Below are 63,748 nucleotides of genomic sequence, written 5' to 3'. Positions count from 1 at the left end.
GCTCAATTCCAATGGAAAATAAAATAAACAACAATGGGTGTTTTTCATATAAATTGTGTTGACATTATCATTCCCAGGCTTCCTCTCCTGATGCCAGACTTCAGTCTTCCACATGGTTTAATGAGTGGTTACGGGTGATTGTAGTACAGGGATGGTGACCTGAGCACAGGAGGAGGAAAATTCATGCTGAATCCATTCTACACTACTTAAAGCTTGTTTGAAGACCTATTGCATGTTGGTGGTGGTAGAAAAGAACTTTTATCTCTCTACTACCATTGCATTTTACTCAGCCCGTTGAATTTTTCCATGTGGTTAAAGGGGTTTTACATTCTGCCCCAGTTCTTTAGAAAGGTTAGATTCAGTGGCTCACTGTGACAGTTCTGCAGAGTGCTTTATGGATCAAATTGGACACATTGAGTCTGACTTTGACATCACCAGTGTTTCAGAGTCAATAGCAAAAGTATCTAGGTCCTAGTTGTATTTTGTGGGTGAATTTCAATGATTGGTACCCAAGGATGTGGACAAGATGTTAGTTTGGTTTTCTCTTCAACATGTTCAGTTGACCTATGTCTAACTTGGTTAATACTGAAGAGTCATGAGAAGCTGCTGGCCTGTTTGTTGTATATAATTAATGCTTCTTTCAGAAAGGGCGCTCTTTCAGCAAGTTTGAAAGATTCGGTAAGCTCTGCTTGAAAAACTTTCACTTAATCCCAAAGGGGCACTGCAGGCTGCTGTCTGTTCTCCCATTTCTGGCCAATGTTGGCTATTGCCAAGCAGTTCCTTCCTAGTACTCCTGGATGATATGCATTAGCTGGACCCATTTCAGTCTGATTTACAGGTCGGTTTGAGGTGGGAAGTGACAATCACCCTGATTTATTACCTTCACTAGGAGAGAGATAGGAAGAGTGTGACCTCTGATTCTTCAAAACTGCTCTGCGACTTTTGATATGGTGCTGCATGTCCTGAGAATAGGATGTACTACTTTTAAGTGGTTTTGCTCTTATATCATATGGATATTTTAGAAAGTGGTGCTAGGGGGTTCTTCTTCCCTGTGGGAGCTCTCCCGTGGTATTCTGTAGAGATCTAGGAGAGGTCATTTGGAGTTTCGTTATTGGGATGCTGATGATGTTCTGTCTATCTCAACCAGGTGTGGCAATGTCACCCCTGCTTGATTGCCTGCGGTGCTAACAGACTGAATAAGAGTAAATAATTGGAATTTTAAACAAGACAGAACAATGTTGTTTATCTTGGGTGATCCTACGACCTAAAGCTTGAAGTGATAAAATTGGCTGTCTTGGGTGGAGTCACATTTCCTGCTGAGAGAGTAAGCTAACACTCTTGGATCTGAGTCTCCTAGATATTCTCAGAAGGAACTTCTGGCTGCAGCTGCCATCTGTCAGCTTTGGCTTGTACACAAGCTGCATCCAAGGAAAAGAGACCTTGGCACTGTTCTGCATGCCCACCACTGCGCACGTGTGTTAGGACAACGTGGGTCTGCCTGTACAGGCAGTTTGGAAATGTTCATTAGTTGGTCCAGAATGTGAGCCAACGTGGTGTAGTGGTTAGAGTGCTGCACTAGGACCGGGGAGACCCGAGTTCAAATCTCCATTCAGCCATGAGACTTGCTGGGTGACTCTGGGCCAGTCACTTCTCTGTCAGCCTAACCTACTTCACAGGGTTGTTGTGAGGAGAAACTTAAGTATGTAGTACACCGCTCTGGGCTCCTTGGAGGAAGAGCAGGATATAAAATGCAAACAAACAAACAAACAAACAAATAAATAAATAAAATGGAGATGGGTGTTGTTAACTGTGAGGAGTAGGGAGAGGAGAGCTGGTCTTTTGGTAGCAAGCATGACTTGTCCGCTCAGCTAAGCAGGGTCCACCCTGGTTGCATTTGAAAGGGAGACTAGAAGTGTGAGCACTGGAAGATATTCCCCTCAGGGGATGGAGCCACTCTGGGAAGAGCAGAAGGTTCCAAGTTCCCTCCCTGGCTTCTCCAAGATAGGGCTGAGAGAGATTTCTGCCTGCAACCTTGGAGAAGCTGTTGCCAGTCTGTGAAGACAATACTGAGCTAGATAGACCAATGGTCTGACTCAGTATATGGCAGTTTCCTATGTTCCTATGAGTATACAACATCAGTACTACAACTCCAGATTCAAGAGCTTGGTCTATTTAGACAAAATTATTAAGACATTTCTTTTAAAGCAAGTTTTTAACCTCCAAGCTTGACAGAGTTTATTTTGGTTTGTATTGTCCTCCATGCTGTTAAGACAATGCTGCTGATTTATTTTGTAGTTTATCTTGAACATTTTAATGTCTATTTTTCTGGTGGTTAATAATGTTCTCTCTGCTTTGAGAACATGCTTAAATTGAAATGACTACTAAAAATCCTCAAATAAAATGATGAATAAATACTGTATTGCTTTCTCTTGGGCATTCTGACCACTTTCTGCCTGGCTCTTGGGGAACACTCAGCAAGCCCATTTGCTCCTGAGCCCCACCCCAGTTGTGCCACTGATGATCTCACGCAATCTGAGTCCATGAGCTCCATAACTGTGAAGCCCTTACTGCTAGGTGGTATAGATTTTATATCCATTTTATTACAGAAGAAGTGGAACCTGTGACAAAAACGTCACTTCAGTCCAGTTATTGGCTATGCCCTGTTGATTGACAGGAGGGAAAGAAGTAAAGAACCTCCTTTCAGAACCTTAGTTTGAGCATTCTGTGACCTATGTGCTTTCTGCTTCTTTGGGTTTGTTTTTTTTTTAAATTCTGAGGGGAGGGCTTCCCCCCAAAGTAACTTTTTGGACATGTCTTGTGATCCCTTCCAACACCCCCAAATGCCCCCCACTCTTAAAAGGAGCTCGAGGAAGCTCTGTGCCTATTCATATGTTCTGTTAGCATTCAGCACTATATGAGTAGACGGATCTGACAGTCTTTGAGGGGATTGTGTAGTTTTGGCCTCTACAACACTAGTATCAGAAGAATACAAATGTTGATCTAGATTAGGGGTGGTCAGCCAATGGTCTATTAAGCAATTTTGTCTAGCTCTTGGTATCCCTCCCAAATTTTAATCAATGCTTGGAACAATATGGAAGCAGCATTACTGTGGGTCCCCCCATTGTCACAAATGGAGAAACCTGTGGAAATCCTCTTTCTGCATTTGTGGCTTCAGAATGGAGTTGCTTTGAAGTCAGCATAGGGACATAGGAAGTTGCCTTATACTGAGTATAAGGTCCATCTTGCTCAGGATTATCTACACAGACTGGCAGCAACTTTTCCAAGATTGCACACTAGGGATGTGCAAGGAAACGGGCAGAATTCCTACTGCCAGCACTCTGTTTTTGGCAAAGTCCATGAGGCGGCAGCATACCTCCTTGCCACCCCATTGCCCCTGTTTACTGGAACTAACTGGAAGTATCTGACATGGCTGCATGCGTTGGGCGCGTGCATGTGATGTGCACAATGTGCTCTTGCCTACGCTGGCACATGCAGGCGTGTCGGATACTTCCGGTTAGTTCCAGTAAACGGGGGCAACGGGGTGGACTTTGCCAAAAATGGAGTGCCAGCAGGGGGAAAGCGGCAGGAAGGGTAAATGCACCCGCCCCCGCCATTAAAGCAGCACCCTCCGCCGTCGTCGAACTGGTGGAACCACTTGCCTTTCGAACTGGTTCAGAGGCCCATAAAGGGCCTCCAAGCTGGTTCTGGGAGGCGGAAGTTTGCAGGCGGGAGTTTCTCCCAGCCCTATCTTGGAGATGCCAGGGAGGGAACTTGGAACCTTTTGCATGCAAGCATGCTGGTGCTTTCTCCAGAGCAGCTGCAATATCTTACAGTGCTCACACACGTAGTCTCCCATTCAAATGCAAACCAGGGCAGATCCTGCTTAGCAAAGGGGACAATTCATGCTTGCTACTACAAGACAAGGTGCCATATACAGGGTCAGACCTTTGGTCCATCTAGCTCAGTATTGTCTACACAGACTGGCAGCGGCTTCTCCAAGGTTGCAGGCAGGAATGTCTCTCAGCCCTATCTTGGAGATGCCAGGGAGGGAACTTGGAACCTTCTGAATGCAAGCATGCAGGTGCTCTTTCTAGAGCTACCCAATCCCCAGTGGGGAATATCTTACAGCCACTGAGTTTTATTACTCTCAGAACTGTGCTATGGGGATAGTTTCAGAACATTGTTCCCTAAACCATGGCTTTATTGATATTATTATTAAGAAGCAAGAGCTAGTGTGGTGTAGTGGTTAGAGTACTGGATTAGGACAAGGTTGACCCAGATGCCATGCCAACCCCCCTCGGTCTACTGTGCAGCTCTCTGGGTGACTTTGGGTCCGTCACTATCCCTCAGCCTAACCTATGTTGTAGGGTAGCTGTGAGGATAAAAGCTGGGGTGGCAGGTAGGACTATGTATATCCCCTTAGGGGCCTTTCAGGAAAGGTGGCATAAAGATGTAATAATAATGTTTCACTGCTTTCCTTTTTCTTTGTCATTTTAAAACATTGATAAAATCAATTTAAATGTTTTGTTTTTCATTGCTTTGGATATATTTTAATAGAAAAGTAGTGTATACTTTTTGTAACTAACTAACTAAATAACTATCTTCCACTAATCTCTAGCCTAAGCTGATAGTAGTAAGCTAAGCATCAGCAGTAACTCTGAGGTAACATGCTAATATGAATTCAAATTAAGCTTTAGGGGGAGTTCACACATAGTAGGTAACCCACAGGTCCCCCAGCTTGAGATACAGAGGCCATTCTAGCTAACCTGGCAAAGAGGCACCTTTTAACATGGGGATTCTCTTTATTTAGCAGGGGGAGAGTAACTGGCCCTATCCACCCTCAGCACAGTACCTCCAGTGACTGTTGCTGGTTTCTATCATATGTTTATTTTTATGAGCCCTTTGGGGACAGGGATCCATCTTATTTATTTGTAATTTCTCTTTGTAAACTGCTATGAGCCATTTTTGGAAGGGCGGTATAGAAATAAAATAAATAAAATAATAAATAAATCAAAAACTGTGTTCTACTTGGGTTTGGGAGCTCCCAATTTTCGGCCGTGTGAAAGCAAGGTAGGAGGAAAACCTGGGTAGAAGTGATTGTGTGGAAGCAAGATAGGAAGAAAAGCTACCCAGGTTTTCCTCCTACCTTGCTTCCACACAATCACTTGCCATTCATCTGGCAAGCCTTCCCTCCATCATCCACTTCACAGCCATTGGTTCCGATTGTAAAGGAGGCTGGCTAGCCTGAAACAAACCAGAGGCTCATGAAGAGTGTGGGTTCAGTCGTAGCGCACACCTGCGATGGAGCATTGCTGGGGTGAAAAGCCAACTTCAATTCTTAGTTACACATCTGGGTTTCTCACTCCAAGGGAGCATGTGTTTCCTGCCATAGAGTGAGTTCACATGATTGTGGACAAGTGGATAACCAAGACTGCAAGTAGGTTCTGCGTGAATTCTGAAGTTCAACGCACGCTTACTAGTCTTCCTGCAATGGTATTAATACATAACGTAAAGTTGTGCCCTCGCGTTGGTGTCGACTCCTGGCGACCACAGAACCCTGTGGTTGTCTTTGGTAGAATACAGGAAGGGTTTACCATTGCCTCCTCCCGTGCACTTTGAGACGATGCTTTTCAGCCCCTTCCTATATAACTGCTGCCCAATTTGGTGTTTCCCATATTCTGGGAAAATATTTTGGGAAACATACCAGCAGGGATTCGAACCAGCACCCTCTTGCTCGCTAGGCAAGTCATTTCTCTGCTGCGCCACTAAATGGCTTGGTACATATCAAATAAAGGGAAAGCGGGGAGGAAGTGGCTCCTCCCAGTGAGGACTCTATTCTATCTATCTATCTATCTATCTATCTATCTATCTATCTATCTATCTATCTATAAACCACCCTTCCTAAAGTGGCTCAGGGCAGTTTACACTAAAATTAAAAAACAAAACAAAACATAACAATTAAAATCAAAAACCGATTAAAATCAGATTAAAACTACAGTTAAAACTAGATAACATTAAAACCAGATATCATTAAAAGCCAGGCTAAAAAGATGGGTCTTTAAGGCTCTCCTGAAGTCGTCCAAGGAAGACAATCCTCTTATATCCATGGAGAGTGTGTTCCACAACATAGGGGCCACCACAGAGATGGCCCTATCCCAAGTTGCCTCCAGTTTAACTGGTGGTGCCCAAATATAGACCCCTCCTGATGATCTCAGTGGGCGGTGGGGATCCTGTAGAGCAGGGATTCTCAACATTGGGTCCCCAGATGTTATTGGACTTCCACTCCCATAATCCCCAAGCAAAGGCCACTGGGGCTGCTGATTATGGGAGTTGAAGTCCAATAACATCTGGGGACCCAATGTTGAGAATCCCTGCTGTAGAGAAAGACACTCCCTCAGGTAACCTGGACCTAAGCCATTCAGGGCCTAGAGAGCCAAGTGTGAGATGGGAAGCTGAAAAACATCCTTGTGAAATATCATTGTGAAATGAAAAAGACACACTTCCAACCACATTTTTGTGGGATGCAGAAAGAATCCTGAGTCTCAATGAGGTGGATGGAAAATTCCAGGTCTCTATGACTAATACTGAGACAGGTTTGGTATCATTTTTCTCTGCAGTTCTCTGTGGTTTTAATTTTTCTTCCAATTGTTTGGTAGGGAAATTCCTTATCTTATGTTCTGCTGCTTCCCCTTTCCTTTGTTACTTGTGTGACATCACAGCTGCCTGTTAACATGCTTATCACGTGGCCACCTTTTCCCAACAGCACTACTTAGGAAGCTCAGAGTGGCTCTCAGTTTTCCAGGTAAAAGGGCTTGTCACAGTGCTTTCCAAATTCTGATGTAATAAACCATTATGCCTGGGGAAAGCCCAACACAGCTCTGCTACGTTGTGCCGGCAACTTTTTAAGAACCGCAAACCGCAGCGCTTCCTCCTTTCAGAAGCTGTTAGTTTCCATTTCCCATTCTGCTCTGTGCACTTAATTAGAGGCTTGGAACTGTGGCCTAATGCTCGCTGAAGTGATACACTTGTATCTCAGTCGTACCACTTCAGAGTCAAACCGTGGGCGGGGGGGGGGTTGTGGGAAGGGCTTGACTGAGCAAGTGCTCCTCTTGCTTAGGCAACAGGGGTAGGCCTCTAGGCTACTGGTTTAATGTCCCCATTGCTGTTTATTATTTGTTTGTTTGTTTATCAAATGTGTACACCACCCCAAACTTTCATCTCTGGGTGGTTTACAAGGATATAAAACTAGTTAAAAACTTATACAAAAAACTTAAAACAATTTAACGATTTAAAAATAAACCAGAAATTAAAACCCCAAAATTTTTAGGAAGCTGAGAAAGCTTGTGCGAAAAGATGGGTTTTCAGGTGTGTTTTTTTAAATTGCCAAAGCTGGGGAGGATCGTATCTCCCGGTATGTTGAGATGTTCTATGTGATAGCAGGCTCTCTCACAACACTAGAACCAGGGGTCATCCCATGAAATTGAAGGTTGGGAAATTTAGGACTGACAAGTAAGTAAAGTAAAGTGTTCCGTAGAGTTGGTTTTGACTCCTGGCGACCACAAAGCCCTGTGGTGGTTGTTGGTAAAATACAGGAGGGGTTTACCATTGCCTCCTCCCTCACAGTGTGAGATGCCTTTCAGCATCTTCCTATATCACTGCTGCCCAATATAGGTGTTTCCCATAGTCTAGGAAACATACCAGTGGGGATTCAAACCAACAACCTCTGGCTTGCTAATCAAGTCATTTCCCCGCTGCACCATTAGGTGGCTTCTAGGACCTACAAGAGGAAGTCCTTTTTCACATAGCACATAATTAATCAGTGGAATTCTCTGCCACGGGATGTGGTGATGGGCACTAGTTTAGATGGTTTTAAAGGAAGCTTAGACAAATTCATGGAGGGCAGGTCTATCAATAGCTATTAGTCTGGTGACTATGGGTCACCTCCTCCTCTCAATACCAGTTGCAGGGGGGTGCAACAGCAGGAGAAAGGGTGTGCCCTTAGTAGAAGGCATTTGGTAGAAGGCAGATTCCTGTGTTCCAGAAACAATTGAAGTAGTGCTGCACAACTGCATGGAAGCTGTATTGAGTTCTTATGCAGCTGCCCTGTTAGGAACATAGGAAGCTGGCACATACCAAGTTAGACCATTCATCCACCTTGTTCAGTATTGTCTACACAGACTGGCAGTGGCTTCTCCAAGGTTGCAGGCAGGAGTCTCTCCCAGCCCTATCTTGGAGGTGCCAGGAAGGGAACTTGGAACCTTCTGCATGCAAGCGTGCAGATGCTCTTTCCAGAGCAGCCTCATCCCCTAAAGGCAGGGGCAGAGCCACCATTGAGCAACAGGGTTTAAAGAACCCGGGCCACCATCTCTCATGGCTCCGACACCCCGCCCCCCAGGTCTGATGTCAGATGTGGGGGGCGTGGTTTATCCCCCAAACGGGGCTGCACAGCACCATTCATGAGTTAAATTGGCCAGTGCTGCATTTGCAGTGTGGCCAGAGAGATTCTTCCAGCCTTAAAGGCAGGGAGAGTCACTCCTGGCCACACTGCGAACACAGTGCTGGCCTCAATTTAGGTGCGGCCAGGAGTGGTTCTCCCTGCCTTTAAGGCAGGGAGAGTCTCTCTGGCTGCACTGCAAATGCAGTGCTGGCCGATTTAACTCCCAAACGGGGCAGAGCTAAACCACGCCCCTGCATCTGATGTCATATGTGGGGGCGTGGCTAAATACTCCCTGCATCTGACATCAGATGCGGGGAGGGGGGCAGGACAAGGGGGCAGCGGCAGTGACCGAACACAGGCCGCCACTGGCTTCCCTCCACCACTGCCTAAAGGGATTATCTTATAGTGTGCACACATGTAGTCTCCTATTCAAATGCATCCCAGGGTGGACCCTGTTTACCAAAGAGGACAATTCATGCTTGCTTCCACAAGACCAGTTCTCCTCTTTGGGGCTGCCCTTCACATTGCACAGCAATGTGTAGAATGTCAGTCTCCAATTACTAAAAAATCTGGGAAATGGCATTTTTGGTATGTAAGAGTCATAACATGCAGTGAAAAGTGTGCTCCCTAATAGCAGCCAGCATTTCGCCACAGAACAAGCCAAGCCACACACAGGCAAATGTCTGTAGGAGTTCCAGCCTTGAATTGGGGGTGACAGTGCCAGAGGAGAATTAAGAGTGAAAAGCCTGACATAATCAGCACATATGATAGGATGGAGAGGTGTGAGGCTTTGTCCTTCACACTTTTACAATTTTTGGTTTGGGGGAGAGGGGATTTCTAGTGGCAGCCAGGAATGTGTATCCATGCTTGAAGAATGCAAGCTGAATGAACTTGGTTTTAAGACTCCTAACTAATCACTGGGATTTGGGAGAATGGCAGGTGATCCTTTTTCTCCTATTCTGCTTTTCAAACAGTAATCTTCTGTGGCTTAATCAGGGCAGTTTATACAGCAACATGTCTTGATATATTGTTCTGCCTCTGATGGAAACCCAGTCATGATGAGTTGTGACTTTTTATCCAATTTAATGACAGAGGGCCTTGAGCAAAGCCACTCTCTGCTACAAACTATTTGAAATTTTGCCCTGCACTCATTTATTCTGTTGCTTTCTGTGACTTCCAAGTATACACAAGATGTATTTGGTATTGTGCAGCAGGCGAGAATATAAACATTTTGTGAATGAACCATAGCAGGACAAGCTACCCCGTATGGCAAAAAAGTGCTAACAATCTGCATAGTTTTATTTTTCTCATGTGGTTTTCAGTGTAGCAGAAAGCTAGCTCCGGCAGCTTGTCAATGGGTTTGGTGGTGGGGAAACTCTGTGTGTGTTCGGGAAATGTTCTGAATTCATGCAAATATTAGACTGTCTGGTCTGGTTTCAGACCAGAGATAAGGCTATCTTATTTTGGCTCCAGCTCCACAAAACTGGGAAATTGGAACCAAGGCTGATGCCTTAACAGCCATGCCACGTGATCAGTAATGATGTTGTGCAGTTTCACCAGTTGTGCTTGCGCACAACTTGCCCTTCATGCACCCACACTTCTCCTTGGTCTTTGAGGCCCAGCTGAAAGTGACGGAGGATGAAGTGCCTGGCAGCAGCAAAGATGCCCCACGGTGTCCAAGTGTGCATCGAAGGCAAATTGGTGACATTGCACAACATGGTTACTGATCACGTTGGTGCCCGGCTTCATCTCTGCTCAGTCTGCCAGCAGCCCAAGCAGACTCACGACTCTGATCCTGGATAAAAGGCTGGGTCAAAATCCTGGGCTACCTGGGGACACGGTGCTGGGACTGGCCTCAATCCCGGTGCTTCACACGCAGCCCTACCCAGGTAGGTCTGCCCAAGCCTGCATAGGAATGCGTGTGTGAACAGTCTCATAGACTTGAATGGGGTAGAAAAACCTTAATCACTGTTGAACCACTGGTCAAAACTTCATCAAAGGTTTTATATTCCTAGACAAGCCTGAACACTTTACATCTGTCCTTTTCATCAAAATTTGAAAGAAATATAGGATATGTCTGGATAAAATTTGGACAAAAAAGGACCAAAGTGTCATTTTTTCAGCTGTTTTAACCTTTTGTAGCTGTGGCATTTTAAAAATCAGATATCCTTGAAATTAGGTACATTTGTAGACCTCATCAGGCAGATCACACGGACTCAGCAGTTGTCATATTTATCAGCCATAGAATTTTGAGGCTCATAATGGCAGAACCTTCTTTTTGCTACTTGTCTTAACTAAAGGGGCCCTCCCGTGCCCTTTTAATTTCAAGGTCACCAGGAGAACATACCACCAGCTAATTTCATTTCCCATTACATTTATTACTCATTGACCACAAGCCAAAGATTTTTATCATTTTGGCCACAGACCAAAGAAACAGAGCTGTGTTCATTTTTTTAACCTGACATTTCAATGCAAGTATTGTACACAGAACTGTAGGTTTAATGTATTGTACTGTAGATACTGTATTGTACGTATACAAAATCCCCTTGCCAGTGTTATTAACTAGTTGATGATTAAAATATTACTGCCTTAATGCTGCACATGCAGACATGTTGAACCTTAGCAGATGAATAGTGTCGTTTTATACAACTAACATAAGAACAGCCCTGCTGGATCAGGCCCAAGGCCCATCTAGTCCAGCATCCTGTTTCACACAGTGGCTCCACCAGATGCCGCTGGGAACTTACAGGCAGGAGTTGAGGACGTGCCCTCTTTTTTGTTGTTACTCCCCTGCAATTGGTATTCAGAGGCATCATGCCTCTGAGGCTGGAGGTGGCCTATAGCCCTCTGACTCAGAGGTGCTCTTACCCCTGGAGTTTGAGGCCAAAGTCCAGGGCCTCCACACCTCCTAGGGGCCCCCAAATTGATTTTATCCTGGGTGGTGTGGTTTGTGCCCTCAAGAACATACATGTTAAAAAATGATGATTAACTTGCAGCAGGGGGGCCTCCAGAGGCCTCCAAAATTACCTAGGTGTACCTCTGCTCTGACTAGTAGCCATTGATAGACCTCTCCTCCATGAAGTTATCCAAACCCCTCTTAAAGCCATGCAGGTTGTTGGCTGTCACCACATCTTGTAGCAGAAAATTTCACAAGTTGATGATATGTTGTATGAAAAAGTACTTCCGTTTGTTGTTCCTAAATTTCCTGGCAATCAATTTCATGGGATGACCCTTGGTTCTAGTGTTATGTAAGAGGGAGGAAAAACTAAGCAGATGAAAAAGTAATTTGAAGATAAAGACATACGCCAATCCTGGGTTTTTTTTAAAAAAATTTTTATGTTATACTTTGCTTAATGTTAAACCAACATTTGACTCAATCTTTTCTTTTGTCATCAAATGTTGTTCTTTCCTATTACAAATAATCTGCTAGGCAAAAGCCATTTTCAGTAGTGATGCAATCCTCTGACAGGACCCCTATTACCATCTTCAAATAAACTATCTTATCCTTTCTTCCAAAGCATCTTCTAAGACCAGGGTCTGGGAAACGCTTCACCAGAGAGTTCACCTTGTCATAACTGAAGTAATCTCTGAAGGAAAACCAGGTATGATGCTGCTTTATACTGAGTCAACCTATTGGTCCATCCAGCCTAGTATTGTCTGCTCTGATTGGCAGCAGTTCTCCAAGATTTCAGATGCTGTCAGGAGTCCTTCTCAACCCTGCTGCTCCAGATCCTTTTAACTGGAGATATGAGACAGCTCATTGAAAGCCCCGTCTCAGTGTGTGGCAGCTGTGAAAAAGGCTAATTCCATGCTAGGAATCATTAGGAAGGGGATTGAAAATAAAAATGCTAATATTATAATGCCCTTATACAGATCTATGGTGCGGCCACATCTGGAGTACTGTGTACAGCTTTGGCCACTGTATCTTAAAAAGGATATTGCAGAACTGGAAAAGGTGCAGAAGAGGGCAACCCAAATGATCAGCTGCCTGGAGCAACTTCCTTATGAGGCTAGGCTACAGCATCTGGTGCTCTTTACCTTGGAAAAGAGGCAACTAAGGGGAGACATGATCAGGGTGTATAAAATTATGCATGGAGTGGAGAGGGTGGACAGAGAGAAAATTTTCTCCCTCGCTCACAACACTAGAACCAGGAGTCACCCCATGAAACTGAAGGTCAGGAAATTTAGGGCCGACAAGAGGAAGTACTTTTTCATACAGCGCATAATTAATCTATGGAATTCTTTGCCGTGGGATGTGGTGATGGCTACCAGCTTGGATGGCTTTAAAAGGGGCTTAGACAGATTCAAGTTGGACAGGTCTATCAGTGGCTACTAGTCTGGTGGCTGTGGGCCATCTCCAGCCTCAGAGGTATGATGCCTCTCAATACCAGTTGCAGGGGAGCAATAGCAGGAGAGAGGGCATGCCCATACCTCTTGCCTGTGGGCTCCCCTGAGTCATCTCTTGGGCCACTGTGTGAAACAGGATGCTGGACTAGATGGGCCTTGGGCCTGATCCAGCAGGGCTGTACTTATGAGGGGGGGGGGCGTATCTGGAACCTGATGCATGAAAAGCTTGTCCATATAACTAGTTTGACAGTGATGGAAGATGGAAAGATAAACTGTGGATTTCAACTGCCAGAAGAAGTGGATGCAAACACTTCTACATTGTGGATAATGTACCATTTATATGAGCCCTATGTATGTTGGACTGACATAACTATTTTTGTCCGTTGTGAAGTGAGTATTTGCAGCCACTTCAAACGGGAGATCCATGTGGAACCCACTCTTATGAAAGGGTTCAGCACATTTATCTGTCCTTGAGCCAGCCTCCCATCACATTTGATCTTTAAATTTTGCTAAGTGCATTGTGGGTTAGCAGCCAAGTCCCTACTGAGTACAGTCTAAACATTAAACAAACATTTTACAAATGCTGTGGATTTCCATCAAAAGGTGACTGCAGAAGTTACCTCACTGGGCAAGAAAAGTAGTTTTACAAGTGATGCCAAGGACCAAACTATACTCTCTGATTTGCTCTGCTGGCATATTTATTTTAACAAGAGCAGCTCTGGGGCAGGATCCAAACTGGATCAGAGTGGTGGCACTGAGGATGATTCAGACTGGGAGAACAGCACAGAGCAGAGCAATAAACACCCTTTCCCCAATGCAACTGCTCTGATCTAATGTGCACTCCCTGCCCCTTTCCATTAAAATATATTTAATCTGGAGAGAGCCAAACATAGTTTTGGCTCCACGAAAAGTGTGGTTTGGCCCTAAGCACACTATTTTGGTCTTGAATACATCACTTGAGAAGAATTGTTGATGACAAAGATAGAAAATGGCAGACATTTTGAGTCAAACATACATTCCAGTCAATGTAGCTTTTTCATAGATGTAGGAAATACAAGAACCAGTCTAAGTGGCAGGGGCATAACTATAACAGGGCAAGGGGAGACAGTTGTCTAGGGGCCCACTGCCTTGCTCCCCCCCAGAGGCAAGTCACATGACTGACTCCCCCAGCCTTGCACCCGCCTGGGCTTCCTTCAGTTGTATTCATCCTCCAAAACTGATGTTGGTGTTAAGACCTGGAGCTACCAGAACAGCATGTCTTTCTCTAGTACCATTAAATGACTTGCATCATCCACAATTTACAAAACCTTAAAAATAATAATTTAGGATTAGGTGTGTGTGTGTGAGAGAGAGAGAGAAACTATGCTTTTTGTTACCACTATTCAGCCTCATTTAAGATTAGATTTCTTTACTTCATGAGCTGAGCTTAAGTGGGGGGGGGGTTAATATCTTGTCTCTGGGCTCACTCTAACCTTGCTACACCCTTGCTAAGTGGTGATCATTTACTTTTCTTTTTGTGGGCAATGATATCCACCACTATAAGTGACAAGAGCCACAGGTGTCTCTCTGGAAAGACAGCTAAAAAGCAGATGGGGAGTTGCAAGGGTCTCCAGCAGGAAAACTCTTAAAATGGAGTTAAGCGAATTCAGCTTGCCATGGGATATAGGATTCCAGCAGTCAGGATTAAACGTACAGTAAAGTCTGTTGCTTGGTTTAGCAATGGTTGCACTGAGCCTGATGCATGAAAAGCTTGTCCATATAACTAGTTTGACAGTGATGGAAGATGGAAAGACAGTGATGGAAGATGGCCAGGCAAGATAGCTAGGAACAATCCTAACTTGGTAAAGGTAAAGTGTGCCATCGAGTCATAGGAAGTGCCAAACCAAAAATGTCTGCCTTCATACTAGAAAAGTATTGTGCTGCCGGTCAGGCACATGCTCTGTGGTTTCATCTTTTGGTAACTGAAGACCCTGCTCCTGATCTTGATGTCGCACACTATTGCATTGTGTAGATAACTGAGTCTTCTTGCAAGGTTAACTGTTTTGTTTCTTTTGGATTGTCTTGCTTTTGGTTCTTGATAAGGGGTTTGTGAATGGTTGGCCAGTAGGGTGCTTGATCAGGGCATGCATAATCCTGGGGAGGCATCAAGGAGTACTTTGCCAGTCTGAGCTAGCTGTAGGTTCTGGAGAGCAATCTCACAGGTAGTGCATGTCTCCTTTGTCAGTGAGCATAGCACAGTTAAATTAGCATGGCAGCTTTATAGGTTCATGTGTAGTTTTTCTCATTGTGTATGATCTCAAAAAATATCTGCCATGAAAATATGTAATCTACAGAAAACACTAAATATATCTCTCACTCTCACTCTCACTCTCACTCTCACTCTCACTCTCACTCTCACTCTCACTCTCACTCTCTCAGTCTCATAGGAATATAGGAAGCTGCCGTATACTGAGTCAAATCATTGGTCTATCTAGCTCAGTATTGTCTGCTACACAGACTGGCAGTGGCTACTCCAAGGTTGCAGGCAAGAATTTCTCTCAGTCCTATCTTGGATGCCAGGGATAGAACTTGGAACCTTCTGCTCTTCCCAGAGCGGCTCCATCCCCTGAGGGGAATATCTTACAGTGCTCACACTTCTAGTCTCCCTTTCATATGCAAGCAGGGCTAGGAGGACAAGTCATGCTTTCTACCTCTCTCACACCCCCACCCACCCACCCCCACACACCAATATTACTTGGATAGAATTGTGGGCACATGTTTGTGCAATTGTAATTGGCATGTACTGGGAATTGATATTAGGTGGGTTCACACATTACAGAAGCCCCAGCCCAAGATATGGAGTGAACCTGAAATGGATTATCACAAATTATCTGCACAGAAGCTGTGCAGATTATCACATATCTCAGTTTGTTTGAAGCAATTGAGTTCAGCTAGAGGTACACCCCCTGGCTGGGCCTCTCAGCAAGGCCCTGGATGCTATTCCAGTCTGCCTTGCACCACCTTGCAGCCATTGGTGCTAACACAAAGTGGGTGGGCTTACCTGGGACAACCATGATGTGTACCTCAGCGGGAGCAGCACTTGGTTTGGCTAGCCAACTTCAAATCTTGGTCACACATCTCGGTTTGAGACCTAGAGTTAAGCTCAGGTTCCTATCTTGTTGTGGGTTCAGAGTCACAGTTGGACTGTCAGACAAGTTGGTTACCAACTTTGCAGGTAGGGTCCACTTGATATATGAACCCACACTATGAAATAACTTGTTATGAGTGTTTATCCCATGTCAGTGCAGTTTTGGAACTGTTTCCAAAGGTTTATTACTGTTGTTATTATTTCAGCAAAGTGAGTGCTTGACTTGTCTTTCCTTATACAGCCCTTTAAAGAGATAACAAAAACCGAATACCTTCCCTTGAAGCAACACCTTACTAATTTCAACAATATTGTTGGAAATAAGCGTCCCCAGTTAGTTTGTTCAATGATCACACCATAGCCTCTTTCCAAACATAAGCATCATATGACCTCAGATGGCAAATCACCTGGGCAGAAAGTGTGTCATTTCTGTTTGGTATAGCACTTGGCAAACAATTGGCACTCTGACACTAAATAAATAATGAACAGTAGTAGCAGTAGTGGTAACATTAACCAGCTGTTTCTATTTTCTTTATGTTAGGGGAGTTTCCTGTGACATAAAGCTCCAGATAAGAATCACAGCAGAGGAAGTTTGAAATTAATTTCAAAAATTTTGCTTTTAAAGGTTAGGGAAAGCTTGTGTTCTGGTGAGATTTCCAAAGATGTGACTTCTAGAAATGGATGCATATTATCTACAGCAATAAAATTTCCAGGTTTTTGTGTCAATGTTGGTGTCAAATTAAAGCTTCCTCTCCCTTTGTTAATTTTGCAAATATAAATATTAGTTTTGGGAAGTTGTTTCTGGAGCCAGTTACTAGCAAAACAAGCCCCCAAAGTTGGCATTGTAGAGATTTTTACCAGCTTTAACTTTACATGTGATTGAAGGTATAGCTAACCCTCTAGTAAAGGTAAAGTGTGCTGTCAAGTCGATTTCAACTCCTGGTGACCACAGAGCCCTGTGGTTGTCTTTGGTAGAGGACAGGAGGGCCGTCTTCCACGCAGTATGAAATGATGCCTTTCAGCATCTTCCCATATCGCTGCTGCCTGATATAGGTATTTCCCATAGTCTGGGAAACATACCAGTGGGTATTCGAACCGGCAACCTTCTGCTTGTTAGTCAAGCGGGTAGGAAACCTTTAAAAGTAGTCCTGCTGAACAAACTGGGACTACTTTGGTGTAGGACTGTGTAACCTAGGATCACAGTAAAGTTGTATTTATTAAGATCTATCCAGTGTTCCCTCGAACAGGGATTCCCAGATGTTGTTGCGTGCAACTCGCAGAATCCCCAAGCAAAAGCCATTATAGCTGAGGATTCTGAGAGTCATACTCAGCTACATCTGGGAATCCCTGTTAGAAGGAGCAGTGGTACCAGTGTCAGTAGATATATGAGAAGTGCAACTAAACATGAAAACAAAACTTATGGTACTAAGCAGAACAAAGAATTAAATATAGCCATTGAAACTTGAGAGAGAAGGAGGAAAACCACTGTAACAACTGCAGCATGGTCAGAAACACATGGTGCATCTACTTTGCTGAAGCTGAATAGGTTTGGATCTCATCACTGACTGTATGGGAGACCGCACGGGAACTCTTATTATGCCACCTATTGAATTCCATGATGGAAGGAAGAAAGAATGAGGCTTTTCTCACACACAGCCTAACCTAGGCTTGGGACGTCCAGCCCGGGTTAGGCCGCTGAGCGTGACAACCACCAGGATTTCACCTGATCCCAGCAGGGCAGCACCACCTAGCCTTGCTTTCAAATCTGGCTATTAGCTGAGGTTAAGGGAGCAAGCATTCCCTTAACCCAAGCTAACTGCTTGTGTGTTTGCTAGGGCTATGTTTATCCCCAGCGGACACAGAGATGGGTGCCTAGAGCTCCTGTCCACTGGGGGAATCCTCCAATATGCATCACGTGTGCTGTGCAGTACATTGTGGGATTCACAGAGGCTGGGACAACAAGTCCCGGCTTCAGATCAATCGACCCTTCTCTGTGCTGCATGGAGCAGGGCTGATTGTGCTCGGTGCTCCCACTGAGAAACAACCGAACTTCTGGAGAGAAGGCAAGGTCTGGAAAGCCTCTCTCCCCACCCCCGCCCACCCACCCGGTAGGTTGTGTGAATGGCCCCAATGGCTGACATGATGATGAGAAAAGCAACACAAAGTAGTCCCATTGAATGATGGGAGATGCCTAACTTGTCTTTTTAATTTCAATGGGACTACTTTGAGTCATTTCCCTCCTCATATCAGCCAATATAAATAAAACTAAGGCAAGCTGGGAAGAAAAAACAATGGGAAAGAAGTAACTATATAATTGCTAAGCAGAGAGTGTGTGTTAATGTTAGAGGTTAATGTCAAAATGCCTCTGAAACCAGACAACAATATGCCTTCTGTTTCAAAGATTAAACATTTTCTTAGAATAAGACAACAATGTAAACAGAATGATTACAAGCACCCACTAGCTTATTTTATCCATCTCACCTCATACGCTGCATTTGCTACATACACTTGCACATAGTAGCAGACAAACTTACTGAAAATGAGGATCTATTATTATTGTACATTTTATGTCTCTGGAACCAGCAGATTAAAACTCTATCCCTCACTCCAAAAGAGGGCTGCCACCCAATGAGAAAAGTATTTTTCATTTTGATTTGGTGTGTGTGCATACTCAAAAGTAAATCTCATTATGATCAACAGGGCTTACACTCCCAGGTAAGTGTGCCTAGGATTGTGCCCTTAGTGGATGAATCAGATGCGTTTTAACTGATAACATCTGCTTGAATTTGAAAATGACAGAAAACCATTGTTCTTAAGGAGAAAATATATTTTGTTTTGAGTTGATACATGAATCATAGCATTGAGGAAGAGGCATTCATTTCCTTGTGCTGGAAAGAGGAATATATTTTTCTAGGATGCCACCAATCATTTTTGCATTGTTTGTAAGTATTGTATTGAAGAGTATTTAACATTTTAAAAAATCTGCTGCCTGGCAGTTTGAAAACATTAATGAATCATAAGTTTTTAACTGATTAATATTGATGATTAATTGACTGCATATTGGAGCCCAATAAAATATTCCATAAAGATAATCTGCATACAGATTCTCTTCTAGATTAGATCCTGAACATGCAACTGGGCAAAGAGCATAAGAACATAAGAACAGCCCTGCTGGATCAGGCCCAAGGCCCATCTAGTCCAGCATCCTGTTTTCCACAGTGGCCCATCAGATACCACTGGAAGCCACAGGCAGGAGTTGAGGGCATGCCCTCTCTACTGCTGTTACTCCCCTGCAACTGGTATTCAGAGGCATCCTGCCTTTGAGGCTGGAGGTGGCCCACAGCCCTCTGACTGGTACATAAACTGTCCCTATTCATCCCAGCATAGCTACTTTTCTAGTGGCTGTTGATGGCATCTCCCCTTATGTCCGCTTGTGTTTTCTCCCCCCCTCCCCCTGCCAAGATTGTAATCTCCTTTGGAGCCACCTAATGGTGCACTGGGGAAGCTGCCTGCCTAGAGAGCAGAAGGCTGTTCGAATCCCTGCTGGTGTGTTTCCCAGAATATGGGAAACTCCTGTATCGGGCAGCAACAATATAGGAAGGTGCTGAAAGGCATCATCTCATACATACTGCATGGGAGAAGGCAATGATAAACCACTCCTGTATTCTACCAAGAAAACCGCATGGCTCTGTGGTCGCCAGGAGTCAACACTGACTTGATAGCACAACCTTTTGGGACAGGGAACCATCTTTTCATTTCTCTGCTTTGTAGATTGCTTTATGAACTTTTTGTTGAAGAGTGGTATATAGATATGAGAGAGAGAGAGAGAGAAGTATGTGGTGGATTAGACAAAATATTCCTCAGGTCTTTCCAGATGGTGGTTTATTGCAGCATGACCACTGATGGTTCTTATGGCAGTTTTGCATTCACTCCAGGGTGTTTTCTGGACTATGAGATTTGCAACGGCTAATGCGTTGCATACTGTGACGGAATAGTGCAACAGCTTCAAAACGAGAGTAAAGAGTTGTTTAACGATTCTTTGTAAGCTGATGGCCCTTCATATTTTCTCTCCGCTGAAACGTATTTTCGAGGCAGGAATGTCCATATTCTCATTGAAACACATTTACCTGCCCCTCCTCCTGCTCCATTTGGGCCAATGGAGTTGTGAGCGAAAGGAAATCCTGTGGCCAGCCTAGAAGGGGGGAAGTGAAGAACTGGCGCACCCAAGTGGGCGCTCTCTTCCATGGCGGCGGCCCCTCAGCTCCCCCACCGGGGCTGCTGGGGGTGGCCGTAGCAGCAGCAACCTCCGCCACTCCTCCTCTGTTGGTGGTGCCCCAGGCAAAGCCTCCCTAGGGCCGGGGAACCTTGCGGCAGCGGTGGGACACCTTTCTCCTCTCTGCTGTTGCCCTCGCTGCCAGGCCTTCTCCTGAGGAGGGAGGATGGTGGCGGCGCACCTCCGGAAAAACAAACAAACAAATCGGAGGGGAGGAGGGGAGGGGAGCGCTCCTCCAGTGGGGGCTGTGGGATTGCACAGAAGTAAATGAATCATGATTCAGTTCAATGGGCTTCCTTTTAAGGAAGTGATTGTTCTCTCTCTCTGCCCTTTGCCTCGAAGTATTATTTATTTATTTATTTAAACATATTTGTATACCGCCCACAATGCAAGTCTCTGGACCGTTTACAACAAAACAATAAAAGCAACAAATAAAAAAGTCAAAATGTTACAATTTAAAATTCAAAATGTTAAAACTATTAAAAATCATCAAGCAATTAAAACAGTATCTTAATTCAAAGCCTGGGTGAACAAATGTGTCTTGACTGCCTTTTTCAAAGTTGTAAGAGATAGGGAGGCTCTTAAGCAAGTGGGATTGTACAGAAGTAAATGATTTAGTGGGCTTCCTCTTCAGTAAAAAGCGCACAAGGAAGGGTTGGATTCAGAAATCTGCTCGGCTGCTCTCACCTCCCCTTCTGTGTTGACAAGCTCAAGTAATGTTGGAAGCAAGCAGAGGATGGAGGTGTGTGTTTGGGATCTGTGGGGAGGAAAGGAGGGGAAAGCCAAGATTTCTCCCTGCCTGTTTCTCTTCCTGAAGCAGAGGAAGCAAGCACAGGCAGCCAGGGGTGGGGGTGGAGAGAACTGTCCATACTGCCACATGCTACAATGTGTAAAATGCAGGGAAAGGCTCCCTACAACAGAAATATACAGCTACTTTTCCTAGGGCAAAAACGCATCATTAAAATTCAAATCAAGGCATGGGAAATGTGAACGGCACCCTGCTGACAATGCAGCGACACTGATGTGGAAACACAGGCAATCTGGAGGGGCACTTAGCAGATACGCTGTGAGTACGCTGCAGCGTGTAATCTGGAAAATGCCCAGATGATGTTTTGCCCATCCTGTAGCTTCCTTGCATAGTCTGCCTGCCAGTCAAAGAACCACCAGTGTTTATTCATTACCACATCTTTTTGTATTTGATCACAGAAGGGGAGAAATCTGTGTGGTCCATTTGTGCAGCCTGTAGAGAAGTGCTTACCCGCATAGGTGCTGGTAGGGACATAGGTGCATAGCTAGGGACACTCCCCCACCAACACACACTTGAGCTTACTTTTCTTCTGTTTCTCACATTGTGAGGTTCATTAAAGAAAAATCCCAAGATCAGTATTCTGATCTTTTGACCCGCATTTGTTTGTTTTGCAATTTGTGTTCTTCTTTAGCCTCTGGGAAAGAAGCTTTCTCCCTCTCCCGTCTCCTCCTCAGCCTTCTCTACCTCTGTCTCTGTGTGTCCCACCAAAAGATTGTTGCTCCTGCTCTTGATTCAATGTTGCAACCAATGCTGAAATCAAAACCACATCAAAGGAGCATTGGAAACACAGTTTCCCTCTTGCTTTCCCTAGATCCCAGAGATTGCAGCAATTTAAATGCCCCAAATTCAAGCCTGAATGTCCCCTATACATGCACACTTTCTTTTCATCCCATGTGGTGTGGGCTGTAGCATCTGAACCAGACCTTTGTCTGTATTATATAAGCAATATTTACACTGTATTGCTCCTCCTCCCCTACAAGGAATCAAATGAGCACCAACCTAACATCAAAAAATAATCAGGAGAAAATTATGGTTGCAATAATAGAATAGATGCATGTATACTTGGAAGTAAGTCCTGCTAAGTTCAATGGGATTTGCTTCCAGGAAAGTATTAATAGGATCACAGTCAAGACATTTCATAGATTTGGGCAGAAGGAAAGGGGAACAATTCAGTGCGACTTCAGGAAGTTGTTCATTAAGTGGGATTTTCAAATACTGATTTACAGAGAAAACAAGGAGACATGGAGAACCACATTCAAACATGGCTTCTTCCATTCCTTGGTGGTGGGAGGGGGAAATGCTGCAGAAGTCTGGTAAGAAGGGAGTCCGCTAAACTGGAAGTGCACAACAAAATCTAAATAAGAAGTTAAGCTTCAGTGGGAGAGACAGGGAGAGATCCCAACTCGCATTATTCCCCAGTGTTCCACCCTTGGTGTGGACAGAAAATAGTGGGATGAGCTAGTGCAATCACTGGTAGGTGAACACCCAGGTATGACTCCCCATGCATAATTCCTTGCATAAGCTCATGGAAGCTTGCATGAAAAAGCCCTCCATCTGGAAATACACTTCTTTGATTGGGACTCCATTCCCAGTACCAAATTCTATTCATTTGATTTTTTATTTTTTTTTTGCACTTGGGCACAAAAGACTAAACTAACTACCTGTGATATTTAAAATGATAGCACTGGTGAGCCTTACCTGCAGTAGTGCTCATGAAACCTGGTGGTGCTGCATGTGAAGAACTGTGATTCAAGGTAAAAGAGCAGCCCCAGACCCAGTCACTTTATTTGTACACAGCTTTTCCATTTACAAAATGCTCAAGATGGGTCACAACAAGGAATGACCAAAAAAGCCAACAGTGATACAATGGAATGCATCAACAACAATAAATCACCGACAATGTCTCCATATAAGCAAACATCCTTTATACATTTCAAAATTGCTTCAAATTCACCTCAGTAAGAATATCATACCTTACACAATAGATGATGTTGATGAGGCCTGAATCATCTGACATGAAATGATTCATGCTTCATCTCAAAATCTTTCCCCCACGCAGATCTGGGATTCAAAGGATATTCTTTGGTATGAATTCTTTGACATGATCAAAGAAGTAGCTGCTCAAAATCACCAGGAAAACATTCCCCCCATATTTTGTGTGTTATTGGAAAGTTGCTACTCTGGTTTTTACAACATCTGGAGTAACTATCTAGAGTACCTCTAGATATTTACAACCTTCTGTAAATAAAGAAAAAAGTTGTGCCTGTAGTATTTGGTTATCTACCTGAAACACGGGGTATTAAGAAACCCCTAAATTTATTAAGTGAACAACCCTGGAATTAATAAGACACTGTGAATAGTCTCAGCTGTGTGGAAAGTACTGTGCAAGGCAGGATAAGTGTTTGCAGATAACTATCTGCCATGTGGGTTTTTTCCCCTTTTTTCCTTGTTCTCTCTTCCTGGAACCTCCCATTATGAGCAACCCTTGTTAATTTCCTTATGAATTAATATGTCAACATATTGACTCCAGCTCACCCCTTCTGTTATAACCATTTATTACGTTTACAGGCAACAAATTGCATAGTGCACAAAGACTCTGATAGGTTCCTGAACAGAAATATTCCCAGCATGGAAGAAAACAGAAAAGGTAGATTCATGAAAATGAAGAGGAAAAGATGGTAAGGGAAGGTAGTGGTTTCCTGCACAATCTCTTTTACCAGTGTGCATTTGATACTCATTTGATGCACAACACCTATATGCCCATACTTCTGGGAAAATAGCAATTTCCAAGTACTAAAAAAATGTAATGTTTCCGCATCTCTTTCTGTTATGCTTCGAGTAGAATGTGTCAAGGGCACCGACTACTAGGTGCTCTCTGTGTTGAAACTGCTGACAAAACACTTTGCTGTTGCCACCGAATTTTGTGGAGCTCAATTTTGTCCAGTGTTACTTTCGTTTTAAAATGTCTTAGTAGCTGTGTACTCCCATATTATGTGCAATCCCATCACTGATGCACTCTGTCAGGAACACTTTGTATCAAAGAACATTTCATACATTTTAGACTCATAGAAGTTTAGAGCTGGAACGAAGGGACCTTGGAGGTTTTCGAGTCCATCACTCTGTTCGGAGCAGGAAACTGCTACAGCATCATCCCTGACAGATGCTTGTCTAGCCTCTGTCTGAAAGCCTCCAGCAAAGGACAGCCTGCCACTGCACTAGGCATGCTTGTTTCACAACTGAACAGCTTTTACAAATAACCCTCCTATCTACTCCCTCAAAATCATTTATGAAAATGTTGAACGGCAAAGGATCAAGGACTGTGACTCTCCACTTGACATCTCCATCTAGGATGATGTGGAGCCATTAATGAGTCCTCGCTGAGTATGGTTGTTCAATGCCACTGACCAGTAGCATAATCTAGTCCACATTTTACCAGCTTGTCAACAAGAATATTGTGAAAGTCTGTCAAAAGATTTTGCCAACCATCTATATATAAAAAATTGAATGTCTGTCTGTCTGTTCCCTATGAATTCCCACGCCCTTTTTGCTATCGGCACCAAACTCGGCACAGTGGCTTTCTAGGACCCTACGAGTAATGTAGGGTAACTGGGAACCCCGACAACAGACAGATGGATATTCAACAGGTATAGCCACAAAATGGATATGGATGCAATAACAAAGAGAAACTCGCACCAAACTTGGCAAAGTGACTTCCTAGGACCCTACAAGTAACATAGCATATCCAGGAACCCTGACAACCACCTTGCACAGACAGACAGGTGGATATGCAATGGATATAGCCACAAAATGGATATGGATGTAATAACAAAGATAAGCTCACACCATAAGCCCAAGCAACGCGGGGTACTCAAAGCTAGTTTGTTATATTATTATTTTAGAGAGTCTGTGTGCTCTCCTTTCTTGGAATGCATATCTATGGGGACAATTTTCCCTTCCCCATTCTGCTTTGCACATAGGAGCTGCCTACCACTGATCTCTCCCTTTAGCAGACTTCTTACACAAAGAGGCTGTTCTCATGCACAGCCTAACCCAGGCTAGGGACGTCCAGCCTAGGTTAGGCTGTGCATCTCTGTTGCCAGATTTGGCTTTTTAAAAGCCAAATTTTGGGTTACGGCCCATTTGACTCACGAGTATACCCCTGAGGTTCTGGAGTGTGTATGAGAACCGCCAAGATCAGGCCTGATCCCAGTAGGCCAGCACCATCTAGCCTGGCTTTTTAGCCTGGCTGTTACCTGAGGTTAAGGGAGCAAGCTCTCCCTTAACCTGGGCTACCAGATCATGTGTTCACTGGGGCTATGTTTAGCCCCAGCTGACACAGAGACAGATGCCTAGAGAGTTTGTCTCCTGGGGGGAACCCCCCAATGTATCACACATGTTGCACAGTGCATTGTGGGATCTCCGGCGGCCAGCCTCCGGAGCTCTGTTGCTGCAGCACATAGTACAGATCGTCTGGGAGAGCAGTCCATGCTCCCAGCAACAAAACTATTTGTTTGTGGGGAAAAGGTGAGTTTAACCTCAGAGAACTGAAATTATAGGCCAATGCTGCACATAGGAGTGAGGTTAAACTGGGCCTAAAGTCTATAAAAACAAAGTGAAAAGTCATATGACTATCTGAAGTAAGGCTCTCTTCACACCCAGAGCAGACCCTGAAGCAACGTTTCAGTGTGTTCCTAGTGGACTTTAGGACTATCCCACTCAGGAAGCTTGTCATTGTGTTTGGAATATGGTCCCCCCCACCACATTACAGCTTCACTTAGATGTTTCTTAGAGCTGCGAGCGAAAGGGTCAGAGGAGAGGCCTTTGACTCTGGCTTTGGGGCTCTGCTCTCTGCAGACTCTTCTGAGGACTCCCCCATGTCCCGGCTGATGGAGTCCCTGACACCATGGTTGGGGGTGGGGTGGGGAGCTGACAAATGCCCCATGATGTGTCTGTCTTGTGTCTGTGGCTGGGTGGTTAGAGGACTGTTCTGTGGTGTTTAAGACTTGCCTGCTCCTTTTCTTTTCCTCCTAACATGGATGTTCTGGCCAGTTGTGCAAAAGGTGGATTTGGCCTTCATTTTTCCACTTCCCTGGTTGGGTTTCAACCAGGCTTACCTGGATTCTATCATGTGTCTGTGCTACAAGCATCCCCCCCCCACACACACACCTGAGTGCAGTTGGGACTCCCCTTGTGTGGCCTGTTCCTCCTCTGGTCAAAGGGTGCTTTCCTGCAGATGGGTGTTCATAGACACTTGAACTCTTGCCCTGGGAAAATCTGTATGCAAGCTATCTTTGGGCTGCCTGCACTACAACCGCTCATAAAAGGCACTGTGCAGAGGCGTAACGGGGGGAAACGGTGACCAGGGCAAGCTCTGCCCCTGAAATAGTGCCCTCCCCCCACCCGCCCCCCCATACCTGTGCCCCCCTGGCCGGAGTGAGCGCGGCGGTGGTGGGCAGCAGCAGATCGCGCGTTGGTGGCGGGCAGCGATGGGAGTGAGCGCGGCGGCAGCAGATCACCGAGTGCGGCGGTGGCGGGCGGTGGTGGGAGTGAGTGCGGCAGTGGCGGCGGATCGCCGAGTGCAACAGAGCGACGCCAAGGCCTGCCGTCTGGCCCGGCGTCGCTTCCCAACTGTGAGGCGCGCCTGCGCAGTTCATTCTATGAACTGCGCAGGCACGCCTGTGCAGTTGGGAAGCGACGCCGGGCCAGACGGCAGGCCTAGGCATCGCTCTGCTGCACTTGGCGATCCGCCGCCACTGCCGCACTCACTCCCACCGCCGCCCGCCACCGACGCGCGATCCAGGGGGGGGTGTCGGGGGGGCATGCCACTTTGGGGCACCCCCCCACGTGACCCACCAGAGTGGCGCCCAGGGCACGTGCCCTGCCTGCCCCCCTATCGTTACGCCCCTGGCACTGTGGCATCAGAGTTCTCTCTAATTTTTTTCATCTGTGCACGGAATGAGTTTTGTTCTGGGTGGCAATATCAAGGCAGTGTGTGTGCACATGCATTCAGAGTGCAGCCTTCCAGATTCAACCTGAGCGGGATCTAAAATTAACTGAGCGGACATCAAAAAATGTGTGAGTGCACGCATGTGCGCATGCCTTAGAGGGAACACTGTGTGGCATCCTCGTGTCAGGCAGATTGTGTGTGTGGTCTGGTGGACATGGCATCATGGCCCTGGGGATGTGCCCGTGGGGATTGGCTCCTTCCAGCCTGGTGCATGTGGAAGTGCCGTCAGCATGCCACCCCATGGAGAACATCCCCCTGTTGTCATGGTTGCTGGGGGAGTCGTGTCAAGCAAGATTGTGCCTTTCTGGGTTTTTAAAAAGTCTGCTCTTCTTTTCTACTCCTACCTTATGCTAAACTGGTATAGGATCTTAACTATGTTAGGATGACATTAGGCTGGTGTAAGTGAGATGCTGGTGTAATTGGAGCATAGGATTACCCAGTCTGACTCTGCATCCTGGCATTCAAATGCATCAATTGTCATAGACTCAATGGTGCACACGCAGGGGTGTAGCTAGGGCAGAGGGGGCCTGTATTTGCCCCTCTCCCCAGTGGCCCCTTAGAGTGAGGGAGATAATGAAGAAAATAGGGAAGGGTGGAGCTGGGGGCCTCAGGTTCTTTGAACCCATCCACTCAATTATAATTACACTCCTGAGTGTGCTCAAACCCACTGCATTCTGTCTCAATTCCATATGCTACTCCTGAAAAACTGTAACCATGCTGCAGGTAAATAACCCTGGAACAACTGGAGAGCATTATGTACGTGAAAGGATGATCTAAATTGATATGAAAATCAATTAATTACTTTATTTTTTTGTAAAGATGTTGTATGTATCACTAACCCTTTGGACAGTCTGGAATATTTTTTTGGGGGAAAACAATTTATTTTGGGGTTTGGCAAAATAACATGAATTGCCATAATGGATAATACTCTCATGAACCTAAAACATCTTTTAGGAGATGTTTTAGGAGATGTTTTTGAGGAGATGTTTTTGAGGAGAGCTGGTCTTGTGGTAGCAAGCATGACTTGTCCCCATAGCTAAGCAGGGTCTGCCCTGGTTGCATATGAATGGGAGACTTGATGTGTGAGCACTGCAAGATATTCCCCTCAGGGGATGAAGCCACTCTGAGAAGAGCAGAAGGTTTCAAGTTCCCTCCCTGGCTTCTCCAAGATAGGGCTGAGAGAGATTCCTGCCTGCAACCTTGGAGAAGCCACTGCCAGTCTGTGAAGACAATACTGAGCTAGATAGACCAATAGTCTGACTCAGTATATGGCAGCTTCCTATATTCCTATCTTTGATATCTAGTGGGATGTTTGTTATAAGCAATGTTGATGACTCTAATGTGGTTGGAGAACTGGATCTGGATCTGGATGATCTGGTCCCACCTCTGCCACAAACTACTTACATAGTCTTGGGTGAATGAATTACTTTTTGTTAGGGTGTATTCTCACAACCCTCTGAGGGCTGTTTCACATTTGGCGCAGTAATTGTGTATGTATCCTAAAGCACCTGCCAGCCAGGGATTACACAAGGATGTGTTATCTACCCTGGATGTGTATAGATAATAATGTGTATAGATAATAATAATAATGTGTATAGATAATAGATAACTCTTCTGAACTCTGCTGTTCACCCTTATTTTGTTAAAACTGTCTTTAGCACATGGTGGCAGCTTGTGCCTGACTCACTGGATCAGATCATGACAACTCAGCTGAAACTCTTGAAGTATATAGGCTACCATGTGAATTAAGGCCTTAAGTTAGGATTGCCTGGTGTTTTTTTGTTTTTTTTAATGGCAGTAGGCTTTGTGCAGTAGCAGGACAGATATAAGATTCCCCCATCACCTCAACTCTGTGTTGAAGAAACACACCTGTTGAACTCTTGCCTGTCCCACAGCCAGAACCGGGAATTTGCCGGGGTGAGGGAAGCCCTTTCCCATATGAGGGTTAAGGGGGAATCCCATTAGGAAGGTTAAGGTAACTGTTCCAGCAGGATGTGGGTATTGTGACTTCTAACGTTGATCTGCATTTGTGACGGGCAAAAGTGATTCTTATGGTACACACATGCACATATCCTCTTTGAGAGGTGTCAATTTTATATGTAACAGTTTTATACCGCTAATAAAGAATAATTAAAGAGGTGGGAAACAAAGCAACAGGACTGTTACGAAGTATAACTGACAGTAAGCCATAATGTTTCAGGATGGGGCTGGGAGTGTGGAGAGGCGGTAGGTTGACGGCCGCATCCCTTTGCCAGCGAGGAGGCGGCGGCAACTTGCGAGGCCCAGGGGAGTTCCCGCCGCCGCCGCCCCCGTCTCCGCCTCCTGCACCGAGCCCTCTGCTCCAGCTCCTCCTCCGAGGGATGGGCCGACCGCTTATAAGAAAGCGGAGCGCCCGCAGGGGGGTGCATTTATACACAGTTGGTTTTACACGGCGACTCAGTTGATCCGTGCCCTTGCGTCTTTCGTACCCGCCGCAGAGTCCCCAGAGCGCGCCATGCAGACCCTCCGTCACCCCGCCGGCCTTTGCGCCGCTCTCCTGCTGCTGCTCGTGGCTGCCGCCGCCGCCGAATCGGTGAGTGGGTCCGAGGCGTCCGTCTGACTTGGGAATGAAAAGGGATTGATTGGTTTGCCGGGTGGCCGGCCGTCAGGGGCCGCGGCTGCAAAGGGCCGGCTTGGCTTTTCTCACCCTCTCCTCCCGCCTCTCTCGGGACTGGGTTAAAAGTGGGGGCTCATCACTTGGAGGGGCTGGCGGGAGAAGTTGTGCCCCCCCCCCGCATTCTCTTATATTTGTATATTTTGGAAACCTGGGTCGAAGTGAGTGGGGGAAGCCCCCCCCCCGCAACTCCTTTGAGGAGTTGGGTGATGGCATGGGGGGCTCGTTCCTGCTTTACCTTTCATGCAGTGCGAGTGAGCTCAGAGCGAGCGAGGGAGGGCTGGGGTGCCCAGGTGCCCGCCCCCAGCCCGTGTCCTCCTTGGGAAGAGAGTAAGCTTTTTGTGGCCTCTTTAAGAAAGTGGGAGGAAGGGGCTGGGGGGTTCACCCCCTCCTCTTCCCCACCCCAAGTCTGTGTGGAGCTGAGTGGGAGGCACTAGATTGAAACCGGAAAATGGGCCTCCCCTTTTCGCCTACATGAAGTTGAGGATGGACACACACATTCCTTCTCTCCTCTTCTCTTCCCCCCGCCCCGTCTGTTAGACTCCCTTGTGCCTGAGTTGCCTGGCTGCTCCCCGCTTTCCATGCATGTGGCTTGGCAGCTCATCCACACTTGACCCTACAGTGGGGCATTTTCCTGAACAGGGAGCTGGGGGGGGGGTGAGGGTGCGCGCTTTCAAGCTGTACCCTCGCCTCTCTTCCCGCGTGCTAACAGGGTGCCTCTCGTCACGATTGCCTTGTGGTTTCCACTCTCCCCCCCCCCCCGCCCGCCCGCTTTTCCTAAAGTCTCTCCACAAATACCACCAGCACATTGGGCGAATAACGTGCCGTGCTGCCGCCTTCCGCACTTCCTCCAGCTCATAGCTGTGGAATGAGTAACCGCTGACCCAAAGCCTGGCTCTGTTGCAATTCCCTAACGTCATACAGAACCCATTAAGCGAAATCCCCAGGGCTCTGGCACGTTACAAATCTGGGGTTTTCCTGTAAGCCTGGATTTGATTTCCAGATTGCTAATGATAAATTTCTCTCCGTTCTGTGTGAATAGGAATCCCTGGAAGACTCTTGCCTTTCCCCTCCTCCTCTCCCCATATTATGCACCTTTAGCTGTTTGTACAGGTAGTGTGTTCTCTGGTAAACACCCTTGCCGTTCAACCTTTGACCATGCCAAATATATCCTTTCACCATGCTGTATTGTTGATCCAAAGTATACTTGCGAAGGCTGTGGGAAGCCAGAGGGGGGTGGCGAGAGCTTTGTTTCTACTGATTTAGTCTACAGCCCTAAACACACTTAAGGAGTAAGCAATGGGATTTGATTCTGAGTAAACATGCACAGATTGCGCTGCACATGATGTATGTGCTGGCAGGAGGAACTTGGCTTCCGAAAGGGTGGGGAAGGTGAAATGGAGAGGAACAGAGGAATGATTCAAGATGAATTATGACTCAAGCAGCCTGCACCTAGGAAGGACATGTTGATTTGTTAGGAACTTGAACAAAACTCCTCTGACCTCTGTCTTCCTGCATCTGGGAGTGGTGAAGTTTATAAAAGAGGACTTAAGTTAAAGAGGGAGGGCCTGAATTCATTTCAGATCTACTTGTATTCCCTTCTTGCCAGTCTGATTCTTCCCTCTCCCCAATTGCTTAAGAAAAGCCCTGCTGGATCAGGCCAAAGACCCATCCAGTCTGGCATCCTGCTCCACTCAGTGGCCAGCCTGGTGCATCTGGGAAACCTTCAAGCAGGAAAAAGGAGACCTGCCCCCTCCCATTCAAGGGCATGGCTACCACGCCCAGTAGTCACTAATAGCACTATCCTCCATGCAATTGTCTGATTCCCCCTTAAAACCAGCTAGCTCGGTGGCCATCACTTCATCTGGGGCAGCAAATTCCACAGTTTAATCCTGCTTCTTAGTTCTTGTCTTGTTGTATGCACCCTTGTCTGCAGGTGGCTTAGTGGTTATTTTTGTATAGGCCAGGTTGCCTTTGTTTTGCTGTAGTTGGATAAAGGTAGTGGTAATAAATGGGATGGGCATCTGGAAGTACTCTAACATTTATTTGCATGTTGTTTGGCATCTTCTGCCTCGTTTCCCTTGCTGTGCTGCCTTTAGTTGGTGCAGTACACCCTCAATGTATTAATGAACTCTGTAAGTAATAACTTTCACTTCCCTAACAAGTGAACCATGGAGGCCCATTAACAGATGATTACAGGAAACAGTCTTGGGACATCTCCTTGTCTCAGGTTGCTAGGCACCAGTGACTGAGCCCGAGGGAATTTCAAAATGTTGGGATATTCTGGAAACTAGTCCTAATCACCAGCTTTTTATCCAGGGACTGGCCACTACCCTCTTTAGCATTCCTATAGCTCTCTCTTATCTGTTGATAGTCCCTATCAGCATGCTGCTGGAGCCTCATCGACATATTCAGCCAGTTTTAGCTGTTGGCAGCAGTCCTATTAACTCGATGGCCTGAAGTACATGAATCAGAATACACAGGAACATTCACCTTTTGCTGCAGCCCCATACAGTGAAGGGTGCCTCACTGGACAGTCGTACTACTTTGGGTGCATTTGGTTGCATGTGGTAGAGACCGGAAGACTGAAATAGTGTCATGGCTACAATAGAATGACATGTGGTAGTAGCTTGTAAAATAATGCCATATATTGTCATGTATGCACTCAGTGCATGGGTTGGATACACTATAGTAACCAAAGCAGTGGGTATGTGCTAGTGCTGTTATTGCCATCTTCACAGACAAAGCTATCATCTTCATAGCATGGAAAATCAAATCCAAATCTTCTATGTCACAAGGAGACTGAGTGAAACATGCTTTTTTTTTGGCTTTCTTCCTCTGAGTTTGTGAAGTGTTAAAACAGTAGAATTTCCAAAAATATAAGTATCTGATTGGCTGAGTTTACTGTTTTCAAAAGTAGTGCAGCACATTATTAATGATCAAACCGGTTTGTCCCGTCCTGCTGCCATGAATCCCTCAGGCTTGTTCTTTCTACTCTTGCCCAGTTTTCTCTTCTGTCTCTCCCAATAAAATCGGGATTGTTAACCAATATGTAACTTTATTTCCAGTCTGTACCTTAGGGATTGGAGCCACTTAATGGCACAGTGGGGAAGTAACTTGCCTAGGGAGCAAGAGGTTGCTGCTTCAAATCCCTGCCATATTGGGCAGCAGCAAGATAGGAAGATGCTGAAGGGCATCATATACGGTGAGGGAGTAAACCCCTTGTAAACCCCAGGAGTCGACACCCACTCAAGGGCACAGATTTACTTTACCATAGGAATTGGGCAGGCTCAGACCAAGCTCAAGTGTGCCCTCATTTGGCCAGTGTGATATAACTTGCTTTTCTGCAAAGGCTAGCTTGACAGCTGTTCCAAATATTACAGCATCATGAACTGGAGCCGGGGCGGGGTGGGAGGGCGGCTTGTTAACCATCTGTCCAGCCTCCACTTTATGTGGGAAGCCTCCACCTCTCATTCTTATGGTTGCTGAGATAGCAGAAAATGATGGGAGGAAACCCCCTGGAAACATGGTAGATCATAGATTCATCCACCAATGCCATGTGTGTCTCAGGTTTTTTCATGCTTGGAAGAAAACAAACTCAAAGAAATGACAATGACAGCTCAATATCTGCTGGGTTTGTGCAGTCAGAGTACAGTTCACATCAGTTATAAGCAAGTAAAAGTGTAAACTAGCTGCAATCTTTGTGCTCATGAGATGGGAGAGTTCCAGTAATGAAATGTTACCTGAGCATATTCCAGTGGGAAAACTCCATATTTTGGGCTCTGTGTGTAGTGTATCCAAAATATGGAAGATAAAGGGAGAAACCCCATAAGTTATAGTGTAGTTTAATCTGAGAGCTGTTCAGTCAGGAAAGAAGGAAAGGAAGAGGCAGTGGGGCTAGTGTTGCAGGACCTTATCACTGTGTGGTGAATGCAGGGCACTGAACAGTATGTGTGGGCCGGTAATGTTGGATGTGGTACTTGCCACTTTGTTGTGACATACGATAGGAGAGGCCCATTAGAGTCTCTTTCCAGACCACCTTGCACCATTATAGCTCATGGCACATGTGTGGGTCAGATGGTATGTTCAATTCTAACAAACTCTTTTGAGGCCTAGAGAAAAGACAGACTGAGCTGGCAGACAGCTAGTGGCTTTAGATTTCTTGAGTTACTTGACTGCTAACATCCTCCCCTTCCTGTCCAGTTCTTCCCAGCAACAGGTATTCAGAGGCATACTGCTCCTGGAGCTGGAGGTAGCGTACAGGCTTGAGGGTGTATGTGACAGGGAGAAGCAGATTAATGCTCATGATGAGCAGAATCTGATTCAGGTTGCTGACTTTATTACTGTCAGAGCATGCCCTCAACTCCTGTCTGTAGGCTCCCAGTGGCATCTGGTGGGCCACTGTATGAAACAGGATGCTGGACTAGATGGGCCTTGGGCCTGATCCAGCAGGGCTGTTCTTATGTTCTTATGTACTGTGTTCTCTTTTTGACACAGGGTTAAATTGCATTGCCCTCTCCCTCTGCTTAAGAGGTTGAGTCAGGTTATAAGGAATGGGTTTGCCAAGCAGTGTAGACCAGGAGCTAGATGGCTACATCGTGCATGCCCACAGAAATCCCTCTGCATACCAGACTTTGTTACCAAAGAACAAGAGTTTTTCTGTCCAACTGTCTGCCACTACTTATTACAACCTCTGTTGCCATTCCACTTGTTCAGCATCCCAGAATGTTTAGATTGCTTGAGTCTGTGCGTGGTTGTATAAATCTTACCCCTGCTAACTGGGCAAAGAGGCACCTTTTACCTACTGTGGTGATTCTCTTTATTTAGCAGGGGGAGAGTAACTGGCCCTATCTACCCCCAGCACAGTACTCCTCCAGTGACTGCTACTGGTGTATATCTTGTGTTTCTTTTTAGACTGTGAGCCCTTTGGGGACAAGGATCCATCTTATTTGTTTGTTATTTCTCTGTGTAAACCGCCCTGAGCCATTTTTGGAAGGGTGGTATAGAAATTGAATTATTATTATTATTATTATTTATTAAGTAGAATAGCAATATAGTTGTGGTTAATGACTGGGCAGGAAAGCTCTTGATCTTTCAGACTGGGTCTAGGAGGATTACACTTGTGGGGGAAAATATGACACACGACTGTAGTTTATTGGTACTGTCAGCAAGTTGTTATGAGAGGCTGAAGATGAGTTAGTGGAAACTTACTCTTGAGGGGTGGAGACTATCTTCAAGAATTGTGCTTATGTCACATGGTGGGTGGAAAAGGAGAAGTTGCATTTGTGACACGACAGAGAATGGGGTTTGCTGAAGGACAGGTACCATGTTTATATCAAACCTTCACCCCCTCTTTTGTGTGATGGAGCAGGAGGACTAGTCTAGGCAACATTCACTATTATTGGGAGAAGACCTCATGGGTGATTGATTGCCCAGAATCTAGATGCATATAGAATGTACACAAACATTCTGAGAACTCTGTACTGCCCTACCTCTTTGTACCTGCATTATTTATTTTATTTATTTAACACACCTCTGTACCGCCCCAAACTCACATCTCTGGGCGGTTTACAACAAACAAACGAAAAGCTAAAACATTAGTTAAAATAAATGACAAAAAAACCAACAACCTTAGAACAGTAGTTAAGACAAGATAAATGACATAGTAAACGTTAAAACATTACAACAATTTGAAATTTTAAAACAACATTTTAAAACAATGATAAAACTGCTAAAACAATATTTAATTAGAAACCTGGGTGAATAGGTGCATCTTTAAACACTTTTAAAAAGTTGTCAGAGACCCCATGGGAGCCTAATTCTTGAGTGAACCTCACCTATTGGCAGTTGCTGTTGATAAGATTTTTGGCTAGTTACTTAGGCTTCGAGTAATGCAAGTCCTGGGTAAATAAGGAAGCTTAAAACCATTTGTACTAAAATGGTGTTGTTATGATTAGGCTGTTTGAGTCCAGTTCCTCTGAATGGAGCAGGAATGGCCTAGAAAATATTTTCCACTAAGGTGTAGCAAGAATTGCTGCGATAAGCTGCAAGATGTGACTTGAAGGCATCAGTGCACGACATGAGAAAATTCTAGGCCCTGTAGTCATGGTGACATGCCACATACTGCATGTTGCATATCCTTGGAGCATTACTTAAAGAAAAGAAAACTAAACACAAAATAACCAAGTGAAACACTGTCAGCAGATACATGTCTACATAGCAAGTCACAGCACAGCTAGTCCATAGAGGAGTGAAGAGACAGCAGCACAGTCTGACCATCTTCGTGCAAGTCTTTAATTCAGTTTAAGAAACTCCCTATGAGAATGTCTGTGCTATTCATGGAGAGAGCCAGTGTTCCAGGGGCATAACTACCATTAGGCAAGGGGAGGCAGTCGTCTTGGGGCCCCACTGCCTCGAGGGGCCCCCCAGAGGCACATCACATGACTCCCCACCCGCCCATGTTGCACCCCCTATGAATTATGTTGAGATCGGCAGGAGCAGAGAGTAAAAAAAACTAGATTCAATGTGAACTAGATATTCACCATATTCATAATGGGGATGGGAGTGTGAGTGCACTATATATTGTGGAGTGTGTTTGTGTGTGTATATCAGCGAGGGGCCCATTTTAAAATCTTGTCTCTGGGCCCCCTCCAACCTTGCTACGCCCCTGCAGTGTTCCCTCTAAGGCGTGCGCATGTGCACGTGCTCACATGGTTTTTTATGTCCGCTCAGTTAATTTTAGATCCCACTCAGGTTGAATCAGGACGGCCCAACTCTGAATGCTTGTGCGCACATACTGCCTGGATACTGCCGCCCAGAACAAAATTCATTCTGCACACAGATGAAGAAAATGAGAGAGAACACTGGCGAGAACTACTTGACTGAGGAAGGAATTGGGCTTTTTAAAGGAGTTCTGTCTCCCCTTGCACAGTATATTATATGAAGTAGGAGCTGCTCTTCTGCTTCCCAGGATGCCTCTGTCTACCTTGGGATGGATGGAGATATATATATACACACACACATACTCCAGTACACTACTGCTCGGGGTGGCTCACAACCTTAATAAAATAGATACAATGCAAAATAAGACTAAAACTGTTAACCAAATGAAGTTAAACAAGTTAAAAGACCAGGCTAAAACCACAATTAAAACTAACTCTCTCTCTCTCTCTCTCTCTCTTATATATATATATATATAAGTTTTAAATTAAAATTTATATTAAAAGCTAAAAATGAAAGAACCTACCAGATATAAGCAGCAGATAAAACATTAAAAAGCTTCTTTAAAAAGATGTGTTTTTAATTGTTTTTTTAAAACAACAACAACACTGATATTGGTGTTTAAAAATGATCTATTGCTGTTTGCAGTGTAGGGAGCAGAGCCAAGAACAATACTTCATTGAATATGCATGCACACTACAGAAGTAGGCACTCTATAATTCTGACATGTCTGCCTTGTGCTTCTTGCTTGGCTTCAGGGTAGTGCAGCCTGTTGCACCCTCAAGCGTCAGGCCGTAACAGCCTCAGGCAAGCAATGGGATTGCACTGTGTTGTTGGCAGGGGAGTAGGGAGATGCAGTGTGTTCCCTTCTGACTGACACAGTTTGGTGTGCTGTCCGAGCCAACATAGGAAATGCTTTGCTTTCTAGCATCTACCTGTCTGTTGGCTAGGGTGGCGGTCAAGATGGCAAACCCATTATTCTGCTTCACTCTCCTATTGTTTTCTGTGTTTTTTATTTATGCCCATTGACAAATGGGAGGTGTGTTGGGGAAGGTAACAGACACAGGTAGATAGGAGGGAAGGTAGCAGGCACAGGTAGAAAGGAGGGAGGAGGTTTGTTATGCAGAACATTTTAGGAAGTAGTTAAGTACAACATTCATTATTTATGTCTTTGTAATCAAAGCTCAGATCTGCTGCACACAGTCATCATGCGATGGTACATGTACATTTCACTGCAATTTTTATGAGCTTGCATTTGATGGAACCTGGTTATAAACTTCAGATGTACAGTGAACAGGTGTAGGGCACGACACACAACACTTGGTATGTGTTCCTGTGCAGTGAAGTGTAGACTAGAATATGTGGACCTGCTGACTGCAGCAGAGGAAGCAGCCATGCTGGGGTATGCCTATTTGGCCTTCCTCCTGGAAGAGGCACATCTCTGAGCACAGAACCTTATTCATGCAAGTGTGCACTTTGGCAAACTGGCTGTAAATTGCAAACTGTCAGCATAGATTTTTCCAGGAATATTTAGTAACGGCAACAGGACTTGTGCTTGACTCAGACTTCTGAGAACTGCACGTTGTTTGGAAAACTTGATTCGGTTGCTACACTGAGCATGTGAATGAAGGTTCTTTTCATATACAGGGCGGCGCTCAGCTCCCACTGATGCTACAATTCTGCCATGCGATCGCGGAATGGGAAAATGGCCGAGAACAGGAATCTATCGGGTGCATAGACAGATCCCAAACTTTCTTACCAAGTTAAATTTAAGCCCACCCCCCCACCTTATGCTTTATCCTACATTGTATATTGGCCATTCTGCTACAGCCTGCTTAAATATAATGACTTCCATGATGGTTTGTCAGTACTGCTTCCAACAGTATATTCTGCAAAACCAGGCTCCTACTATCAAACTTCTTTTGTATCTCAGGCCCCACAGCCTCTTGACATTAATACCTGCTCACTTGGCAAAGAGGCACCTTTTAACGTGGTGATTTTCTTTATTTAGCAGGGGGAGAGTAACTGGCCCTATCTACCCCCAGCACAGTACCTCCAGTGACTGTTGCGGGGGTCTGTCTTATGTTTCTTTTTAGATTGTGAGTCCTTTGGGGACAGGGTTCCATCTTATTTATTTATTGTTTCTTTGCGTAAACCGCCCTGAACCATTTTTGGAAGGGTGGTATAGAAATCGAATAAATAATAATAATAGTACTTATACAGCACTGTTGATGTGTATGCCACTTCAGAGTAAGATAAGCCAAAAAAAAATAAAAAAAAAAATCTCTGCCCCAAAGGCCTTACAGTCTAGATGAGATGAGAAGGGAAAGGGGTGGGTGGGAGAGAGTTCCTTGTACTTCAGCTTTGTTTCAGTTGGGAATGAAGGCTAAGGGGTTAAGCCAAAGTCCACAGAAGAGGTGGTTCTTGAAGATGGATTTGAAGGAAGAGAGTTGGTGCCATGTAGGAGTTATGGGAGAGAGTTCCAGGCAAAGGATCCAGAAAAGGAGAATGGGTGGAGTCATTTGAGGGCAGGAGGCCTATCTTTGAACAGCCAAGGTTTGTAGTGCATACACTACTTCAGGAAACATTGGCTTAAATAGTGCCCCAGTAAAAACTGACAGGTGCCCTTGCATGGCTCTGGAGAAAACAGCGCAGTTAAGCAGAAGGTTCCAAGTTCCCTCCCTGGCAGCATCTCCAAGATCGGGCCAAGAGAGATTCCTGCCTGCAACCTTGGAGAAGCTGCTGCCAGTCTGTGCAGACAATACTGAGCGAGATGGACCAATGGTCTGACTCGGTATATGGCAGTTTCCTATGTTCCTAAGCTGCGTGTGGTTGCAGCAGTAACATTCTCAGAATTGCTGCTGCTATCTAGCTCAGATTAAATCCTTGTAATATAATAGCTTACTAGTGCAGCTATAAGGATGGGCAATAGATCAGGGGAAACAAAGGATGCAGTTTTGTACTCCTAGTGATGGATGCTGTGAGGGAAGGAACTCTTTCCTCCTGTACTGCTACTGTACTGCCTGTTATGTCCAATGCATGTACTATCTGTTGACAGTGAATGCACATATTTGGACACGTGCATATTTATTCACTTGTTACATTCAACGCACACCCTATCTGTACCCTTTATTTGAGGAGGCCTGTACCCCGGTTTACTTTTAAAGTGTATGCATGCACAGTCATTCACACAACCATGTGTACAGACATCTATACAAATATGCAACCTAATGTCTGAATAAGGGCTAATCTGGTATGTCTGGGGGGAAAGACAACTTGAGACACAATGGCTATCTAAAAATCCTAGACTTAACTGGTCACATCCTTCTTAGTCAACATTTTGCAAATGAGCAATTATATTATGGATAATGCTAATGTTATGATTCATCTGGCCTGGCTACTGATACTGTGTTATGCAGGTTAATGGGTTTGGCAGCTAATGGTGCATCTAACAGAAACAGCTGGCCTGATGTGGTGACTCTGAGCCCAGAACATGACCTGGAACATGATTTGCAGATTCCTTACACAGCAGGCGCTGGAGCCCATGTGGAGAGTCTATGTTGTCCTTTAGCTCCTCTCATCCAGCCTTGCAGTGCAGGATAGTAAAATTGGGATTGCCTTTTTGACCACAGTGAAATTATCCAATGAAGTCATTCACACACAGTCAAAAACTGTGTTCTACCTAGGTTTGGGAACTGTGTGCTCCTAATTTTCGGTTGTGTGGAAGCAAGGTAGGCGGGGAAACCTGGGTAGCTTTCTCTCCTACCTTGCTTCTACACAACTGAAAATTGGGAGCATACACTGCTCCTGAACTTGAGTAGAGCACAGTTCTTGATTGTGAGAATGACCTCAATGAGTATCACAAAAACATTTATAGATGTGTATGATGATCACAATATATTTATGGGCATAATCTTTTGTTTGACCTATTGATCAGTTACATGATTTGGCATATGCTTGGGAAGGGTAGTATCAAACAAAACAGTACTATTCATGAAAATGCTGTGAATGTGGAATCAAAATTCGAGCTAGATAAGGGACTTCTAAGTAAACACAACAGATTTTCTCCTGCCAAGAAGCCTTTGAGCAAGAAAGAACTCCCTGGCTTCTCAATGAGATGCACAAATAAATATGTAGCTATTGTTGTGGCCATCTTGACTTCTAATAGGGATTCTCACAGATGTTGTTTGACTACAACTCCCAGAATCCCTTGCTGCAATGGCTTTTGTCTGGGGATTATGGGAGTTGTAGTCAACAACATCTGCGAATCTTTGTTAGAAGGAGCACTGAATCAGAAACAATAAGCCAGAAAACATTACTGTCATTAGCCTTAGTGGGGCTTCTTAAGTGTTCTTTTTAGAATATTCAACTCTCCTTTTTATAAATCACTTCAACAAAGTTTTTCCTTGACCACTCTAGTCTCCAGTTCTACACTATGAGTTAACTCTCCCTTGTGTCTTTATTTGCTGCCCCTTTAACTTTAATGAAACCATAAGGTCATTCTCACGACCGGTACCAGGGCTGTGGGGGGCGGGGAGCCAGGGTTCAACCTACCTTCATCCAGATGATCGATCTTTATGTCTTTGCCTGAGCCACGTGCCCACACAATCTGCATGGCCACGAGCAGGGAGCGCGGATCAATAGAGGCCGGAACTAGGTTCCCTGGCCTCCGGTTATCCCACAAGGCACTGAATGATGAGCGTGGGGCCTTGGGATTCCCCCATCAGACAGGCGCTCTAGGCACTCATCTCTGTGTATCCTCTGGCTGAGTGCAGTCCGAGGAGACACACGATCCCAGCAGACGGGTTAAGAGTGTGCTGGCCAGGCTAAGAAGTGAGGTTGGGCTGGGTGGGAGTGCTGGGATCTGCACAGATCCTAGCACTCCACATGAGCAGCCTAGTCCAGGCTAGGCTGCTCATGAGAACAGCCTCTGTGTCTGACTCCTCTGTCCTATCCATTTTATCTCAACTATAAGGCCATTTAGCCCAGTGCACTATCTGGCATGCCATTGAGATCAAATAGTAGTGGGAAATGCCTGATGGTCCTTAAATGTGATGTTAAAAAGTGATATCCGTCTGATACGTAATTCTGGAAAACTGCCTTGCTTAAAATGCTTCGTCTACTGCTTTGCATTCACTGGTATGTCTTCCTTGTGGCTAGATGAGGAAGGCTCTGCTAAATCTCTAACCCTCGTTTGAATTTGAATCAATTGATGTATATAATAGAAACTCAATTGTGCAAATAAGCCCCATCATCATCATCATCATCTTTATTTGTTAGCCACCCCATAACAAATTGTTCTCTGGGTGGCCCACAACACAACATGAAAACATCCAATAAAAACACATCAAATCACTGTGTGCGCTCACTCAGAACAGAAAGGTCTATACCTGGTGTCTAAAAGAACAAAGTGATGGTGCCACATGACCCTCACTGGGGAGGCTGTTCCATAAATGGGGTGTAATTACCAAAAAGGCCCTCTCCCTAGTAGTCACCAGCCTCACCTCATTTGGCAGGGGCACATGGAGCAGGGCCTCCAAAGAAGATCTTAAGGTCCTAGTCAGGGCATATGGGGCAAGATGCTCTCTCAGGTATTTAGTGTTTTAAAGTTTAAAACTAACACATTGAATTGGGACCAGAAATGGACTGGGAGCCAGTGTAGCTGACAAAGCACTGGCATAATGTGATCAAAACTCCCAGTCCCAGTTAATAATCTTGCAGCCCTATATTGTACCAACTGCAGTTTCCAGACTTTCAAAGGTAGCCCCACATACAGTGCATTGCAGTAATCTAAGCAAGAAGTTACCAGAGCCTGAGTAACTGTGGCCAAGATGTCTCTATCCAGGTATGGTTGTAGTTGGCATATCAGCCGAAGCTGATAAAAGGTGCTTGGAGCCACAGCAGCCACGTGAGCCTCTAGCAAAGGACAGTTCTGGATTGATGAGCACCCCCAGACTATGAACCTGGTCCTTCAGGCTGCCTGCAGGTCAGATCTGGTCTAAAGACACTATGCCTAAAATCTCTTGCTTATCTCTAGACTTAATTAGTGTGAGGGTGCCAGACAGATGAACAATTAAACCCAGCCATCTTGGCACAGGAATGTTAATAAGCTCTGAGAAACTAGTTGAAGGTGGTGAATGCAAAGCAGTAGATGAAGCATCTCCCTGCCTATAGGGGGAATGTTATGTTAAAATAGCAAGCAGCTGTGAATCTTTTGTCATTTGGATGTGGTTCTTCCACCCATTGACCCCTCTCGAACCTTCCAGCAATGGCGCCGATCCAGCCCTGGTTGGAAGATATGGGCTTTCAGTCTTTCCGATATGAGAAGTGGGTGACACCACACCCATCTCACTCCCAAGCTGTTGTGCTCGGAATCCCTGCCGCTTGAAACATTTACAACCAGTGGATGTCAGATGAACACTCTGTGAGCCCTTTCTCATGATCAGCAAGAAAGGGTGCACGGGGAGGAAGCCTTGGCAAGCTTACGGTCCATGGTCCAGATCACCAAGGCTGTTGGTGCAAGACATACAGGTGAAACTCGGAAAATTAGAATATCGTGCAAAAGTCCATTAATTTCAGTAATGCAAATTAAAAGGTGAAACTGATATATGAGACAGACGCATTACATGCAAAGCGAGATAAGTCAAGCCTTAATTTGTTATAATTGTGATGATCATGGCGTACAGCTCATGAAAACCCCAAATCCACAATCTCAGAAAATTAGAATATTACATGGAACCAAGAAGACAAGGATTGAAGAATAGAACAATATCGGACCTCTGAAAAGTATACAGTGTACTGTGCTTGATTGGCCAGCAAACTCGCCTGACCTGACCCCATAGAGAATCTATGGGGCATTGCCAAGAGAAGGATGAGAGACATGAGACCAAACAATGCAGAATTGCTGAAGGCCGCTAATGAAGCATCCTGGTCTTCCATAATACCTCATCAGTGCCACAGGCTGATAGCATCCATGCCACGCCGCATTGAGGCAGTAATTGCTGCAAAAGGGGCCCAAACCAAGTACTGAATACATATGCATGCTTATACTTTTCAGAGGTCCGATATTGTTCTATTCTTCAATCCTTGTCTTCTTGGTTCCATGTAATATTCTAATTTTCTGGGATTGTGGATTTGGGGTTTTCATGAGCTGTACGCCATGATCATCACAATTATAACAAATTAAGGCTTGACTTCTCTCGCTTTGCATGTAATGCGTCTGTCTCATATATCAGTTTCACCTTTTAATTTGCATTACTGAAATTAATGGATTTTTGCACAATATTCTAATTTTCCGAGTTTCGCCTGTAGCTGGCATTCTTCCTTGGTGACTCTCAGGGATTTGTGCACAGTAAGACCACAGTTGAAATGAAGGGCATGCTGAAATCTCACCAGAAGATCTGCTGACAGGAGGAATCCCCAGACTTCCTTGGAACTTCCAAATCACAAGGTTGAATCAAGTGATACTTCTGCTTTCCTGCTCAGCTGCTTTTGTAAGACGTGACCTCTTACCATTTCAGCCCCCACCCCCATCTCATAGCAGAGGCTTTGAAGGGAGTCTGGTAGGAGTCAGAACTCTGATGTGCTGAGTACAGATTTCCCAAATGACCTGCCGGTCTTGAGCAGAGTGTGTTCTGAACATAAGTTTCAAAATCCAATAACCTGAGAAGCACAAGCTGGATCTTGGCTGGGGCACCCTCAGGACCACATCAGTTGCCAATTGGTTATGTGACACTCATGGCGAGGGAGGGGGAAGGGGAAGGAGAGGGAGGAGAGATCCGGGGGTGGGGGTGGGGAGAGTCTGCTTCAGCCTTGTAAGGGTTGCCTCTGCAGCTCTGTCAACAGGGTCCTGTCTAAACAGCACGTTCTATTGACTCAAGTCACGTTAGGTAAATCTAGTGAGCTTAGTGCAATTGTAAAGCTGAACTAAAGCTTGTTAACATGGGCCAATAGGTTTTGAAGTCCTGTAGAGCTAGAGAATGCTGCAAGCTATCTAAACTTGTAGAGGCCTTGACTTATGGCTAAAGATAGGGGAAACTGCCACAAAGAGGGAGTAACAATGGCAGCTACAGCCCTTCTGAATAACTGCCTCTCATAATGAAGGCATACCAGTCACTTAAGTCCACTGCTAACCTCTTAAGCTACCACATCACTGGGCCGATTCAGATGTACTGCTGAGTGTGCCAGGTTCACAGCCCTCTTTCCGCCTCTTCTTGTATACTATGTTTGTTAGTTACTTAGGAACATAGGAAGCTGCCATGTACTGAGACAGACCATTGGTCTATCTAGCTCAGTATTGTCTTCACAGACTGGCAGCGGCTTCTCCAAGGTTGCAGGCAGGAATCTCTCTCAGCCCTATCTTGGAGAAGCCAGGGAGGGAACTTGGAACCTTCTGCTCTTCCCAGAGTGGCTCCACCCCCTAAGGGGAATATCTTACAGTGCTCACACATCAAGTCTCCCATTGATATGCAACCAGGGCAGACCCTGCTTAGCTAAAGGGCCAAGTCATGCTTGCTACCATAAGACCAGCTCTCCTCTCTGGATTCTTCCTGGATTGCTCCAAACCATAGCTTTGCATCTGAACTGGCAAACCATGGTTTGTTCTTGCCCTTGAAGCCGGGATTGGAAACCACTTTTGAAGCTGATTTGTGATCCCGGCTTGTCTGGGGCAAGATTTGGTGTGAGTGCTAAGAATTCTGTGAAGTCTTGTACATAAGTTACAATAGTGAGCTGGATAGACCTTCTGTTTGGACCCTGTACAGCAGGCCTGCTCAACTTTGGCCCCCCAGCTGTTTTTATACTACAACTCCCATAATCCCCAGCCACAGTGGCCAATAGCCAGAGATTATGGGAGCTGTAGGCCAACATCTGCAGGAGGGCCAAAGCTGAGCAGGTCTGCTGTACAGTGACTTATTTCAGTATTCAAAAGTTCTGACTTTCTCTCCATGAGAATGGGATCTGGCAACTTCCGACAAAGGCTAGAAGGCACAGTGAAGTGCTGGTATGGTCTGGGTACTGTCCAGGTGGCTAAGGAAGAATGCCTTCCTAAGGTCACATTCCCTTGCTGTCCCTGATAAGGAAACATTTGAATTTAAGAGTCAGACTTTGCTGGGAAGTCAAGTGCACCAAGTTCAAAATACAACTTTTCTTTCCACATTGACTTGTCAGTTGAGGAGCATCTGTGGGTTGTAGAGGGTTCTTGGTCATGCGCTAGACTAGAGTGCTTTGCGTGAGTCGACTATGTACCTACCAGGCCTGTTTGCCCTCATTGTTGCCCCGTGGTGTGATCTGAGAGTACAGTCTAAAACACACCATGCCCTTGCAGCCTCATGTTGCTATGGAAGACTGCTAATGGTAGGCAAGCTGTCTTTCAGGGATGCTTATTATCTGCTGTTGTTATCTGCTTGCTGAGGAATCCTTGATAAGCTTCCAAGGAACCCAAAGTTTTGCCAGATCCCATTTTGAAAATAGGAACAGTGGGGAGAATTCTGAGCGAAGTGCCTTCAGACAGTTTCATGTGTGTAACGGTCATGAGACAGTTCATGTATCCCTACATTCAAGTGCTTTCAAGTGAATGCATGTTGATTGAATTGAATTTATTTCTTGTTGCTAAATATAAGCCCATCTTATTTATAAATATTTGTAATAATATCTTCTGTTTCTGAGGCTAGGTTGGAGTAAGTGACCTGAACTCTCCCACAAGTTCTGGCTAGAGCATCAGTGACTCAAGCCGCATGTACAATGCAGCATTGTGCCTGCCTTGCTTGTCTTGGAGTAGCCATATCAAGTGGCAAGGATCTCGGATCTCAGGTCTCCTTAGTCCTTGGCTAAACAGTCAGCAGAGATGCCAAGAGACTAGCTGTGGATTGTTTCAGTAAAGATTCCTAGACTACAAACTGTCTCTGCATTATTAAAGCAGGATTATGTACTTCAGGTCTTCAGATTGAATGGATTTTAAACTCCAAACCTAAAACCTGCCTAGAAGTTCCATTGAATTCAGGACCAAATTGCTTAGATTAATAAGTATGACCATTATTTGACAGGCCTTGTGGGTGGCATATAATCAATGTAAATAATCTCAAGAAGAGTTAACATGATCAGGCAGTACATGTTTGGTAGCATAATAGATATCTGCATATCCATGGCCGTAAGGGGATACACAACATGCAAGTTCTGACACCACTGGTAGTATAACACTATGTAAAAATTAATTCCTGTAACTGTAGAATCTGAAATGACAGGCTGCACTAATCCACAAGAAAGAATGCCAACAATACTGGTGTGTGTGTGTGTGTGTGTGTTAGAATCTTGCCTCATTGCTCTTTGTTCCTTCTGCAGCTCTTTGAACTTTAATGTATAATACATGTTGCTTTATCCTGGGATTCCCAGGCTGTTCCTAGTTGCGGTGTGTTCTTTAGATCATGCTAAATCTACACACAATGAAAGAAGTGTGTGTGTGCGCGCATGCATGTGTACGTGCGCGCGCGCACACACACGCACACACAGAGAACTGCTACTTCTTTACCTTTTTGCTGGGGGGCATGCAAAATCTAAAAAAGGGTGCCTTTTTGATACTGAAGGTTACTGGCTAAAACCAAAAATGCACTCTGTAAACCACGTGTGTGTGTAAGCAGAGCTGAACCCGGGATGGGAGAGTTGACATAAGGTGTTGGTAAAATAGTGGACATGTGCATGATCAAATCAAAAACTTAAAAAGAGAGGAGTTGCATTAAAGTCACAAGGGTAGGAATGGGGTACTGGCCAGGGTGGAAGAAGCTGGGGAACCTATTTGTCGGGACCATTAACCATTTCTATCTATCTATCTATCTATCTATCTATCTATCTATCTATCTATCTATCTATCTATCTATCTACATTTACATCCCGCTCTTCCTCCAAGGAGCCCAGAGCAGTGTACTACATACTTAAGTTTCTCCTCACAACAACCTTGTGAAGTCGGTTAGGCTGAGAGAGAAGTGACTGGCCCAGAGTCACCCAGCAAGTATTTGGGCTGAATGGGGATTTTTGAACTCAGGTGTCCCTGGTCCTAGTTCAGCACTCTAACCACTACACCACGCTGGCTCCTTTTTACATTTTAGGAGCTATTGTGGTAAAACAGGTGCCTATATCACGAAGTATGAATTTCAGCCCTAATGCTCCTCCTGCAAATTGAGCAGACCTGACCATGGTGCCCTATTAGGTGTAGACAGCACAAGCCAGGAGAGGTATTTGCTGGTAGCACTAATACAAAGATTGCAGACATAAGCAAACACTTGAGGTACACACTGTCAAAGGAAGGGTACATGCAGGAGGCTTTGGACTAGACTGTGTGACACTGTCTGGGAGGGGACATGGGTGAGTGATGTCTTGGATCCAATAGGTGCCCCTCCTCCTCCTCCAGACATCCTCCTGTGTGATTCAGAAAGGAACCAAGAACAAGCATGCTGAAAAATCAACAATGGCAAGAGTCACAGAGCTATTAAAGTCTGTATCTTATTGATGGTGGGATAGCCCTTAAGAACACACAAGTGAGTGGCTGAATGCTTTACACACCCCGTTGCAGCTGCTTGTACCTTTTTCCGGCCACTAATGGGTAGAGTTCCAGATGATAAAGCAGTGCCCTGCGTGAAACTTGAGTGGCAATTCTGACTCTTCCTTTTCTCACATTCTGCAAATGTAAACTTGAATGACGTACCCCTCCTGAATGAGTTGTACTTCAAAGGTTTGAAAATTGAGGGATGTGTTGCATACGTATTTGTTACATGTTTGGGGCAGACTTCTGAAAAGATCTAATAGTAGGAATGTAGAGCCTATAAACAGCTTCTCTTTTGCTGAGCAACTCATTGGAGAAGAGATCCCCACGGGCTGCTTCTGCAGGGCGCTAATGGTTAACTGTGAATTACCAGCACATCTTAAACTTCTTGGCCCAGATCCTTGTTCTTGGTGATACCAGCTTGATTGCTCTAGCTGTTTGCTCCCCTCACTTATGTACACAGTGCTGGAAAGCACAAGTTAAGGCAGACTGTGAAGTTTCACTGTCCCCATTAGAAATCGTACCCGAGTGCATGCTAGTGACCTGTGTCTGCCAGATAGCAAAGACTTGGCAGATCTGATTCTACTGGCTTTCAGCCTTGAGAGAATTTGGATCTGTGGGAGTGGCTAGTTCTAGAATCTGGTTGTGTACTTCTCTTAGGATTGAAAGCAGGATTCCCCAAATAATTCGGCTGGTTGTCTATCTAGTGTAGATAAGGTGGCAGTGGTGGGAAGCGCATTCTGTGAAGGACCCAGTGGATCATTGGGCTAAAACGGCTAAAGGTAGTATGTGGTACTAAACCATCTGGCTGTGATGAAGGAGCCAGTTGCTAGTTCTGATGACCTTCCTAGGAGCCATACCCATTAGATCAGGGCCACTCAACTGCGGCCCTCCAGCTGTTTTGGACTACAGTTCCCAGCATCCCCAGCCACAGTGGCTAAGTCAGGTATGACGGGAGTCATAGGTCAATATCTGCAAGAGGAAGTAAGCCAAGTAGCCTTGCATTCAATCATGGGTTCTTAAACTCGGGTCCTGAGATGCTGCTGGACTACAACTATCATCATCATCACCATCATCATCTATTCAATTTCTATACCACCCTTCCAAAAATGGCTCAGGACAGTTTTCACAGAGAAATAACAAATAGGATGGATCCCTGTCCCCAAAGGGCTCACACTCTAAAAAGAAACATAGGATAGACACCAGCAACAGTCACTGGAGGTACTGTGCTGGAGGTGGATAGGGCCAGTTACTCTCCCCCTGCTAAATAAAGAGAATCACCATGTTAAAAAGGTGCCTCTTTGCCAAGTTAGCAGGGGTTCATCCCCTGGGATGTTGGGAGTTGTAGGCCAGCAGCATCTGGGGGCTCAAGTTTAAGAACCCCTGCATTAGATGAAGGTTTTACTTGCAGTTGCTGCATAGGCAGTCATCTTTATGAATATCTGGGAATGTTCTAGTGAAACTAATCACCCTTATATATGCCAAATATTTGCATACTTGCCAACATATCCCTGTTTCCCCATTCAGGTGAATAGGGACATGTTGGCAGCTATATATTTGTTGTGCATTTGGGGCTAGCAGCATCAAGGTGTGCGTGTGTGCTTGCACATACTCTGTGGCTGGCAGCTGAGAAGTAAATCTTTCAGCAATTTGTAGGCTAGAAAAGCTGCTTCTCCGCCCCTCTACTCCTCCCAGCGATGTTTGTTAATCTCGCTTGGCACTCGCTGTGGGTAAAAGCTGCTTAACGCTCAGAAGATACGCTGCAACTGGATTATATGTAGAAGTGACAGGCTTCTGTAGTTAAAGGGTTCTGTTAGAGAGAGCATATTAATAGCAAGGCTTGTGCATGCTGCCAGAACCTTATGGAACTACACAGCCCTTTAGTAAAAAACCTGCCCATAACATTAGTCCTGATGAAGCCATGGTCTGGAGGAAAAGCAAAATACAGAAGTCTGCATGCACATGCCTTATCTGCTTCAGCGCGTGAAAGCCGTGTAGGATTTTTAGAGCAGGACAGAGCTAGCAGGTCATGATGATCAGCTCCCATCTTCAGTAGGTTCAGTAGGTTTAAGTCTCCCCATGAGAGACTTAAAAAGTGCATTAGATCTTGGTTCACTAGGATAAAATCTAGAGTTGGGCTAGACAAGAGTCGTAGATTTCTTTCATACTTGAGGGACAGAGAAGCAGCCTCTTTAGTCTTTCGAGCTCTCCCTGTAGAGTTCCACCAGTCTTACCTCAAGCAAAATTAGAGGACAGTTTGGGAAAAAGATCTGGAGGGGGCTTGGGGTTGTGCATACCGTATCTTCTCCTGCATGCCATGTCTAACTAAACAGGGCCCTCTCTAGGATAGGACACTTGGGTGACCTGCAGGAGCTAAGGAAGACCAAAATGTACTCTTGTAGCATTAAAATTGTCTTCATGTGTATATTTGGCTGACCCCGGGCACAGGAATGTCAAGTTATAACTCTGTATGTAAAAATGCCTGCTCAAAAGGAATATGGCCAGCTCAGTGTTTCATTCTAGCTTCTTCTTGGGGCATAGACTCACTTTTTTAAACCCCTTGACAAGGACTCCAGATCTGCATGAACCAGATCCCCTCTTGCTTCTCCCTCCATGGTGCTGCATTTGAATGTGAAAGAACTAATTTGAACCAAAGCAGGATAACTGAACTTGGGGTGTGCATGGAACACACCCCAGAAGCTAACCTGAGGTAAAGAGCAGGCTGCACCTCCGGTGAGCACAGTAACGAGGCTGCTTCACAAGGCCAGACTTGCATCTCCCTCAGGGCATGGCAGGGCTTGTGCTTGTTGAGAGCTGTGGCTGAGGCCCCAGCTGGGGGAGAGATTCAAAGAACTCCTGGTCTTTGAATGGATGGAACAATCCCATCACCAGCCGTCAACCCTGACAGGAGCCTCTGCATCTTTGTGTGGATGGTCTTGTTTTCCTGTGCTCAGTGTTCCATAGATGAAGTTTCCATTGCTGAAAGAAGTCATCGGAGTGATTTGTCCAAGCGGGGAGTGATTTGTCCAAGGCAGAGCTGGGCCTTGGATCTAGGAGACTGTGGTTCCACTAGATCATGCTGGCTCCTATCTTTGTTAGGCTACATTCAAAATGATGCTTGCTTGGTACAAAGTACCCTGTTCCTTTATTAAAATATACCTCGAGCTGCTGCTGGAGCCTATCTGCAACAGTACATTCAAACCATCCATTAGTGACTGTATATGTCTGCCTCTTGTCTTGCTCATCCTCTAATCTGATAACACACCACCCACTCCTTTCTGCCATTTTCTAGCCCTGCCTGCCTGGTCCCTCTAGCTTCTTGTCAGCAGTAGATGGGCATATCCATGATTCATCACCATGAATACAGCCTGAGCTGGCATATAGGTGTGTCCCAAGAGTCAACACCTGCTTGCTTCTGTTTGACCTATAAAAGGAACAAAAGCTGGTCATAGTATGTGGGATTATATATGATGTGTGCTTGCACGCACACATAAGCACACTCTGAATTCTATGGCATCAAAAATCAAAATCTGCCAGTGGGACTATAACTTGCTTGCAGAGCTGAGTTTTCCATTTGAGTTCCGTCTCTGGATGATGCAGTATGGCCTTGCTGACAAATCTGGAATCTTTGGACATGGACTCAAGGCAAAAGAAAGGCCATTGCAGGGAAGGTGCTAAAGGCTATGGGCAGAAATGGGGAACTGGGCAACCAAGTACTACCACTGCCTGGTCTGCTTGCCACTGCTGCAGCCATTGGAAGCTTATGCAACTGGGGCTGAGCTTGCACTGGACAACTTATCTATTAGAGCTTCCTAAGAAGGCTGTGCTTGAGACTTGTTGTAGACGTCTGACTCTTAAGTCCTTGATGTGCCCCCCTCCTTAATGGTGCCAAGCAGTGTTGTACCCATCCCATTTAGACTGGCTGGTAGAGCACATGCTTTGCGTGGAGAATGCCCCATATTGGTCCCTGGAGTCTGCAGATAGAGCTGAGAAAGAATCTGTCAAGTCCCGGAAAGCTGCTGCTAGTCAGACAGTACTGAGGTAGAGAGCCCAATGATATGACCCCACTGGATACAGAGCTATTGAGCAGCTTCATGTGAGGGTTCCAACTGAGCCACTGCACTAGCTTTCCCTTCATAAAGGGGGGGCGTAGCTTCCCCATCTCTCTTCATAACCGCTTTGAGATCAATGGTGAAAGATGATCTATACGCATAAAGAACCAGCTGCTTCCATTCAGTCAGTGAATTACGACGCCTTGCAGTAAGGACATCTTAGCTCCTCGATCGAGGCAGGTGAAGCCTATGGGGCGATTCTCACAACCACCGAGAATGGGCAGGCGGGGGAGGCTCTACAAAGCTTATCTTCCCCACAGATGATCGAGGGATAGCAGCCCTGATCCATGAAGCACAGAGCAGGGCGGAGGGATCTGGGGCCAGAGCCTGTTGTCCCGGCCCCCGTGAATCCCACAATGCAACATGGAGCACGATGGGCGTGCTAGGCACCTGTCTCTGTGCCTGCTGGGGCTAAACATAGCCCCAGAGAACACACGAGCAGTTAGCCCAGGGTAAGAGAGCACTCGCTCCCTTCACCTCAGCTAGCATCTGGGGTAAGCAGTGCAGCTAGGTGGCACTGCCCCATTGGGATCGGGCACGATCCCAGTGGTTCTTACGCGCAGCCTAACCCAGGCGGGGCATCTGCAGCCCGGGTAAAGCTGCGCATGAGAGCAGCCTCTGTGTCTGGGTGCAAGTGAAGAAGGCTGAATCGTGAAACTAGAAAACGACCTAATTCTGGCATTGAGTTGCTTGGAGTCTTAGAAGGTTGCCATGCGTTGCCTGGGGTGCACTGAACTGCAAGGGGCAGCTGCCTGATCTCAGAGCAGCAATGCAGGCGGACTCGGGTAACTGTTTGAAGGCAGCGGGTAAATGGGCTCTGATGGAATCCTGCCGTTTGACATCTGACCCTCAGCAAAGTCACTTTGGCTTTTATGTACTGTAGAGGAGCTTATCTGTTGCTGCTGCTGGTGTGCTAATGCCCATACATCTGTAGCTGTATTAGGCCCCGCATTGAGGCCTTTTTATTTTCAAAGGGCAGCTGCTGAGTTTGCTTTTTAAATTGTATGTTCTTGATGGAGCACTTAATTCAAGTGAGTTAGTATTTATTGCCAACCCCCCAACCCCTTTGATCCTCTGTCAGCAGAATGTTCAGATGGGGAAGCAAACAAATCTATCTGTTCTAACCTTTGTATAATGATGGTGTTTGAATTCAAAGGCCTTAGTGAAGCAAACAATGCCCTTCTACATACGGCTGGCTTGAGATATCAGCGTTGGGGGGGGGGAGATGGGCCAGGCTCGCTCTGCACCCAGACAGAGCAATATAGAAGTCTGTTCCAAGACCTGAAATTGGCTCTGCCCAGCTTCCAGTTGGAGTGGTGCCTGTCTCGTACCCTGTGCCTCCTGCCCCACTCCTTCACTGATCTCCCTTCACCCATCACTACTTCCTGCCTGCTGTAGCCTGATAGTAGAACAACCTGGGCAAAGGGGGTCAGTGGGAGTGTGGGCAACAAATGAAGCAGCTACATAGTCCCCTGCTGTCCCTGAGCTTTTAGAGAGACAGGTACTACCTCTGGGCACTGAGTGGCAATCCCGCTCTTAAGCTGCTCGTTTATCCCCAGCACCACACAATAGGTACTGCCTGTTCGGTTTATTGCCGGTGTTACTTGACCACATTCGGCACCAGTTCCTTAACGGGACCTCAGTTGCTTTTTTAGTGGCAAGTCTTGCAATTTTGCCTGATAGGTAACACCCGTAAGTTCTTTCTGCTGAAGGTGCATATGCAGCCAATAACGAAAACGGTATCAGTGGCAATTTATTATGTTTGTGGGCCTTTCCCAATTCATCTGATCAGGCTACAAAAGTTGCCACTTCTATAGCCCGATAAGCTGGATCTTGGAACCCTGCCTGACTTGGGAACCCTTTCTAGTGTCTGGTCACTTAAACCGGTTTGTTTCTGCTTTCTCAGGTGAGAGAAACTGAGACTATGGACCCACAACTGTATGCAGAGGAATTTCCTTCTGGAGACTTGCCAGACGATGAGGACTCGAGGCCTGACTTCACAATTGACGAAGAAGATGGCTTCGATGCGTCGGGCTCGGGAGACACAAAAGGTAGGCTTTTTTCCTGAACCACCTCTAGCACAAGGCCAGACAGCCTCCTGCATGTATGAATCTGTTGTGCTCTTGCTTGAGCATGTAGTAAACCACAGCTGATAAACCTGAGATGAAGACACTTCTAATCATCCAGAATGTTTATGTTGAATATCTTGCTAAATATAATCTGGATAACTTGGATTAAAGTTGAGAAAACCAGAATTCTCTGGTTTGGGCGCAGGAGCAGAATATCTCCTTAGCCGGGGGTGTGTGAGTGGAAGGAGGAGTTGCTTCTCCCTTTGCAAACTAAGCACCTGTTCGTTCAGGTGTCTAGGTTCATGTGCTTGACTTGAAAGTAAAACAAGGATCCCTCTTTCACATAAGCCTAACCATTGGGAATGTGCCCTGTGCATGTTTGAAGCAACCAGTCTTTGAAGTGCATCTGAGCCAGTGTGGTTATTGTGTCTCATTAAGACCTGGAAAGCCAGGGTTCAGATTCCCACTATGTTTGTTGTAGCAAGGATTCCCAGATGCTGACTACAACTGCCAGCATCCCCAGCCAAAGGCCATTGCAGCTGGAGATGCTGGCAGTTGTAGTAGGCAACATCTGGGACTCTATAGCAAGCATGACTTGTCCCCTGAGCTAAGCAGGGTCCACCCTGGTTGCATATGAAAGGGAGACTAGAAATGTGAGCACTGTAAGCTATTCCCCTCAGGGGATGGAGCCGCTCTGGGAAGAGCATCTAGGTTCCAAGTTCCCTCCCTGGCATCTCCAAGATAGGGCTGAGAGAGATTCCTGCCTGCAACCTTGGAGAAGCCGCTGCCAGTCTGTGAAGACAATACTGGGCTAGATAGACCAATGGTCTGACTCAGTATATGGCAGCTTCCTATGTTGCAGGGAACACTCATCTCCACTTACCTGTGAAGTTCCCTGGGTAACTTTGGGCCAGTCACCACCTGTCAACCTAACTTACTTCACAGGGTTGCTGTGAGGATAAAAAAAAAAAAGAGGGTGGGGTGGGAGGACACAATGTACACTACCCTGAGCCTTTTGGAACAAGAATAGGATAAAATAAATATATACAAGAATCTTCTAATTAATCTGCAGCAACTAGTCACAGACTAGGAACATACTTAACCACAGGTTATGTTGAACTACTTAATGCTATACTTGAGGAAAGTACTTCTTCTGACATTTTGCTCTAATGTTAGCATGCTCTGAAATTGTGGGATCTTTGGATGCTGGATTTCACCCAAAGGCTCGGCTTTCCTTTCTCTCTCCTCTTCCCCAGCATTGGTCCTTGGCTGTAGAGTAGTCTACCCTTGGTGCTCTCTGCTCTTTCAAATCTCCCAGCACAAACCTGTTCCAACAACTTGTTGCCCTTTTGCACACTGTGTTCTCAAGAGGGGGGAAAACAAGCTCTGAAAGTAGCACACAACAAGTTGAGGCAGATCTGGTGGTTTACATGAGCCAATTATCCTCCAGGAAAGGGTGTTTGACTTGCTTTTAAGAGGAGCTGCCCTCTTTTCAAACTGTGTACTGTGTGCACTTGCATTGCAAGTCCTTGTAACCGGCTGCTGGGAGTAAGATCCACTAGGTCAGAGAAGAAGGGTGTGGGGTCGGTGAGGAGATGTCACCTGTGAAAGAGGGAGGGACTTGTTTGATGCAAGCGATATGGTGATTGACACAGGCTAGCCAAAAGCATTAATGAACACATCAAATCAAGGTAAAGATGGCTGATCTTGGATGAGAATCAAATGTGTTTCTATGTTATACAGGCGATATAGATGCTGAGGATGCCTTTGCCACCGGTGCCAGTCCTGAGGTAAGCATTTACAGGTGTATTCCACATTAAGTTTATCCTTGGGTAAAGCAGCTCCAGTTAACTAGACATTCTGTTGGTGACTTGCCATAGACGCTGCTATTTGCAAAGGTATTTTTAATGTAACCTAGTACATGCTAAGCCACCTAATAGAGCAGCGGGGAAATGGCTTAATTAGCAAGCTAGAGGTTGCCGGTTCAAATCCCCGCTGGTATGTTTCCCAGACTATGGGAAACACCTATATCGGGCAGCAGCGAGATAGGAAGATGCTGAAAGGCATAATCTCATACTGTGTGGGAGATGGCAATGGTAAACCCCTCCTGTATCCTACCAAAGACGATCACAGGGCTCTGTGGTTGCTAGGAGTTGACACCGATTCAACAGCACACTTTACCTTTACTTTAGTACATGCTAAGATCACTTCTGGGAAGAGGCGAAGCCATTGCATCTCTCAAAATCAAATCACATCTCCCATAGCAACCTTGACATCTGGAAACAGTAGGTGTATGCACAATATTCTAGACTCCTAGATGTTGTGTTTAAAGGTGCATTTCACAAGGTTAATATCAAATGGCAGTAACATGTACATCTAACAGTGCAACACAACACACCAGAATGCTGTCCATCTCAGCATACCTTGTGTATGTGGTGCAGCACTGCATAGATGCTGATGTGCTGTGCAAGGTGTTTGTGCTACCTGCCCTCCCACTCTACATAAAGCTGCTTTTCAGTGATGCCTCCTGCAGGTCAGTCATGCCACATGGCCTCCAGAGGTTACTGACCCTCAGATATGGTCACTGTTTCAGAGCAGGAGAATAATAAATGCTGACTAGTAGCTTGTCTTTTTGTTCCACTGAAATATTGCTTCCAGCAGTGCACTGAAAGCTGTGACTCACCATTTTCCTTTCCCCCCCCCAGCTCTCCCTGGACAACTCTATCCCAGATGATATTAAGAAAGATACAAAAGAAAAACCAGCTATTATAGAAAATGAGATTATTGTTCACAACAAAGCTGAAGCCCCTGAAGAAGAAGACTTGTCTAACAAAATCCCTATGGCCAGCAAAGCTAACAGCAGCATCTTTGAGAGAACAGAAGTCCTTGCAGGTAATCATCCTCTTGAGGGAGGGATAAACTTGCCACTACCTAAAATGGTATGGTTGCAAGACGCATTGCTTTTTCTAAATGCATTGTTGTTTTTGTAAAAAGAAGCTCTTTATCTTAAATGCAAAGATTTTATGTTCTTTGTATTTTGTCAAAGATGAGCATGCTGTATGAAAAACTGGAGATCAGTGAGGATGCAAGGGTGTGTGGAGCTGGTGTAGAGTAGACATTAAAAATGTCTGAAAGCAGCGTGGTTAAAACTGTAAACAGTAGGCATGAAGTAGCCAGCATTTTGACACAGTCTTGGATACTTATGTGAATGTACTGAATTGTAGCTCACACTTCAGAGGAAATCAGTGCTTTCACCACTGTTGGGAAAATGAGGGATGTGTCCACTTTCTTTAATCTACACTTAACCTAAACAGTCTCCTGATGAGTCTCTCCCTGTGTGTGCACCTATGCTCCCCACTACTTCCTATGAGCTGGTATGAGAAACATGTTTGGAGGTACAAGTCATATAGGAACATAGGAAGCTGCCCTATACTGAGTCGGACCATTGGTCTATCTAGCTCAGTATTGTCTTCACAGACTGGCAGCAGCTTCTCCAAGGTTGCAGGCAGGAATCTCTCTCAGCACTATCTTGGAGGAGCCAGGGAGGGAACTTGAAACCTTCTGCTCTTCCCAGAGCGGCTCCATCCCCTGGGTGGGATATCTTACAGTGCTCACACTTCTAGTCTCCCATTCATATGCAGCCAGGGTGGACTCTGCTTAGCTAAGGGGACAAGTCATGCTTGCTACCACAAGACCAGCTCTCTTCTCCCTATGCGAACATTGGATCTGGAGTGAAATGTATATATGGTGGTGGCTATCATACTTTTGCCCCATTCCTTTCAAACACCCAACCTCCATGTGTTGGCCAGAAGTTCTGCATGGCAGCCCATGTGTGTAGGATCTGCACACACTTTAGCAGGATACAGAATGAACATACTGAGCATATGCACAATGGGTTTTCAGAGTGTCAGCCACTCTTCAGACATTCTGACCAATGCATGTAGTTCAGATATGCAGAGGAGACCAGATCAGTGGGTGTGATGCCCCATCTTGCAATTGATTAAACTTCAGTAGGATGGGTTCTGGAAGCTTGACCTAGCAGTATCTTGATCCTGATCGTTCTGTCTGCAGGCAGCAACATACTACCCTTCTTCTCGGTCCCCGGTTTGTATATCTACTCATCAATTGTCACAGAGATTGCATCCATGTTCCATTGTGTTTTAGAAACCTAATCCACAGATCTTTGCTTTCATGTGGGACTGGTGTAATGAAATTTATGTAAGCAAACTTTATTCAAGTGTTTAGCATTGAGCTTAATCTGAAGGATTGATTTTGGAACAATAAAACCTTATGAATTCCACCTCAAGAGGAAGCAGAAAAAGCTAACTAGCCCTGATTTGTAGTGCAAAACAGTCTGGGAAAACGAAGTGCTGTTTCCAGTTTGCAATTTAACTAGGGGCTTTCCAGTCCTGCATTTCCTTGGGTCTGAACAGTCAGGTTTTGTCCATTTAGCTGGAGCAATTGCAGAAGCTTCTTCTCTTCCGTAATCAGCAGGAACTCTTTTTTTTTTTAATGTCTCATCTGTATTGTTGAATACAGAATATGAATTGAAACTAAAGCTGGATGGAAAATAGCTCTAGTCTACTCTTGGCAGTTCTTGCCAACTCAAGAGCTGTCCACGTGTCAGGAGATGGAAGTTGCAATACGTGAGAGATGCTAGAAATGGGGGACAAAGCTCCAAATCTTCAGTGTGTTAACTTCATGTTTCTTTCCCCCTTTTCAGCTCTTATTGCCGGTGGGGCAGTCGGGTTGTTGTTTGCAGTCTTCCTGATCCTCCTGCTGGTGTATCGCATGAAGAAAAAAGATGAGGGTAGTTACGACCTTGGCAAGAAGCCAATCTACAAGAAAGCGCCTACAAATGAATTCTATGCCTAAGGCTTGCCAATGCCACATACCCACTTGGGAGACAGAAACAGACTTTGTAAAAAGCATTTGGACCACAAACAAGGAGCTCGGAAACAAACGGCTCTCTTGGATCTAACGTCAAGCTGATTAAAAAAAAAAAAAAAAATCTGTGACCCTTCCCATCCCACTCACAATTGAAGATGCAATGTTAAAAAAAAAAGGCAAGAGTCTTAGAAAAGCCCCATGTGGGGGTGTGCATGTGCTCTAAAATGCAAAGCAAATTTTGCCAAATTTTTTCTGTTTGGTTGGGTGAAGGGGTTTTAGAATTGTAAAGCAGACTGTATGAAACTGTTTGCATCTGGTTGCAATGCTCCAGTTTGCCTTGTTCTGTAGAAGGTGTACATTCAATTCTGCCTGTAGCAGGCCAGCCACACACGGTATTTTTTGTAAAGAATTTTATTTATGAAGTCTCCTACACACTACAGTGTAATTTTAGACTTGATGGAGAGCATAGCTGCTGCCTGCAGAGTTTCAGCATCTCTACGTACCGTTTTGGGTCTTATTGTGAGGAAATAGTTATATGGAAAGAAGCAATTCCTCCTTGGGAAAGGGTGCTTAGTAGCCTACAAAAGCAAAAATGTTGGGGCACAGGAACCTTTTTTCCATTCCAGTGACCTTGAGTTGAAGAAATATATTTTAAAAAAATAAAAAAATAGATGGCTTCGTTTTAAAGAAAAGAAAAATTGCCAGCCCGTACAAGCTTGTACCTTTTTTTTAAATTTTCACGGGACAAAGGTTTTGATCCCTTTCTCCTGCCTGTACAACTCTCTCTAGATGCATAGCGTTTTATATCACTCATTGCCTGAACTGTAGCAGCAGCTACAATATGTTACAGCTTCCTAAGCTCATATCATTGGTTACACTAGGCAATTGAGATGAAAATATTTATATTTTTTCCAGAATAAAAACAAAGATATGTCTGATTTTTTAAATAGAACTATTTATAGTTTCTAAGATGGCTGCTCTGTTTGGTAACCTTTTTTCCTTTTTTACATGTAAAACACTAATATAATGAAACTCCTAATGATTGTGAAAACTATTTAAGCTTTATTCTGTATATTATACCCTAAAGGCAATAACCTCTGCTAGAATTCATGTTTATATGCAAAATCAGATTTCTTCAAACATGACTAAATATAATGGGGGGATTGTTTTTTTTAGCCTTGTAATATATTATCAGTGCTATAGAGCTATATTTTTTCAGTAAAAAGTGCACATTTTTTATAAATGTCTACCAGAATGGGTTTTGTGCAGCCTGCCTGCATGGGTGATGGTTTACTCTCTCACTTTTCCTCTAGCATCTGTCTTATCTGAATGTAGTCACCACTTCATGTGTTAACTTTCTAATAAATGACCGCTGAGTAGTTCAGTTAGATGAGTTGGGGTCTCGCTTTTGCACTTGATATGGGCAGCATGGATTCCATTTTTGGAATCTGGGTACAGCTGGGCCACACTGTATTTATTGCTTCCTAGTTATAGGCAGGTATGAACCAGCTCAAGAGGTGAAGTGGACAGCAAACTTTGGAAGCACCTGGTACGAAAAGTGACTTATCTCTGCAAACAGCAGTTTAGGCTGATATTGAGAGGCTCCAATCCTATAGCAAGGTTTTGTTCTATCTTGAGACGATTGGCTTTCTGAATGGCATGTTGTCCAGCTTTCTCTAGAGAAGAGGGTCTTGGTGTGGGTTGGGGTGGATTCCTGATCCATCCTTGGGCTGGCTGGTGCAGTCGTCACACTGCCTCCATAGCTTTCATCTGCTTGCTCCTGCCAGAACGGTACTGAAGCCTTTCAATGACATCATACCTGTGCTATGCAGGGGCCAGAGGAAGTACAAAGGTTTTGCACCAGAGCTAGGTTCAATTCCTAGTTCTTGGAGTGAGGGGGATGTAGCTTGGTGCAATTGCAAGGACGGTTAGGTTATGCTGTATTGGGTGAACTGCTGCCTCAGTGCAGTAATTTATTGGATCAGGCTATTTTGTGTGGCAAAGCTGTCACTGGTAAATACTCAGTCATTCAAAAGTTCTTTTGAGGACAAGTAGAATTTTGTGATTCGATCAGATTGTATCAATGCTAATGTCCTTTCTCACTTTTAAAAAAAGGGAATTGCCATACAGCAGGAGGCGTGAGCTTTGTGTTTAACTTGCCAAGCAGGGATCAGGGATTGCACAAGGCCATACTTAACCACATCAATCCTGATGTAATCTTGAAGCTTTCTCATATGCATCCTTTGAAATTTTCTGAAGTCTTATACCTAACTTCATAGGCCTTATGTAAAGGGGCCTGTACAGCGTTAGCTACCAATCCTACCCCAGAGCTATATAAGGCAGGGGTTCTTGGACTTGGGTCCCCTAGTGGTGTTGGAGGACAATGCCCATCATCCCCAGTCATAGTGGCCTTCCCAGTGTGTTTGGGGATGATGGGAGTTGTAATTCAAGAATTTCTGGGGACCAAGGTTTGAGATCCCATGATGCAAGGGTTACTTTTCCCTCTTAGTTTCGGCAGTAAATTCATACTGTGGTCTGATTGTGGTTTTGCAAGACAGCTAGGATAAACATATGGGCAATGTTAAGGCTGTATGAAGGATTCTGCTCTGGCATAAGCACAAGTCTTTAAACTTAGTTTCTGGAACTATTTTCATTTGGTGGGGGAATGATATACTTAACACTTTTCTGTTCCTTGGGAAACTTAAATCCCATGTCTGCCTCTGATTGCTCAGATGAGATTTCTTGTATATTTGCTTTTTGTTTTCACTGTCACTGATTTGATAAAATAAACTGGTACTTTCTACGACTTTTGTTTTCTGTCTTGCATATTTGAATTCTGGTAACGAATAATGGGAAGATGTATTAGCAGAAGGCCCTAAAAGCTCTTAACCATGTAGTGTTCCAGAGGCATCCTCTTTTCTCTGTGTGTTGGATGTCTGTGCTGAATCTGAAGTGGTGGAGCAGTGTCCATGGAAGATAGAGAAGCACCACTTCACATGGGGTCTAGAGGTGGTCTCTGACGTGCTGCAAGCAGGACGGAACAACGATGGCTGCCTTTGCCTTGCCTTGCCCAATGGACTTGCATCCAACTGTCCCTTCAGCACACCTATTGAACATCTCCAATAAAGCCATCCACCAGTTGTCTAGGTGGATCTAGTTTATCTAGGCCTCTTGTATTTTGATTCAAAACAACCAAAGGCTGTTCTAACACACCGTGTATGCTTATGAGCACAGTGACAAACAAAGGATAGGTGGAACTGGAGCAGTGACTGGTCCAATTAGACAAAGGCGACGCACATCTTGTGTAAGAACAGTATCTAATCTAGCTCTGGAAGCTTCTAGGGCAGTTTATTTTATTTTATTTATTTATTTTTGCATTTATATACCGCCTTTCGTTAAAAAGATAACCCCAGTTACCTTCATGCACGAGAGATCTGGCTGCTGTTGGATTCCATGGCCCTTTCTAATCCAGCAGGACTCTATCACCAGCTACTCGGTATATACCTCTGCCATCAGAGCCAGTGCCACCCACCAGCCTTCCTATTTAATCTCATGAATCTTCTTTTGGCTTCGTTCTTCTTGGGACATAATTTGAGAGGGAAGCGAGGATATTGGGAAGAAAGCAGCTGACTCGTAAATGGCACTTGCTCTGATTTGTACCTTTTAGGAGGTCTGGGAAAGCCAAGACCTTGTGATGGGAGTTCCTTCTTCTCTGAATAAAGAAGCTTCCCATTCAGGCTCTGCTCTGCTTTTGAGCCAAAGAAATTGTCTGAATGCTCCAAAGCACCGGGGGACAGTGAACCAGCAATACAAAGGCAAGTTGCTTTGCAAAGAGAGCCCTGGATATCTTGGCCTGCTGTGGGGGCATTTCAGTGAGCTGAGACCAGCTCCAGTTGCCTTGCTTTAATCCAGTGAGAAAAAGCCCTTTCAGCCTCTGCATTTCTTGCTTTCCAAGCTGTATGGTGTAAGGTAACAGTATGGCAGGCTTTGTATAAAAGGCTGCTTGTGCTACTGCTGTGCAGGGCTGTCTCTTCTCCCCCCCTCCCACCCACCACCACCACTGACCCATGAAATGTAAGGTAACTTGGTCACTTTTACCTGCTGGCAGTCGAACTAGCCTAGATCAGGGATTCTCAACGTTGGGTCCCCAGAAGTTACTGGACTTCAACTCCCATAATCCTCAGTCCCAGTGGCCTTTGGTTGGGGATTATGGGAGCTGAAGTCCAATAACATCTGGGAACCCAATGTTGAGAATCCCTGGCCTAGATCAGCAGCAACACTTGGGAATAAAATGCACAGCAAAGTCTCTCTCAGCAGAACAGCACTTGCAGATTCCAGCCCATCGGTTGCACTGCCGCACTGTCTTGGATTAAAAGCACATCACACTTCAGGAGAAAGGCTGTGTGGTCTCAGAAGCCAGGCAAGCAGTGCTGTGACTAGATTAAAGCTGAAGTTCTTGCCAACCTGTAGGGCTGCTGCAATTGGGCAGGTGCTGACACAAACCTGGGGTTATGCAGGTCTGAGTGCGGCAGCGGAGATGGTGCTGGCGTGTTTATAGGAAATGCAAATGCCAGCTCCGTAGGCCACTTCTCATGGATCAGAAAAGTATCAAGTTTATCGGCAAATCCCAGATTGCTGAGCAGAGCCATGGGCACTCCTATGGAGTATGTTGTGAACTCAAGACATTTTCATTGATCCCAGATCTGTGCTGCAGAAACCTGACACCCAGGATGGACAAGCTGAGTTCTGATCTAAGATTAACCATCTTGGGTAAA

The 63,748-nt window shown here is 45.2% G+C and overlaps 1 protein-coding gene across 1 annotated transcript; it reads left to right on the top strand.

Moving 5' to 3' along the window:
* Nucleotides 1-29,392: 29,392 nt before the first annotated feature.
* Nucleotides 29,393-61,779, top strand: SDC4 (syndecan 4). Its single transcript, XM_053248870.1, has 5 exons — nucleotides 29,393-29,568; nucleotides 53,921-54,065; nucleotides 55,827-55,873; nucleotides 56,789-56,975; nucleotides 58,807-61,779. The coding sequence occupies exons 1-5, from the start codon at nucleotides 29,491-29,493 to the stop codon at nucleotides 58,956-58,958; spliced, it is 609 nt and encodes a 202-aa protein (XP_053104845.1). The 5' UTR covers nucleotides 29,393-29,490; the 3' UTR covers nucleotides 58,959-61,779.
* The last annotated feature ends 1,969 nt before the right edge of the window (nucleotides 61,780-63,748 follow it).

This window comes from Hemicordylus capensis, chromosome 4, assembly GCF_027244095.1.
Source record: "Hemicordylus capensis ecotype Gifberg chromosome 4, rHemCap1.1.pri, whole genome shotgun sequence".
NCBI lineage: Eukaryota > Metazoa > Chordata > Lepidosauria > Squamata > Cordylidae > Hemicordylus > Hemicordylus capensis.
The sequence above is the reverse complement of the archived record's forward strand: the minus strand, read 5'-3'. Positions and strand labels throughout refer to the sequence as shown.

Excerpts from the sequence above, each read along its gene's own strand:
- SDC4 (XM_053248870.1), top strand. The coding sequence starts at position 29,491 with ATGCAGACCCTCCGTCACCCCGCCGGCCTTTGCGCCGCTCTCCTGCTG. Across the intron at positions 29,569-53,920 it reads CTGCCGCCGCCGCCGAATCG|GTGAGAGAAACTGAGACTAT; the intron begins GTGAGTGGGTCC and ends CTGCTTTCTCAG. Across the intron at positions 55,874-56,788 it reads CCACCGGTGCCAGTCCTGAG|CTCTCCCTGGACAACTCTAT; the intron begins GTAAGCATTTAC and ends TCCCCCCCCCAG.